The sequence below is a fragment of the Nicotiana tomentosiformis genome, chromosome 1 (genome assembly GCF_000390325.3).
Source record: "Nicotiana tomentosiformis chromosome 1, ASM39032v3, whole genome shotgun sequence".
Taxonomy (NCBI): domain Eukaryota; kingdom Viridiplantae; phylum Streptophyta; class Magnoliopsida; order Solanales; family Solanaceae; genus Nicotiana; species Nicotiana tomentosiformis.
In genome coordinates, this window is record NC_090812.1 from 48,414,921 (window position 1) to 48,486,586 (window position 71,666).

Here is a 71,666-nt window from a genome sequence, read left to right on the forward strand (position 1 = left end):
CTTTTTCCTTTCTCTCCTCTTTTTTCATCACATTTTTCTTCTATTTATAGAAAAATAATTTCGGAATTTTCAGATTTTTTTTATTATTATTTTTAATTAAAAAAAAATTTCACTTCCCATTTTTCTTATTTTTTTTAAAAAAAATAATTCTCCACTTTCCTTTACTTTTATTTTTTTAATTTCTCACTTTTTTACTTTTCTTTTTTTATTTCCCACTTACTTTTACTTTTTTTTAAAAAAAATTCAGATACCCTTACTTTTATTTTTTAATTCCAACTTTATTTTACTTTTCATTTTTTAAATTTCCACATTCTTTTACTTTTATTTTTTTTATTAAACAATTTCTACCTACTTTTACTTTTACTTTTTAATGTTATATTTCTACTTTTCTATTTTTTAATTCCCATCCGAAATTTGTTTTAAAAATAATAATAATAATAAATTTTTATTTATTTTCGGTTTTTAATTCATTTTATATAAAAATAATAATAATAATAATAATAATAAAAATAATACTAATAGTAATAATTGACCTTTTTAATTATTAATAATTTCTCTCTCTCTCTCTCTCTCTCTCTCTCTCTCTCTCTCTCTATATATATATATATATATATATATATATATATATATATATATATATATATATATATATATATATATATATATATATATATATATGTGTAATAAAGCTAAAAAAATATATATTAAATTTTAAAAATATTTACATAGTAGAAGGTGATAAAAATTCAAATATAGTCAAAAATTAGGTGCTCACAGTTAGTAAATAAATTTTGTCAATCACTTTTCTCTCTCGCTCTCTTGCTATTATAAAATATTTTCATAATTATTTTTTCTAATTATGTTTTAAAATCAATATTAATATTTATATCTAAGCAAATTATTGATCGAAAAATAAAATTAATAGCCAATGGACCAATCTCACATGGAATACTCATAGCATTTATAGGTTAAATACTAATTTGAATAAAGGACAAAGCCAACTACTTTATCTTTCTTTAATTTTTTTTTCTTTATTTTGTTTTGTTTACATCATAATTGTTTACCTAAAATTTAGCATGATTATATATATATATATATATATATATATATATATATATATATATATATATATATATATATATATATATATATATATATATATATAACGTTCAATTGTATAAAATTCATATCATGAATTTTAGGTCGTATTTGATAACCCAGAAATATTTTAGGTATATATAAAACGTTCAATTGTATAAAATTCATATATAAGGTAAAATATATAAATGTTTGGTATTATTTAATTACACTTTAATTTTAAATTCATATAAGATAAAATTTTAATAATTTTAAAGTCCTAAATATAAGGACCTCTTACTTAATTCAAATAAGGAAAGGTATAATAAGTAATAAATCTTATTAAAATTCAAACTCCTAAATATTAGCTAGAAGAATAATTAAATGACTATTTTGTCTAGTGTGAACTCTATTTTAAAAGGATAAAAAAGGTGAACGCCGTTTCGCTAAGGGTGGTCGTGCTTTGAATATAGTATATATTATATATAGATGTTAGAGGCCGTTTGGATCAGAACAGAATTATTTTGTGACTATCCCTATATATAATTCTAGAATTACAATCTCAATTCTCAAAATTATAATCTCGCATTCATTATGAGATAATAGTATTGTTATAATTTGACCTATGTTGTTGCCGTTTGTTTCTAGGTTTTTGGGGTGTTATTCAAGGAGTTTTATGAATTTGGTAGTGGAAGGGAAATGGACAGGAAGTGGGTTAGATTAGTATCTTTGTTTTTTAATTACAAGAGAGATTAAATTTAGAGTCTAAAATTAAGGCATATCTATTCACGTAAGTGGTTGTATTTTAGGGGGAATTACACAGTAAAAATTGCATGGGGCGTTTTATTTGGTCGCCCCCATTTAACTTATACCCACTTTTTAAAAAAGTTTTAACTTGTACCCACTTTTTAAACAATTCCAGGCCTCTTTCTCCTCCTCCTTCGTTTTCTTCTTCTCCTTCTCCTTCTCCTTCTTCTTCTCCTTCTCCTTCTCCTTCTTCTTCTTCTTCTTCTTTTTCGGGTGACAATAATTTTATATGGTGGTTGTGAATATATTTTTAAGTAGTTTATGATGTTTTACAATGGTGAGTTGTTATGACGCTTTATTTTTTAATATTGCTTATGGTTTCTTCTTCTTCTTTTTCTTAATTGCAAAATGAGTTCATTAGATTTATTATTGTTTTGACAAATTGATGATTGGAGTTTGTTCCTGATGATATTTGGAGGTTATATTTCAAATTTGAGCTCATTTGGAGTAGATTTAGGTATTAGATTGTATATTGGAATGTTATAATTCGAAGAACAAATTTCTGTTTCTGGGCAATTTGCACTTCAGGCCTATTTGGCCTTAAGTGCTTAAAAACGTTGGTTGCACTTCAGACCTTTTGGCCTTAAGTACATTTGAAGTGCAATTTTTCACTTCACACTTATTGGCCTTAAGTGTAGCAAAACGTTTGTTGCACTTCAGACTTTTTGGCCTTAAGTGTATCTGAAGTGTAATTTTTCACTTCAGACTTATTGGCCTTAAGTGTAGCAAAACGTTTGTTGCACTTCAGACCTTTTGGTCTTAAGTGCATGAAGCCATTGGTTACACTTCAGACCTATTTGGCCTAAGTGCATCTGAAGTACAAATTTTTACTTCAGACTTATTGGCATTAAGTGAATAAAAACGTTTGTTGCACTTCAGACTTTTTGGCCTTAAGTTCATCTGAAATGCAATTTTTCATTTTAAACTTATTGTCCTTAAGTGCATCTGAAGTGCAATTTTGCACTTCAGACTTATTAGCATTAAGTGCATGAAACCATTGGTTACACTTCAGACCTATCTGGCCGGCCTTAAGTACATTTGAAGTGTAACTTTTTCACTTCAGACTAATTTTTTTAACTTCAGACACGATAAGTTTGAAGTTGATCGTAAAGTGGGTACGCTTGCAAATTTTTTTACAAAGTGGGTATAGGTTCAATTATGACCTCAAAACCGGATATAGGTGCAAAAACTTCAATTACACATTAATACAACTCACACATATACATTACAACTAAGTGGCCCATATTTAACTTTGCAAAGTTGTAGCCCAAAAATAATATGCTAAGATTCAACATTCAACTCCAAATAGGTTCTCCACTTTGCAAAGTTGTATTCCAAAAATAATAGGTTAAGATTCAATATCAACTCCAAATAAGTTCTCGAATTCCTATTTAATTTTTTAAAAAAATACTCAAGCTTTCAATCTAATCTTCGAATTAGTAATTGTGACTTAAACATTAGTTCTACAAACCAAATCCATTTGGGTGGTAAAAATTAGATTTTAAAGATAATCTACCATTGTTGAACAAGCTTAAATAAGTGCGTGTAAGTTTCAAATCTGGCTTTATGAGAAATTTGGAGTGGATGTTGTTTAGACTTATTAGAAATAGTATAAGGAGGTTGTATACAAAATTTGAAGTCATTTAATGAAGATTTGGACTGGTCCACCATTGTTGAACAAGCTTAAATAAATGAGTTTAAATTTCGAATCTGGTCTTGTGAGAAATTTAGAGTTGGATATTAGTTAGACTTGCTAGAAATAGTATAAGGAGGTTGTATATAAAATTTGAAGTCATTTAATGGAGATTTTGACTGGTTTTGAATAAGAATTGCAACCGAAAATCTTGAAAGAAGTTCGTCTACAAATGCTTGTATGAGCGTGTATAAAAGTGTGTAATATTGTATAAAAGGTGTTTATACATCCATATACAATATTATACAAAAAATGATTTAGTTTTCTTCCTTGAGCCTCTTCTGAAATGTAACTCAAATCTAGCTCAAATCCACTGCAAATCACTTCACATTTAAGTTTTGAACTCCTCTTGATATTTTTAATCAATTGGAGTAACACCCAATCAAAATAACTAACAAAATCTAAAATTCCAAATCTAATATTTAACTCAAAAATTAAAAAACTAAATTGTGAATAGTCTCAAAAGCCACAAGGCTCTAGAACAAAAAATTTCTTAGTTTTTGCAGGAAGTTTTTCTTGTCGTAATATAAAATGAAATGGGTAATTTGATCAACTACATTTAACTCCATAGCTTTTAGAAGCAGTGGTTGTCAGAAAACATATTTTGAAATAGGAGTTGGCAGCTGATGCTTTTGCTAGTGCTTTTAAAATATGTATAATATGGGCTAGGTTGTGTAAAACTTAAAAATATGGGCTATTTTTTGTTAATGTGTGAAGTCACGTGTATTTTCTTGTAATTCTTTCTATATTTAAAAAGTAGTACGATGTAGAGTAAGTAAAAATTTCAACGGTCGCCCCCATTTAACCTATATCCATATTTTTAAAATTACTTAACCTATACCCTAATTTTGACAACTTGAGATCAATCGTCGCCTCTTCTTCTTCCTTCCGCTACCTATGCGCTCCTTTCTTCCTCCTATTCTTCTTTTCTCTCTCAAACACATGAGACTCTTTGTAAGTATTATTAATTGAATATGAAGTACACAGTGTTTTAGTACTAAGGTATGAGTTTTGAATTAAAATCACCATTGAAAAAACTTGAAAACTCAAACCATTAATTGAGATGTTGAAGATATAATCTTGAAATCATCTAGATATTTTAAATATGGAGTTGAATGAACGTACACCAACATTGATTTGAAGATTTGAACTAGAAGTACAAAGCAAGAAACTCCATTAAATCTGTTTGAGGCTCGAGTTCAAATTTTTGAAGATTTTGCTACTTCAATTTAAGGTTTGTTAATTCAAAATTATTTGACTGGAACTCTTGGACCTACGTTACTTCTTGGAAATGTGATTGGACATTGTCCGGAAGCGTGAAACTCGAAGAAGCATATGGGACTCAATTATTGAATGTCTTCAAAGATACGAGTCTGAAGTTTGGAATTGCAGGGCCAAACTTCAGACATTACCAGGTTAAACTATGTCTGAAGTTGCAACTATCAGGCGAGACTTCAGAAAAAATTATATGAAATTCAAATATAACAAGCTAATTTTGTTTGAAGTTTGCACTACAAACTGAAGAACTTCAGACTAATTTGTCTGAAGTTTGCACTATGAACTGAAATTTTTCCGATTACCTTTGTAAGTCATGCCAAACTTCAGGCGAAAATATTTGAAATTTTGCTTTAATAAGGCTACACTTCAGGGGAAAAAATTATGAAGTTCAAACTTTAGACATACACAATTGAAGCTTTACAACAGAGTCTGTGCACTAAGGCACTGATGGTTGTTCTGTTGTTTGAACTTTGCCTAATTACCTTTGCAAGTCAGGCCAAATTTCAGGCAAAAATATCTGAAGTTTTGCTTTGATAAAGCCACACTTTAGACAAAAAAATTTTGAAGTTCAAACTTTAGACATAAATTTTTGCTACTTCAGACCCGTATATCTGAAGTTATCCAAAAAGCGAGTAGACTTGTAAGATTTTATGCAAAGCGGGTATAAGTTCAGTGTTGACCCCAAAACTAGATATAGATGCAAATACCGGTTGAGTAATTATTAGAAATTGTTTACTTAAAGTGTCTTACATAAAAGTATATCGTCATGTGGTGTAAAAAAAATTGGAGAAATAGAAGAAAGAAAATGGAGAACAAATTCACTTGTACTTGGTGTTTCTTAACACAATAAATGCATACACGTCTTTAAATATACTCTTGTTACTAAATTATATTTAATTAATTAAATAATTAATATATATATTTATCTTAATTTATAATTTAATATAATTTGATGTAAATAAATAATTAGTATAGGTTGATGTAAACAGATAAGTTTTTATCCAAATTGATTAAGCCAGCAGGTTTTAAATTTTATAAGTATTTATTTTTTTCCTTCTTTCTCCCTCACCACTTTCCCGAAAATCCCCATCCCGTTTTTTGGAAAATTCAACTCTGCACAGTCCAACACTTTCCATTGCTTCACCATTTTTGAGCGTTGGCGCCAAATTCATCAGCCCAAATTGCCCTCCAAAATCCTTATCTTATCTCTCTACAAAATAAAACCCTTCAAACCCAGACGAAAATTCTAAGAGCTTCCTCCGGAGATATCACTTACACTGAGGGATGTAGTTGTGACTTGTGAGCTCCATTTCTACAACTCGACCCGCCACTGATCCACTTGTATATTTTTAAAGATTTGCTGGATCAGCGGAGAGTGGAGGTGTAAAAATGGGTCTCACGCTGAAAATTGCCATGTTAATATCCCAAATTCATTCCCTTGTTTTCCTGTCAGGTGTAATATTCTCTTTTATTTAACTCTCTACTACCTATCTCATTATATTGTGGTGATTATCCTTATTGAGCGCTTTTTTAGGTTCCAAATTACCTTTCATGAACTTGAAATGCTATGCTCAACTCAAAATATGCATAGGCTAGAAAATATAATTTATTGAAAGATGTGCACTATCACATTGTTAGTTCTGTTTACAGTTTATGGGCGTTCCTGTTTGTCATATTAAAAATTAGTTGTAACTAGCTGTCAAGAACATCTGTTTGGTTCTTCAATTTACCCTCTCTGGCTTTTTGTTGTTTTGGAGGATTTAACCTGAACTAGCCTTTTCAAATTCCCTTTGTCTGAATAAATTTCCACCATTTCATGTATTGGTGGTCTCGTAATGATGCTGACCTTCGTGAAGATCATGAAAGCTCTTCCACAAAGTCTAGTACATGTTGTATTGCTGGGAACTGACGACCATAACTATCGATAAATATTCTTTCTCTTTTCCTGTTTACGATTAAAGTTCATAAGCTTCATGCTGATTTTGTCATTATCTTTTCTGAATGTATAAGGATCAGGTTGAGATATAATTTATAATTAAAGGTGGAGTGCACCTGACCTTCAGTATTGCTAAGTAGCCCAATACATTCGAAACTAATCACCTGCTTTGAGATCCTATTAATAAATTTTACCCAGGCTTCTGTTGTTTTGTACAAGTTTATTCAGTTATGTTGATATTTGCCAAAACTAAGCAATATGAGCACAACAACCTCCAATCCCACTCTCAAGAAACCTTTTAGTTACAAGTGAAGTTAAAATAAAAGGAAATATAAAGAATGAGTTGAAAGCGTAGGAAAAGTAAGAGTTTATATGTAAGATTAGGCAAATGTATGTGACAAAGCGCTCAGATTATATCTAATCTATCTGAACATATGCTTATGATATTTCTGTTCATTCAGCCTATGATTTATGAATTTCTCTTCATTCAGTTTATGATTGCCCTCTTTATGTATTTAGACTAAGATTTAGCAGAACTGGATATTTTTCTGCAACAGCCCGTATAATCAAGCAACATTGGGCTAATCCTTGGTGTTGTAGATACATTATAAAAAAATCCATTGAGAGGAAGCAAGTAATGTCAAATTCCACTGCAAATTGTTGTTTATTCATTCATTAAATTTTCTGGTTCATAGGAAGTAGAAGAAAATGCAGACAGAACAGAGTTTTATTTCCTACTCCTTATTTTTCAGATACTCAACAAAGGTAGCAATGTAAGAATCATGAAGCTGTCTATCTCCAAATATGGCAGCAGCTTCTCTTGCTCTAGCTCTAAGCTCTTCACCATCTTCAGAAACCATGGCGTATGTTAATGCCTTGGCTATCTCCTTTCTGGTAAATGACCCATTATCTTCCTTTCTCTCTACTTCAATTGCCATTCCTTTTTCCACTAACAATCTTGCATTCAACCCCTGATCATACACAAATGGCAGAGCAACAAGAACATGCCCATGTTGTAGAGTTTCTACGGTAGAACTTAGGCCTGCTTGAGTTAGAGTACCCCCAATACAAGGATGTGCCAGAATTTCCTTCTGTGGGGCCCATCCAATGTGCACCACTCCTTTCTCTGCAGTGGTCAACCCAAATCTTGCTGGCAAAGGATCCACTTCATCTGAACTCCAACTGGGCTTCTGTAGTATCCATATAAATGGTAGCCTAGAAAGCTCAAGCCCATAAGCTATTTCATCGACTTGCTCTTTACTAGGTTTACACTCGCTTCCAAATCCCACAAATAAAACCGATCCAGCCTTCTGTTGATTGAGCCATTTGAAGATTCTCTGCCACGATTGATCGCCATTGAAGTTTTCTCCTCCTAGTGATGATGTTTCAGGTGGTAGTAATCCAACTGGAATAGTAGGCTTAGAGATGAGTTTGTGCACCGCTTCCAAGTAATCACCTTCGAATTCCTTGCAACTTCGTAAAGCCATAGCTCGACATGTACGCAATATTTTGGCTGAACGTTGAGCGTAAGATAACCCTGAGGCGTCTTCTACGAAAGATGAGGAGAAAAGCTCTAATGCTTCATAACTCCGGTAAGCCAAAGTTGATGAAAATTCCAGCATCTCAGAAGCAGGTGAGGTGAGACTTTCCGGAATAGGTCCTGAAGCTCTTGCTGCAATCAAGAAAGCTCTTGAAGCAGCTGAGAAAATACTGAGGTGAATCATAGGGATATCATAAGCTTCAGCAATCTCAACTATCCAATATTGGAAGAAGTCAACAATAATCCAATCAGGCTTTTTATCTGCAATGAATTGTTTGATGGGTTCTTGGAGTAGATCATAAGCTGCTTTCAAGTACTGAATTTTTTCTAATGGTAGATCAACAGAAGCTTCTGCATCTTCAGGCAAAAGACTCTTGTCATCAAGAGTTGGCAATGGAAATTCCACTAATTTCACAAGGTGTGTCAGGTTAGGAGGAACTTTAGGGAGTCTTTTGATATTCTTGGGAGTAGATATGAATGATACATGAACTCCTCCTACCCTGGCTAAGGCTATGGAGAAATTGAAAAATGGAATAAGGTGACCAAATGCAGACCAGGGTAGCATTACTACATGAACATCATTCTTTCTGATCATTTTAGCTGAATTCATATGTATGCTCTCTCAATTACACTGTTTGTATGAACGAGAAAGCAAAGAAGATAATAGCTTTTATATTGGCAAATTAAAGCTTCCTTGAAAGTTTGTTGTACGAGGTTGGATCATGCATTTTCATGAATGTGCATGGGAAGGATAAGAAGTACAACGTTGACCTAGGATCTTGTTTGGCAGTATGGGTAACAAGATGGATTGCCTTTGCTTGCTAATTCAGCCACTGAGTTTTAAAGCAAAGTTTTTCTTGAAAAGAAAACGAATGCACCCCCCCCCCCCCCCCCCAAAAAAAAAAAATCATACGAAATTTATTTTATTGAGGTCTTACACAATAATGTCTCTATTTCAATCTCAGTTTTACTTATTCTTTTTAATTCGTTTTTTTTAAAATTTAAATGGCTACAAAGATAAAGTTGCAAAATTTACAGTAAATATATATATACAAGGATGTGCTAGAATTTCCTTCTGTGGTGCCCAACCAATGTAATTTAATCTTGCATTAAATTATACATATATTATTATTTTTAGTTTATGTAGTAGGGTGAGCGGCTATTTGATTTAATAATACTTGTCTGTTTTCCTCCGCCCAAATCCAGCAGGTAGTGGATTCACTTCACCTGAACTCCAACTGGGCTTCTGTAGTATCCATATGAATGGTATTTCATCTAGATTCGGTTCCAAACCCAACAAATAAGACTGACCCGGGCTTCTCTTGATCGAGCCATTTGAAGATATTATTCAAAGATTGATCGTAATTGACCAAGTTTGTTGATGGAATAAGGCAATCAAATCCAAAACATGGTAGCACTACTACATATGTCATTTTTGTACGCATTTAGCTGAATTCGTACATATACTCTCTCAATAACACTTATATTTGTATGAAGGAGAAAGCCAAGAAGCTGATAACTGTTATATTAGCTGTCCAATCTTCCTTAGAAGCTTGGAGTTGGATCATGTATTAAACAGATGAGGGAATACCGAGAAACAACGTAACTTCCCATGGATTTTATTTGCAGCAAAATAGATTACGTTACTTGCACATTCAATCATTGATTTTAAATTAATCAAAGTTTTGTTTGGGAGATTCAAACCGCAAATCAGATTTTTTTATAAATACAAAACCGCAATCAGATACATATAGGTGAATGAACCGGCTTGCCACTTGCCAGCAAATAACGGGAACAGAACCCGTCTCTATCCCTCTTTTTTAATCTCCTGCATTTGACATATGTCCTAGTGTTAGATGCACTCGGTTGAACTCCTGACATAATGCCCTTGAAAACAAGACATTAGATTCATGTGATGAGAAAACAAGTTAGTTGTAGCATTTAAGTGTACTAGTTTATTTAGGATACGCGATTTGCGTGTACGCTATATATATCAATTAAGATGAAATTATAAAACATCACATAAATATTATTTAACTATGCATAATATGATGTGCTATTATTAAGTGTCATGTTGAATGTATCTTTAGATTTGATATTCAATTAAACCTTTATATGTATGAAAAACTATCGATTTAAACGAGTCAAGTAACAATATGCCATTATATGGCAATGGCATATGTCAAAGTCGGGAGAAGAAAGAAAAAAAAAAGTGGGATAGAGATGGCTTTTGTTCCCCGTTCACTTTGGCAAGTCTCGGTTCCTTCACCTGTATATTTTGTTACTAGTACTAGGTTTGAATATCCCAAATAATTAGTGATTGAATCTGCACGCGACGCAACCTTTTTTATTCATGCATGGGAATTACTAGGTTAATTTATTGGTATTCCCACTCTTGGTATTCCCACACGCAATCAGATACATATAGGTGTGGGAATACTAATAAATTAACCTTTTTTATTCATGCATGAATTACTAGGAAAATACGCTACTAACATATATATATATATATAAGGGCTGTATCCTTATCTTTCTCATTCACACAAATAGTGGAATTAAGAGAGTTAATAACTAGCAACAAAAATGAGTAAGAGTGATGTTCATGTAGTAATGCTACAATGGTCTGCATTTGGTCACCTTATTCCATTTTTCAATCTCTCCATATCCTTAGCCAAAGTAGGAGGAATTCATGTCTCATTCATATCCACTTCCAGAAATATCAAAAGACTCCCTAAAGTTCCCCCAAACTTAGCACACCTTGTAAAACTAGTGGAATTTCCAATGCCAACTCTTGACGACAAGAGTCTTTTGCCTGAAGATGTTGAAGCTACTTCTGATCTTCCTAATTATTTAGAACAACTCCAGTACTTGAAAGCAGCTTATGATCTTCTCCAAGAACCAATCGAACAGTTCATTGCAGATAAAAAACCTGATTGGATTATTGTCGATTTCGCCCAATATTGGATAGTTGAGTTTGCTGAAACTCGCGATATACCTTTAATTTACTTTAGTATTTTTCCTGCTGCTGCAGTAGGTTTTTCAATTGCTGCATCAGCTACAGACAAGTCAGTAGTTGAAAGTTTCACCTCACCAGCGTCTGAGATGCTGCAAGTTCCGTCGTCGACTTTGTGTTACCGGAGGTATGAGGCATTAGAGATTATGTCCTCATGTTTTGAAGAAGACGCCTCAGGGGTGTCATATGCCCAATCGTGGAGCCGATATAATTTTTGCATGTCAAGCCATGGCTATACGAGGTTGCCAAGAATTTGATGGTGAGTATTTGGATGCGGTACATAAAGTCATTGACAAGCCTGCTATTCCAGTTGGATTATTACCACCCGCTGAAACGTCAAGAAACTGCAGCTTCAATTACGAAGATGATGATCAGTCAATATTATGGCAGGAAATGTTCAAATGGCTCGATCAACAGAAGCCCATGTCAGTTTTATTCGTTGGGTTTGGAAGCGAAATGGAACCGAGTAAAGACCAAGTGGATGAAATAGCATATGGGCTTGAGCTCTCTGGGCGACCATTCATATGGATACTACAGAAGAGTAGTTGGATGATTAATTCAGATCCTTTGCCTACAAGTTTTGGATTGAGAAGAGGGGAAAAATTAGGGGTGGTGCACATTGGATGGGCCCCACAAAAGGAAATTTTAGCACATCCTTGTATTGGGTTTACTCTAAATCATGGAGGGTGGGGTTCTGTTGCAGAAAGTCTGCAACATGGTCATGTTCTTGTTCTTCTGCCATTAATGTATGATCAAGGCCTAAATGCAAGAATGTTAGTAGAAAAAGGACTGGGAGTTGAAGTGGAGAGAAATGAAGAAGATGGTTCATTTACTAGAAATGATATATCTAACGCGTTGACATACGCCATGGTTTCTAAAGAAAGTGAAGAGCTCAGGGCAAGAACAACAAAAGCTACTTCTATTTTTGGAGATAGGAAGTTGCATGATTCTTACATTGCTAGCTTTATTGAGTATCTGAAAACTAATAGGAATAAATCTGTGCCTTAAAATCATTAGTCTTTGGTACTCCAAGCAATTAATCATGTTTAGTCTGCTTCTTTTTCCACTTCTGTAACTTTTTATTGATATTAATAAAAGTACATTGCAGAGCAATTGATGGGGTAAAAATTTACTTGTTTCCTCTCAGATAATTGATTTGGAACTATGTTTACTACTACACTATAAGGTTAGTACTCGATCAGTTATTAGAAAGTATGTTTCCTTTAATTATAGTAATAATTTTATGGAAAAATGACACTGCCGCTGTAAAAATAATAGCCGAAAAAATGTATAAAAGTTATATATTTTTTGTATATATATACATTCTGTATGTTATATACAAAAATTATACAAGTTTTATATACGTTTTCGGCTACCATATAAATAGTTTCTGGGGCGGGCTAAAAGTGATAATACCAACGTCCAACTATTGTTATAGATGAGCCCACGAGATTGAAGTAAGGGGTTATCTTTCAACAAAAGTTGAATATATTGGGACACGTAGTAACTACTGCCTAACTGAAACGACCAAGAACAAACCACTTTTGACTTTCTTCCCCCAATTTTGCCACTTTTACATCCATTTCACTTTTCAACAACAGGAATAATGTAATTCACATATACCTAATATGGTGGAAAATCATATATCTTGCTTTTATAGTTTCTTGTGTCATGTCATAATTCATCATATTGAAGTTGATATGTTTCTAATAGAGTCTATATCCTACGTAAGTGTTTGTATGGTAAAACTTTACCAGCACCTATTCTAGTTTCGAACTTTGCCTATATATACCACTTTTTTGTATTTGTACCAAAACAACAAAGCAACTCCATTCACCATATTCCAGCTAAATAATAGAGTGGTTGTGTAGAGCTCAAGTGAACTACCAAAACATTAATTTACTTCACTCCTTTCTTCCATGGTAAAGTGCAGATTGTAATTCATTTTATCTTTTACACCAAATCCTGGCTCTAAAAAAGCAATTCTTCACCTTCAAAATGTTCTCATGTGTGATTGTCCTAGAAAATGTTCATGCAAAGACCAATTCTGAGTCCAGACTCTAGAAATATGCCATTATAATTGCTTTTTCCTTAATTGTGTTTACTTTCCTAAAAAATGTTCGAAATCATATCTTGCTATATTTATTTATTAATAATCCGGATACATGCTAACTCTCACCATCTAACGGCTAGGGTTCGAAATCATATCTTGCTTTATTATATTCTTGCAGATGGCGAAGACGGATTGGTTGCTATTAGTCCTTATGGGAGTGGTGTTTTCAAGTATAGAGAGAGGAGAGGGAAGAAAGACAAGTGAGTTAACATACTCAGCAATAAAGTGCAGAAAGCACAGTGCATCCATAAAAGATTTTGGAGGAATAGGAGATGGAAAAACACTCAACACAAAGGCATTTCAGAAAGCAGTGAATCAACTGAGCCAATATGCATCAGATGGTGGAGCTCAGCTAGTTATCCCTGCTGGTCACTGGCTCACTGCTAGTTTCAATCTTACTAGCCATTTCACTCTTTTTCTTCACAAGGATGCTCTTCTTCTTGCTTCTCAGGTACTAGGTACTATTCATATTTTCAATAATCTTTACCAGAGTTTCATAAAATAGTTAGTAGAATATATATATGTATTTCAATTTTGATTTATTTCTTGTATTGGAATTTCAAAGTTCTAAACTAGACAAGAAAATTTGTTGTGAAAAAGAAAAAGTAAATATTAAAGTGTCTACACCACTCTCTCTCGCCATCCCTACTCTAACCAATAAACTAAAGGCACATAATGAAGATAGGTTGCCAAACCACAACTAGGGATGGCAATGGGGCTGCGGTGGCGGGGCGGGTTCAGTCTTAACCCACAAAAATTCAACCCGCCCCGCCCCCGCAAAACAATTTTTTTTTTGTTTTCACCCGCTTAAACTTTCTTCAACTTTTTTTGTCTTTTTGCATTTAGATTTTTTTTTATCCCATGACAAGAGATCTTACTTTTCAAAATGGTTTTCGACAACTGTAGAAAACTTGATGGACTATGATTTGCAATCATTGCGATATATACTGTAATTGTAGTAATTAGCATTGAAATTAAGTTGCACTCTAATAATTATATACTGGAATATTCCACGTTGGTCAACTTTTCCTAAGTTGTGTTACCACAAAATCTTATAATTTCTTGGGCTGCTAGTCACAGGACTAACGATTTTCACCTACAGGGGTTGTTTGAATAATATTTCGAAATAACCTTTTAGAAATAAGCTTTTGGATATTTATTGTTTTAAAAATTTTGCCCCAGGAAAAAAAAAAAAAAAAACTTCTGATAAGTGTCAAGGTACACACATTTTGGAAAGAACCATTCCACCATCCAAGTGACAAATCGACAGGATCTCCACAACCGCAACCAACATATAACCCACATCACCCCGCATGGTCTCTAACCCGCACCACCTCATTGTCGTCCCTAACCACAACTGCTTTGAAGCGGCCGTCGATAGGGCGGCCGGGCCAAGCCGAGTCAAAAAAGAGTTGACAACTCAAAGTTCATGTTCATTGCTATTAATAAGAGTGTCATTTAATTGGTTCAGGAAATAAACCAGTGGCCCCTGATAGACCCCTTACCATCCTATGGTCATGGGAGGGATGCACCAGGAGGCAGGTATATCAGTCTCATTTTTGGTACTAACCTCACAGATGTCATCATCACAGGTAACTAAAGTCTTACTATATCCACATTAAAAATGAATAAATTTATGTTCTATCTTTCAACATTTTAAAAAGAGACTTGTCTTTTCTGCATGATTAGGTGAGAATGGGACAATAGATGGGCAGGGTGCTGTCTGGTGGCAACAATTTCACAGGAAAAAGCTAAAATACACAAGACCTTACTTGATTGAACTCATGCATTCTAATAAAATTCAGATATCAAATCTAACCCTTGTCAACTCTCCTTCTTGGAATATCCATCCCGTTTATAGCAGGTTTAATTTATCAGCCAAATCTACATTATTTTACATGTTGATTATTTAGTTTGTTAAACTTTATCATTATCTCATGCTTCTGAAATTTCAGCAATATCATTATCCAAGGCCTCACTATTTTAGCACCTGTAACATCCCCAAACACTGATGGAATCGACCCAGGTCCTTTTTTTTTTCTTTTTCTAAAAGCATTTTAATAAAACAAGTCAAGGAAACTCATCTAATCAATTCTTCTTATTTCTCAAAAATTGCAGATTCTTGCACAAATATAAGACTAGAGGACAACTACATTGTATCTGGAGATGACTGTGTAGCAGTGAAAAGTGGCTGGGATGAATATGGTATAAAATATGGAATGCCAACAAGTCATCTGATCATCAGACGTCTCACTTGCATTTCACCTTACAGTGCAGCAATAGCATTAGGAAGTGAAATGTCAGGCGGAATTCAAGATGTGAGAGTTCAAGACATTATAGCCATCAACACAGAATCAGGGGTAAGGATAAAGACAGCCGTGGGACGAGGCGGGTTCGTCAAAGATGTATATGTCAAGGGGATGAAACTGCACACCATAAAATGGGTATTTTGGATGACAGGTAACTATGGTTCACACGCTGACACTCACTGGGATCCTAAAGCCTTACCAGAGATAAAAGGGATCAATTACCGGGATGTGGTGGCTGAGAACGTGTCAATGGCCGCCCAGCTAGAGGGGTTGTCCGGGGATCCTTTCACTGGAATCTGCATGTCCAATGTGACAATTGGTTTAGCAAAGAAGGCCAAGAAATATCCATGGACTTGCACTAATATTGAAGGAATTAGCAGCAGTGTGCAACCTCCACCTTGTCAGTTGCTAGCTGATCAGGGCCCAAAGAAGAGTAGGAGGATGTGTGATTTTCCTACAGAAAGTTTACCCATAGATAACATAGAGATGCAAAGATGTTCTTATAGATTGAATTACTGATAAGCTTTCCTTACATGTACCAGTTTTATAATTTTAGTGAACTATCAGTACTTTTCATGGCTACTTATAGAATTCCCACTCAATTTTATGCTACAAATACAAGGATTTCATGTTACGCTATGAGAAGCAAAACTATGGTTCCACCCTTCAACATGATTAACACATCTAAGAGAGACAAACCATAAGCACATGGCACCAGGCAGGAATTGTTATCGACACATGCAAGATAGCAAATTCTCACTTTAGCTGAGAAAGAACAATGAGCCAATCAAGAAAACTAGGTGCTTGTTTATAGGCATACAGATCTACAATCACACAGGGCATCCAAACTAAAAAATACATACATCTACCGTCAAATTACTTGAAAGCAATAGGGTCAAATTTTCAGGATAACAAGCTGTAATCACTCAGGATTTCCTAGTCCTACCACTCAGAGAAGAATCTGGTGTCAAGATGGAATTGGTACTTGGAAATGTTCTGATCACGGACTGCCATTCAAGTTTGGTTTTAGCTCCTTTGTACAGCATTGATCACTTTGAAAGATTAATAGAACAAATCTAACATAAGCTAATATCAGAGCTGTGAACTCACCTCCACTGCATTTGTTATATTTTTACTGGGGAACATTACAAAGTTTGATACAGTATTCTACAAAGTTACGTCACCGAACTCTTAACTGCATAAATTGTAAAACAGCGTCTCTCTCAGTGAGTTGGATCTGGATTAAATTTCACGGATTCCCTCCAGATGAGCTCCTTGATATTTTCTTCAGTAAAAGATGGCTGCTCAAAGTCAAAACTGAAAGGTTTAGGACAAATGGGCTCCTCATTGATATCATGAAGAGGCGCCAAGTAGGGGTGGCAGAGCGCTTGATCAACTGCAAAAGATCATAAAGAGGATTAGCAATGGCAAAATCAGTTTCAGCATAAAACTTTGTTTCTAAATATAGAATTATGAGTTAGAATTGTCTCAAAGAAAGTTCTAATGAATTATCTTTACCTGTAACACGCCTGCTTGGATCAAAGACAAGCATTTTTTCAAGCAAATCAACAGCTCCAGGAGATGAATTGGGGAATCTAGCAGCAAATTGTTGTCTTGGATACTGGGGGAGCTGTCTAACATATCTCCGAGCATTATCACTCCGGAGAAATCCAAGACTGGCATCATCAGGTGATCCTATGAGCTATTTTAAACAAGTAAAGGGACCATATCAGGATTGAACTGACTAAATTACCAAAAGTGAACCTCTTTTTGTGCAAATTAACAACTAAATAAACAGGTATTTGAAGAAATTTCTAAGCAAAATACACTTGGATAGGCCACTGATCATGTTAAAGCATTATAGAGAGCAGTTATTATTCATCATTGCTGTTTACACTTATGGAATCTGTCAGGATAGAGATTGAAGGTAGACAAGCACTCATAATGCATATTTACCTCTGTGATAAGTTTCAACTGGTGAACATAGTCCTTGCCGGGAAAGAGAGGTTGTCTTGTCATCATCTCACCCAGTATGCAACCTACTGACCAGATATCAATTGCTGCTGTATATTCTGAACAATTTAGGAGCAACTCCGGTGCCCGATACCACCGCGTTACGACATACTCCGTCATGAAATCTGTCTCGGATGTTGTCCTTGCAAGCCCAAAATCTCCAACTTTAAGGTCACAATTCGCATTGAGAAACAAATTGCTAGGTTTTAGATCACGATGCAGGACGTTGGCAGAGTGAATGTACTTAAGTCCTCGTAATATTTGGTATAGGAAATACTACAAAAAGCAACAAGGAGAAGGCCACTCATGTACAGGAAGTACGCAATATGGAAAACGTAGATATATCCTAAACAAATAGACCTCTTTAAGGCAATATAGGCATGCACAATTGTTGTAGTAAATTGAGACCAGATTACAGATCTGGACAACCACAGTTATCCGGATAACTAAGATGACTCATGACTGTTCATCCTGTCATGTTTAGGGAACAAAAGTTTCTAACCTTTTTTTTTATCGGTTAATAACAGCAAAAAACCTTCTGACTTCTGCACATTCAATTCTGGATAATCATAAAATTGTTTAACCTTTTCTTCACAACTTGGCCTTACAGTGGATTTTTTTTGTAATATCATACAAAGCAGTGTTCTATAAGCCTGATGTGTGAACAAGTGTAGTTTTTGGCATGGACAAGTTTCACATTGAGTGTCAAGTGGATGCAGTGAATATCACTACCTAAGTGGAGTCTATATACTATTAGTTTACTGCTTGTAGGCTTGCCAAGTAAAAACAATATAACATGGAGAGAAAGGGTTATACATTATTCATATACTTCCAAAACGTTGTCTTCCACCTTCTTCAGATTATCAAGCAAACAACTCTCTTCTTTTACATCCTAATACTGGAACAGAACGATACCATAGATTTTCTTAAGATTGAAACCCCTGACACGAAATAGATATTTGGACAATCCTTGTTAACTTTTCCTTTTCTTGAGCTGGCAATTAAGTTGGACTATCCTTATTACTTGGGGATCTAATATAATAGCGTATATATCAAGCTAGAGACAAGCTATCCAGAGATTAGTAATGCAGGTATAGCTTGTTGTTGGATGTTTGGCTTGATATGTTACAAGTTAGTATACAATGTTATAATTTAAAATGTGTTTACATTTTAAATAAAAATAAATGTTTATTTACTATTACCCGCATTCTTATGCTTTCCTGAGCCGAGGGTCTATTGGAAACAGCCTCTCTATCCTCACAAGGTAGGGGTAAGGTCTGCGTACACACTACCCTCTCCGGACCCCACGGTGTGGGATAAGACTGGGTATGTTGTTGTTGTTGTACTATTACCCGCATTCTTATTTCACATTCTATCCTTAACTTATGCAAGTATTATTTATGAGGAAAGCAAAAGTAGTAACCAAACATTGTATTAAAAATGCTAAAATGTGGATATGAAACTTTACTCCACCAGTAGACCCTTTCTGTGAGTTGATTCTTACTTGTAATCAAAATCTCTAAATACTACTGTTTAAAAAAAAAAATTGATTGTTTACTACTCTCCCTAAAATTATATTCATGTTGACTTTAAAACTTCTACATGATAGACTTTTCCAAGCAGTTTATTATTTTTGTCATTTCTTCCGAAAATGTTTGAATTTCTGTCCTAAAGTAGCTGTGACCAAAGCCTAATTTGACCTTTGCAGATCAAAATTGTGCAAAAATTTTGGGACAGAGAGAGTGATATGGAGGGATTACCAGACGTAAAAGTACAAAGTGCAGAATCTCAAAAATAACATTTGTCATCCAACCACATTTTTAAGCTGGACTCTTTAGTCCGGAATTTTGAACTTAGTTGTTTAATTCAGGGGAAAATTTTAGAAACCCGGGGGGGGGGGGGGGGGGCATAAATAAACAATTTTAAAATACCAAGTCACTTTATGTTCAAATCTTTGATGCCATAACAATCCAGAAACCAATTATACCAGCTACATGGGGATTCAATATGTTAAAGGAAATTGCATATGGGTCACCTATTCCTTGTTGATTGGTTGAGTAATGGTTTCTCATCTTTACTTGAACATCATACTTGACCAGGTGTCCCTTTGCTTTAAACTTTAATTAAATGAGATAAAATGGAGTCATCAGTAAACCATAAGAAAGTCTAGCTTACCCGACAGTGATCATCAGTCAACTGTTGGTTGGAACGAATTATCTGATGAAGATCAGTGTCCATCAATTCATAAACAATGTAGACATCATTGAAATTCTCAGTTTGTGGAGGCCTTATAATATCTTTAGTGGCAATCACCTGTGGTAATTATAAAAGGTAAAATGTTATCATTCTGAAAAAACTGATACGTCGAATCATTATTCCCAAGACAAGAAAAGAATATGAAGACCAACAATACACGAATAACTCCATAAATAAAGTTTTCTTGAAGGAGATAGAAAAATATCTAACATAAAAGATATGACAAATTCACGAAGTGAACGAAGAAAAGAGTTTATGAAATAAACTATTCTTGAAAGAAGATATGTAAGGAGGGCATAGGCTATTTGAGCACCTTAAGAGTAAGGTATTAGTTAACCATAAATGCACATACCTTACCTTATCAAAAAAATAAAGTTACCATAAATGCACATGCTTCCAATTTCTTAACAGCAGAGTCTATGCATAGGAGTCAACAGCTCACCTTACTCTTAGTCATGGTTTTTTTTCATATAAGGTGAGAAATTTCATTTAAACTGTACCAAGGAGCAAATATGTACAGCCAAAATTTCATCCTCCCTCTCTTTAAGCTTGCAGGGAGTGCATGAAATCAGTAATAGTGTTTACATCAAAATCAAAAGACAGTTTACACCAGGAACTCTTGCCAAAGGGTTAACCATTACTATGGAATTCTGAAAGAACTATTTACCTAAAACTGTACTCTTAGGCATTTCTCCTATTCTTTTTACAGCTAACTATCTATAAAAATTAATGGCCCTTGAGACATCTTCCCTTCCTTTACCTCTCGGCTTCAACTGAAGGCAGGAGGAGGTAGAGATAGGATCCAGCATGCTTCACTTTGTTTTCAGTGAAAGCAGGCTTCAATTTTATCGCCTACATTGCCAGAAATCATGGAAAAGTTTCCCTCTAAAAAATCAATTTCTACCATCAAGAAAAACTCTACCATTTAAAAATCTGATTTCCATGGTGTTCCTTCTTCTATCACTTTCTTTTCTCGAAATTATACAGGCAAGGTATCTAAAAGTTCAAACAAAAAGGGGTATCCAAAAGGTGAATACAACTACTATCATCACCAATTCTTACTGGTGTCATCACCTTTTGGTAATAAGTGGTATACATAATTATTTCAGCAAAGTAAAGATAGTAGCTCTGGACGCCTCAAATCTCTCTCAGATCAACCATCTCTGGTTCATAACCCTGTCTTCTGCCTACTCTAGTTACTTGTGATGCAGTTCACAACCATTCCATCTACCCACCCTCCCCGAAGTAATAGAAAGGAAGGGGAAACAACAGCTCATTATGTCTAGTAACAACCAAGGAGCAAAGAAAACAAAAAGATATTTACAAGGGTTGCTCCTTATAGATGGCTAGGGGAAAAGCAATGCTGTCTCCTATAAACTGCAACGACAAGTGACTACTAAGTTATATGTTGCTATACTGAATAGCGAACAAAAAAAGACCAGCACAATAACAGATAAGTCAGTTTTCATGCAAGTAAATGCGCAAGCTAACACGACAAAGTAATGGAACAATCTGAGGAGTGGGGTCAATCGTGGAATTTGTGAAGTAATGTCAATACTCACATTGTCATGATCCATGTGACGAAGAAGCTTTATCTCTCGTAGTGTCCTTTTCGCATCAATTCTATTATCAAATGCATTGCCAATCTTCTTAATAGCTACTTCCTCACGTGTTTCAGAGTTCATAGCGGCACTGAAGGAAAATAAAAAATCACATTTTTCCTTCACATACTAAATAAACAGAGGAAAGAAGTTAAATAGAGGGCAAGGACAACATATAAGATCCTAAGAAAAGCAAAAGGCAAAAACTTCTATTTTCTCTTGCCGAGACTCCACTTACTAACACAAGATAGATATTTAAGAGTAAAGTGTTCATGGAGAGAAGCTACTACTAGTTGGACCCCAAAAAAATCAAGCGATTGTGTGATAACTTTTTCTCGGGAATATTATAGAATGATCTAAAGAGGGTCAATTGGATATAGTTGTGACATAATGAAACTGAGAGTGAAAGTAATAAATAGATACATGAAAGCCATTTCCGTATATGACGGTAAGGAAGAAACAGCATAGGGGAAACCATACTTGCCAATCTTCAGCAGCAAAAAGCTCTAAGTTTTAAGCCCCCCGACTCATTATAAGACACCTAGTGGCTTCTTTGTATCAGGAAATGACCAACATAAGAAAAGTTCATCAGGGTTCAGAATATCTCCGCTCCGCCACTCTTCTTAACACAAACATAGTAACTTTCCAAGCCAAGTGCCCATCGTCCCAAGACCAAATTACAGTTTTTCATTTTACTTCAGGTTCAAGCCAATTCTTGCATTAACACCTTTAAAAATTTTGTATTCTTCCAAAAATTCTAGCTTAGTACTAGTCAATATGAGACCTATAAGATTCAACAGTGCCACAGCTATTAAGTTAGGATGGACCTCAAGAGAAAACACATAACTAAGCACTTAGCAAACACAACCTAGGAAACTCATCAAAGGCACTTTTCTTGATAGTTCACAAACTTCCACATTAGACCAAATCAAAGAAATTTGAAACCAAAAGATACCCAGAAACACACAATCTTTCTTTTAATCACAATGGTCACCGGGGCCAACATGCACGCATATCAATTAACAAGACCTTTGACAGATAACTTGTATAGGTCAATATCCACTCAAGGGCAAGCTTAGTTCCTCCTCATAGACTATAACCTAAACCAGGCGGTAATACACTTAACCCATAAACTATTACAAAAATAAAAGAAGAATTAATTCAAAGAAAAGAGCTTGAAGTTCAAAAGGGGATAATAGTAGTATTATTCATACCAAACGATGCCATAAGCTCCACGACCAACCGGCCTAAGGGGAACATACTTTTTGGAAACTTCAAAGAGATTACCATACACATTATACTGCGCATAACGACCCCCATGTGTTGGAACTCCTTTGAAATTACTTTGTACACCTTGATCACCTGAAATTGCTTCCATAGGAAATCAACCCAACAAAAAATTTAGAAAATTCTTTTTTTTTTCTTCGAAAAATTGAAATCTTGGGCAAAACCCAGTTCAAAGACAGTTTTTAATGGGCCTGTTAGTGTCGGTAGCCTTTCAAGAAGAAGATGTGAAGAGCTCTTTTGACATTTCTTTGAGTGGTGACCTTCTTTCTTGTTTTTCTTTTCCCTTTCTTTTGTTTTTTTCCTTTTCTTTTACTTTCCTTTATCTTTCCTAAATTTATCAAATTTTCCGGAGAAAACTTTGGGGAAGGACGTGTGTGAACTTTTGAACATTGGCCTTCACTATTTCAATACTAGATGCACTTATGGTCTTATGCCAGCTCTATTGTGAAAGTATGGCTAACGTGGTTACCTTATTTGCTATTACCTCCGTTCATTTTTAGCTAGTGTTTGTTCATAAATTTTTAAATTTATTCTAAAAAATCTGATTTAGGTGAAGTTTGGTTTGAAGATAAAAATGTGTTTGGACATTTATTTTGGGTGAAGTTTGGTTTGAAAAAATATAAAATATAACTTATACTCACAAGTTCTATAAACTATCACAAATACCCAACATTACCATTATTAATAACATTCATTATATTATCGCAAACCATAGTCCTGAACATAAATAAATTTGATACAAAATTATCATTTTTATAATAAACTACATGATACACTATCAGATGACCGAGAAGACGAAACAACATCGTTACAAAATAATAAATGGTGGACTCTTTTATAAAATACAAAAGTTTGGATCAATTTTTAAAAAATATAATAGTGATATTTTGGCCCAAAACCAGCTATTGAGCTGGTTTTGGGATTTGGGATTTGGCCAAAATGTGGGCAAAATCTATGGCCAAACATGTGTTTGCCAAATAAAACCCAAGTTTATTTTGACAAAATCTATGGCCAAACGGGTCCTTAGTTGTTAACTTTTGATTTTGCACTCCCTTTAAAAAATATAAAGTATCTATATTACAATTTAACTTATAATAATGATATCATTTCAAAAAGTCTTGGGAAATGATTCGTGGAATGAGTAGTTAATGATAAGGATAAAGTAGGAGAAAAAATGTTATCTTTTTCTTAATTTGCCAATAAAAGTGAAATATATTTTTAGTATAGTACACAATTAAAATTGAACGAATGAAGTAGTTAATTATTTTTATATTGAAATCAGCTAGTAATGTATTACTCGAGTTAGATGAAAAGTTTATAATGCTCTTTGTAACTTCAATATACTCTCAAAAAATTTCCAAGAATTAAAGTAAGAATGTTCTAGAAAAGATTATCAAGGAAAATTGCTAGCGTAGGAAAATTATGGTCTACCTTTATAACCTATTATCACATTGACTTTTCAATGTATCAAATTGATCACTCCTCTCCAAGTATATATATTTATATCGTGGCAGCTTGGAATTGGAATATTTTGAGTAATTACGTACATATGGTTGGTTGTTCTACAGATTTTCTTTGAAGACTCTGATATTTTATTCTTGGAAGCTATGAGCAGTTGGAAAAAAAAATTGTTTTTTATCCAGTCAAGTTGGCCATTGGTAACCTCATTTTGTTCGACTAGTGCAAGAAACCTTTGTTTTGCTTTTTGGTCTACCCATAGAATTGAAAGTAGAACAATCCATTTAACCCCATTCATGCTACTCCTAACTATTGAGCCAAACTAATATTCCATTTCCGCTCTAACCATATTCCCATTAATAAGAATTAAGAACCTTCTTTTTAAAAGAAAAAAATCAGCAGTAAGAGGATGGCAACCTAACATTAAAAATGACATCACTCCTAAGATGAATTTCGTTTTAGTATTTCATTATTCGAAAGGCGAGAAAACACTATTAACAAAAAACGTTAAAAGTCTAATTCTATATCCGGAAAAAAAAATACTCCTGTCTTGTCTAACTGTAGGTAAATTAAAGGTGAATGAATTAAGAAATTACAACTTCTAGGACCTTATCTCTGAGTATGTGTACAATTAAGTCGGAGAGGGATGGCTCAAACTTGCATATATTCGCTTATTAATCCATCCAATATAGTAGTACCAAACTACCAATTAATACAGTAATAAACTAGAGGGATCTATCTTCATGGCCGGAGGTTTGGAGGGAGACCCTAGAGTCTAAAGGTTTCAAGTTGAACAGGACCAAAACGGAATACTTGGAGTGCAAGTTCAACGACGTAACCCAGGAAGCGGACATGGAGGTGAGGCTTGATACACAAGTCATCCCCAATAGAGTAAGTTTTAGGTATCTTGGGTCAATAATACAAAAAAATAGGGAGGTTGATGAGGATGCCACACATCGTATCGCGTCAGGGTGGATGAAATGGAGTTCGCTTCCGATGTCTTGTGTGATAAGAATATTCCACTAAAACTTAAAGGTAAGTTCTATAGAGTGATGGTTAGACCGACTATGTTGTATGGAGTAGAGTGTTGGCCAGTCAAGAACTCTCATGTCCAAAAGATAAAAGTAGCTGAAATAAGAATGTTGAAATGGCTGTGCGGGCATACCCGATTTGATAAGATTAGGAATGGAGTTATTTGAGAAAAGGCGAAAGTGGCCTCCGTGGAGGATAATATGCGGGAGGCGAGGCTGAGATGGTTCGGACAAAGGAGAAACATTGATGCCCCAGTTATGAGGTGTGAGAGGTTAGCAACAGTAGGTATGAGGAGGGGTAGCGGCATGCCGAAAAAGTATCGGAGAGAGGTGATTAGGCAGGATATGACGCAGTTGGAGCTTACCGCGGACATGTCCCTTGATAGGAGGTTGTGGAGGTCGAGTATTAGGGTAGAAGGCTAGTGGGTAGTCGAGCGCGCTGCTCTTTCTTTCCCAAACCTATAACATTAGTATTAGTATGGTATCCCTTTTACTCATAGACTGCTATCTTTACTTGCTGTTTGATTGGCATCTTTCGCTTTGATTTTTTAATATACTGTTGTTGTTACTACTTGTGGCCTATGCTTCTTTATGTATATGTGATATTGCTATAAAGCGCATTTCATCTACTCTCTAGTCTAGGGTCTATCAGAAACAACATCTATGACCTACTAGCCAGTGTATGACATTTGGTATTGCCAGCGGTTGGTGAGAGTTTTATTACGACAGGTCAAGTAAATATGGTACTCATCTCATAATTCAAAGGGATAAGTAAAATTACCCAAGCCACCTACCAAAAAACATTCCTATAAGAAAAGAGAGGAGTTATCTCAACTCTCAAGTATTATCATCTCTACCTTCGTTAGTATACACTGTTGTTAGCACTTGAAAAGTCAAACAGATTTCTCTTCGGGTTACGAATTTTTCGCACTCTTTCTAAATATTTTTGTAAGGAGTGTATATTATGTAAATTTTTAATATATAAACTTTATTTCAATAAATTTTAAAGTGCCAAAATAAAAATTGAAGTCGAAGAACCGTCTACGTATTTGGTCTAAGAATAGTGATGTAAATGGAGTTGGAAGCTAGTCAATTCCCCCGCTCTTTGCGCCATCTCTGACTATAATTTTTCTTCACGAAATTGTACTTTACCTCTTTTCTTTTCCTTTGTTTTCTGGTCACCACGTTGGAATTAGCTGTCTTTAACGTCGGAAACACGTCTGTCCAACAACCCACTTGCTTAATCAAAAGTCGGAAAATTTTCTCCATACCGCAATGTCCCTTCAAACTAAAAACATGGATCCACTTACAGCATTAAACCTTACCCAACATTATTTCAAGCTTAAACACACAAAAAGAAATCAGATTTAGCTTCCAGAAAACAAAAGATAGAGCAGAAAAGTTATAAATTGATCTGTTAGCAGGGATGACAACTTTATACATCATAGACATAGTATAAAAGTACAGATATATATCCAACACCACATAACAAGTATATAGCAACGACAAACAACCTTTATCACAACAATAACTATATATTGCACTACTTAGCAGTACATCATATTTAACCAGAAAGCACAAAACTCCACATCGACACACGCACCCACAACCATGTGTATACGCAAAAGACTCCCTTTTTCCTAACATTCACTTCACCATTTGTTTTTGTACATTGTTGTTTGGTAGCACTGGTTTAATGACTGCACTACCAACTCTAAGATTACAAAGCAAAGCATCACGTCCGGTTAGAAGGATCTGAAAGAACTTATCTGTCTCCTTTGTTAGGAGATCTAGTCCTTCCGAAAGTTTTTCTGTCTTTTTAGTCAGATCTGAAGTTAGAACTTCCAACTGTTCTGCATCAATAGGGTCTATTCCATCCTGTATGACTGGGTATAACTTCTTCACGCTTACATCCACTGCTTCAAGCTCCTTCAATGCTGTGAACTTCCCTCCGGAATATATGCTCCTGATCTCCCCACTAATAAAATCATGAAGATCAACAAAAGCTTCAGTCCACAAGCAAGTCACGTGAACCTGAAGATCCTTCAATTTCTTCGCGGAACCTGAGAATGCAACAGCAAAGATGCTACATATGAAAACAGTTACAACCCTCACTCCATACATTGCGTGCATCAGAACCTTCCCTTTCGCAGAATTCTTGATCTTGGGTAGGTTCAGTGATTCAGTGAGGCTGTCCAAGATGGCAAAGCAATTCTCCAGTCTGTGGTTCTTTGAATTAATATGATGCTTCCATCCGTCCAACGAAGAACGAGCCTTCATGAACTGTGTTGAGGAGCCATCCAAGTTGTGCAAGCCGCATTGAAGATAAAGGTGGCCTTGGCTAAGCCTGGATATCTCAGAGCTGTAGGCAATGCACATATCCAGCATCTTCAAACTATTGTCCAAGTAGACATCAATCCACTTCTCATCCCAGTCAGATACAGGAAGCTCAAGATCAGTAATAAGAGTTTTCACATCTGTATGAATTGCACAAAGTGTGCTTATTGCTTGTTTCATCCATGATAGGCTAAGGATATCTTCCTTGCCTCCAGGCTTAAGACTCTTAAGCCTCCCTGCTAATGTCCCCTCAAAAGCATTCAACAGAGCAAGAAGCCTAGGAGACAAGTACGAGCCCTTGGGTAATATCATTTTGAAAGGATTTCCAAATCGGAGAGAAGGGCGGTGTGGTTCCTGTGGGAGACTCATTTGGATATAGATAAACTGCACAGAAAGCAGAGAAAAAGACACTGTCAATAAAATTATAAATTCAGTAAACCAAGTTTTAGCTTTTACCCAGGAAATCACACCCCATAACTTAAAGAAGATTCCCCTTGTATATGGAGCAAATATTCTAGCATACTTCTCATTAAAACAGTAAACAAACTACATAATTATGATTTTGCAGCAAATAGTACATACTACTTGACAGATAAGCTTGAACGAATCAACAAGAGGTACATGCCACAACTACAAAAAGAACTCTTGCTAAACGAAAGAGAAGCCGCATACCGCACAGATAAACCTAGCATATCTAGAGGATGTGTCTGGTAACAGGGAAAGCCCCAATGGCTGTTTCTCTACCTGTTGGGGAGATGCCAACCATCTCTCCTTTCTATGAACATATGGCCGCAGCCTCACCCAGCAAATCCACTCAACCATGGCAAGAAGACCATGTTATTCTCTATTCTCAATAATTCTTTTTTAAAGAGTTGAGGAAACCAAAACTATTAACCAAAGTACCTTAGAACTTTTAACTAGGGTTCAAAAGGAAACAAAAACAAACAGAGTAACTGCTTGAATGGATCAACTCTTCCTTTTATTCACAAAAAAGTTTACCTCATAGAATCTAGGTACAGAAACTCAAATCCATAAACCTTTTCAAAAGAAAATATATATTTTTTGTTTATTACCATTAAGATAAGATTTTGCTAATCACTGATTGAGGGGAAAGAGCACAAACTGACATTAGAATCTCACGAAACGAAAAAAAAAAATCAAAGCTTGTGGCACAGATATATCCACAGATCCAAAACCAACTCACAATCCATGCGTTTAAGCACAAAAGTATACATGGATCTAAGAAAATATTGAAAATTCAAGATTTTAGCACTAACATATCCGTAGATCTAAGTCAAAATTTCATGCTTTTAACTCAGGTACATCCATAGATCTCAAACAGCTCAAAATTCATTCATTTAGGCACAGATCTAAAACAAACTCCAGTATCTAAACAAGAGAAAAACAAATCAAAGCAAATTAACCACCAAATTAAGCGATAATTACATCGGAAACACTGACCTAATAGACGGATTATTCAAATCCGGAGGTGATCCAAAACGGTCAACGCCTTAAAAGCTGCACCGATTTTCACAAAGCTGTATCAGAAAATTTCGAGTCAAACCCTAAAGTTCTATACACACACACATACATAGAGAATAAAGAAAAATTATTATGAAAGTAGTGAGAGGAAATGGCCGTACCTGATATAGAGTACAGAGACGAAACGGTAAACAGAAGCGCCGTGGAAAGTTCGCAAGGTCCGCGTTGTTTTGGGAGGTGATAAGGGTTTGGTTTTATGGGGACAATAATGTCCTTGTGCAAAATTTGGCCGTTGGATTTTCATTATCACAATTGTGGATAAATGAGTGGTTACCACTGATTTTTCTTTCTTTTATTTTATTTTATTATTAATGCGAATGGATTGTGCATATAGTCACTAATAATAATATAATTTAAAAAAATTGCGCTTATGCACTGTAATATCCATTTTGTTTTTCAAAATAATCTAATTTTTATATTACTAGTGTACGTATCTTTATTTCCATATTTTATCATATATAAAATAGTACAAAAAATTTCAGTATTTGGTAAGAAAAACTTAAGAATAAGTGATACTCTTGCACTTAAACAATATTAGTCTTAACATATGCGCATTGCGCGTGTACCCATGTTAATAAAAATAAAAAATTTAAAATAATATAAATAGTATATTTAAAAGATATTTGTGACAAATAAAAATTAGCAAAAATATGATTTCCAAGGATAATGCTTTCAACCCACACTAATTAACTTTTTCAAAAGCCAAAATTCTCATCATCTTGTGATAAATACGTTTTCTTAGCTTTTTGTAATGATGTTAAATTCTAAGACATATTACGCATGTTGATGTTATAATTATATTATTTTTTTATTAAGCAATTATGTTATTTGATATTTTGTATTTCTGCTTAACGTCTATAGTTGCTGATAAAGTAATTTTGAATAACTGAAAAAGAATTAAAATTGCTAGTATTTGGCCATATGAGAATAAAAAGAGAGAAGAATAGTCAAAAAAATATTTTTTATGCCCAATACCTTGCTTTAAATTGATAGTATTTGGAGCCAGATTTCACATTTTTTTTTAAGAAAGCACGAAAAGAAAAAAAGAAACTAATAATTTTTCAATACTGGTCTACACCAAACAATGTTGATGGAAAACCCCGAGAAGATATAATAAGCCGCTGACCTCGAGAAATTTTTCAATGTTTATTAGGATTTATAAAGAAAAATCATACTTGATTTTAAATTTTTAAAATTAGGTATTCGTACGTTTTTCAAATAAAAAAAATAGAATTTTAATTTTTAGAAAAATAATTAAATTATTATTCTTAAATATTAAAAAAATAACTATTTTATCTAATGAGCAGTGTCCATAATCAAAGATTTACAACTCTAGTATATGTTGCACATGTATGTGTCCGTATATTTTAGAAGGATTTAGAACAAACATTAACAATACAAAAATGTCTTTATAATTAGTACAATATATTAATAGTTGGCAGAAGGTTGCTCTTCTTAGACTATCAACCACATTTACTTTATAAATTAATATACTTGATTTTTAAATACCCAATAGAATAACAATATTTATATTTAGCATAGAAAAGAATATCAACTAATTAATACAGCCTAAACATAAAAGGATTACAAAGTTGCAAAACTTTGTATAATTCAAAATATTAGGAAATTAATTTAATGACTATTTCTAAATATTAGAAAAATAATTAAATAATTATTTTTAAGTATTATAAAAATAATAAATAAATATTCCTAAGTATTAGATAATTAATTGAATTACTATTTTGTCTAGCGTGAACTCTATTTTTAAGAGTAAATAAGACGGACGACATTTGATAAGGGCCTTCGTGCTTTTAATATAACTAGTTTTAGGGTACGCGCGTTACACGTGTAAGACGCGCATGTTAGTAAGAAAATTGTATATAACAAGAACGAACAATGTATAATAGTAATTAATGTCCAAATAAATTCAACATGCAATTGAAATAAAAATTGAGTGTAATTACATTAATATAATAGGTAAATTCAAATATGTTGGATATCTTCTAAACCTGCAAAAGTCAACACTTTGATTGGTTAAGGTAGTGATATAACATTTGTAATTATAAATAATATATTTTATGATTTAATAACAGTTATATTATTATATCTTATATAATATCTCTTTATAGACAATATTAAAAATATTTAAAAGAAGATTTAAAAGAAATACTTAAACCACTAATAAGGATTTAACATAACAAAAACAATTATTTGCTAATGCACTCACGTATGTTAATCTAACCAGAATGCACGTACTACTAAACTATTAATTTTTATACTTCTTACCTTGTCACCCCTCCTAACCTAGTTAGGATCCTCTAATGTTGCAATTTTTTTTATGGAGAATTACAATCCATCATCACTAATATTAACAAACTTAAATTATTTCTTGGTGAGATAGGGCTTTAATTTTTGACTTCGTATATTTATAAATTTATTTGGAGACCATACATTGAGAAATATCGTATCAAATTGAGGATTGATATGCTTTTGTTCACATATACAAGAACACACCTTATTATTGCACAGTAAACTTAATTTCTAATAGTAGCATAAATATCAAATAAAGCTACATGAACCAGTAAAAACTATCAAAATTTTGGGTATATGCAAGGACACCAATTGCCAAGAGCTATTATTTAAGAACACAATTATAATATTGTGATATGTATATAGTCAATTAAAAGAAGTAACTAAACTTATTTTTTTCTTACAAAATATGAGCAACTTGAGCTGGCATAACAATTAGTAATTAAAACTATTAAACACAAAGTGAAAATAATCTTAAATTAATAAAGTATATAATTTATATGAGTTAGAATGTCTAACCGATTTTATGTGATGAATGCAATGATCTAAAGAACTTGTACAACATTCGTATATGAGTTAATTTTAAACCAATGATCATATATGAGACATTGTAAATAAAAGCACAATTGACAAACTTTTTATATGCAATTGTTTATGAGTAATGCATTAAAGATCATTATTACGTAAGTTCAAGCATATAGAACAAGGTAGAAAATTTACCTCAATTCGCAAGCAAGTTTACCTATACGAACGTTGATACTATAAACGATTTATAATAAAGAATGCAGGTTAACGACTTTTTTTATAAAATGGTTAGCTCCTCTTTATTTTAACTATTTTGGTTCTAAAATTCTAGAAACCTAAATTGAATCCTAAATATAAATAAAGTGAAGATACAACATTACCATAAACTACGATCGGTAAACTAATATTAAATTGAATCCTAACCTACACAAAAAAAAAAACAATAAAAATTGCCGATACAAAAGAAACAATGGAAAAAGACACACCATAATTAAAAAGAAAGAATCCTAAAAGTAAAGGAAACAAAACCAAAGGAAAAGAAATCGTAAGGCAAGAATCCCAAGTAGTGTAAATTCTAAAGAATTCTAAACCTAAAAGGAAGTACACGGCATTTTTTGATTTTGGGAAGAAAAAAAAAGAAATTAATGATTATAATTACAAATATATCCAACATAAAATGCACTTACGAAGGATAAAAAAGACAAACGACATTTCGATAGGGTTTTCGTGCTTTTAGTATAGTATAGATAGATATAGATATAGATATATCTGCACATTATTTTGAATAAAAAATTTATCCTTGATTATAATTGAATAATTTTTTAATTTGCAACTAGCATTGTTTTTGGATTTAAAGTTTCTTTATTTAATGTACATGGAGCCCGAATGAGACCATTGTACTTGGAACTTTTTTTTAAGCGGTAGCTAATTAACCTTTGAACAATCTCTTTGCCCACACAGATATTTTATTTCTAGCTCTTCTTTTTTTATTATAAGATATGTTTTTATTATTTATGAGAATTATTTTATTGCAATATGGCGAGGAAGTGTGTAGAAGATTGAACACGGCAAAAATCTCACGGTTAGTATTTTGGTGACTTCAGCCATGTCTGTTTGTTGGGATCCATCAGATCCCATACTCTCCCATTTGTAGTATTGCTTTTACTTTTCCGCACGAGTTTCTCTACAAAATACTTATCTAAAAAAAAATTTGGTTTGATTTTTTGGCAAAGTTTTGAAAACAAATTCTATCGTAAAGGCCCTAATTAATTAGTGTTACACTTTTGCACTTTATTTTAAAGTAGCAAGCAATGAATGAGGTTTTGACCAAATGGTCAAATTAGTACGCGTAACCATATTAATTCATTTTCTTTATAATTCAAAGGGAGGATGAAATCTTCCAGATTAAGCGAAAGTGATTTTGAAAATTAATCTAATATCCATTTAAAATATAAATATAATCCCATTACAACGTTCCATTACAGTATCCATCATCTACCAAAGTTCGGATATTACAATTTTACACCTAACGAGTAAATAAATAACATATGTTTGCACATAAATTTTATTATTTAACTATAATAACTTAATATACATTCTATCTTATTTTTCACTTAAACATAAGTATGTCGTAATCGGCGGGCCAATTCCGATTACGTGCTTGAACATATCCAATCCTTTGACACTTTGCAGTTCCAGCATTTTCCAGTGGGCTAAATTAGACATGGCAACTGGCAAGTAATTAGTAATGTATATACTCGGTTGTCGAGTATTATTCGGCCCAAAATGTAGTTGGGCCTCTTTCTGGGGCTACATATTGGGCTAGGTTTCTTCATCAAAAGGCCCATTTCCTCCCATTTTATCCCATTTTGCTTTAGTGATCTTTACACAAATAGCCAGTCATATTCACTGTTTACTTTTTAAGCCATATATATATATAATATACATTGATTATACATAATTATACACATATAATACATAAATTATGCATATATTATACTCCCATTGCTATTTTTAGTTTAACTGGTTGAATGAGTGGCTATTTGAGTTAATTCTTCTTTTAACTACATATTGGGCCAGGTTGCTCTATTTTGTTACTGAGATGTTACAACAACATACTCAGTGTGATCCTACTTGGTCTGAGAAGGGTGGGATATATAGAAATCTTACTCCTACTTTGTGTGAGGTAGAGAGATTATTTTCAATAGACCATCGGCTCAATAAAAGCGTTTTCAAAACAGGTGTGAAAATACAAGAGTAAAAGAGCTAAAATGAAAATACTAGAGAAAGGAAATGTATTAGCATAAAAAATAGTAAAGATAATCAAAGTAAAAAATAATAATAATAAATTAACTAGAAAACAAAAGTTATAAATTGGGAGTGAGTGAGGACCAAAAGGCCCCTCAAAATTATTTATGAGAACATCTTAGAGCCCGTTTGGACATAAGAAATTTTTTATTTTTTTCGAAAATTTTTTACTTTTTTTCGAAATCAGTGTTTGGTCATAAATTTTTTAATTTTCACTTGAAGATGCATTTTGGAATTTTTCGAAAATTTTAAAAATTCCAAAAAGTTGTTTTACAAATTTTTACTCAGATCACTCACAAAACTTCAAAAACAACCAAAATTATATTCATATCCAAACACAACTCTAATTTTCAAATACCATTTTCACTTTGAATTTTTTTTTGAAAGTTTACAATTCTTATGTCCAAATGCCCACTTGTTAATAAAAGAATCACATGAATGCACACTAACTTCCAACAACAATAAGCAATCTTGCTGCAAATTCATAAATGTCACGTCCCCAGCGCAGACCTGTTCCACTCATTACGCTATTCTTACTTTACCAGGCAATCAACCCCATATGACAAAAAATAAGAGTAATAAATTAACACCAGAAAGAATTAAAGACAATCTTGATTTGGAATAACAAAGTAATAGTAGCACAAATCTGACATTTAGATTCCATTCAAAAATGTCCCTGCGTCCCACTATAGTTAATTCTCTCACATCAAATGGCTAATTTTGTATCTTTATATAACCAGAATACAATAACATATCACAAGAATATATAAATGCGTTTAAATGTGATAATCAGAATCGATATGATTCGCTCCTGTTTGGCCATAGAATTTGGGAGTTTTTTTTTTCAAATTTTATTTTCAAATATCTGTTTGTTATAGATTTTAACCACTTTTTGGCAGATTTTGAAAACAAAATCTTCAAATCCCAAAAATAACTCTAGATTAGTTTTTGACGTTTTTGAAGTTTTCTACTCACGAAACTTCAAATTCTTTTCAAATAAAATACATGTCCAAACACAATTTCAACTTTAAAAAATCATTTTCCATCTCATTCTTCAAAAATTTAAATTTTAAGTTTCAACCAAATCTTTGTCTGAACGCTAGTTAAATCTTTTTTCCCTTTAAAGGAATCAGTAAAAAAGAGGAAAGATGGAACTAGATTAGTAGCAACCAAAGCCATTGAATTCAGACTCCTTGAAGGGTAAAAAGACAAACTCCTTATTTACAGAGTTTCGAACTCATTATTTACCGAGTTTCGAACCATGCATCCTCGGAGATTTCTCGGTCGTTATAACAGAAAAGGTCAGAATAAAGCAAGATGGATAACGCTTGGACATGTCAAGAAAACACATAGACCTGGTAAATAGCAAAAGCTAATATTATCAACTAATATAGTGAGCATGTTAGCCAAATGCTTTCTAGTTCTCTACACTCCAAATCACTTCAAAATGTCATTTTCTAAAGCTGTGGGAATTGACATGTTCATGCACTGAAAGCAAGAACAAACAAATGACCCCATTTCCTATATCGAAAGTGCCAAGACACACATCAAAGCATTTAAAAGAATAACTAGAAGCCAATAAGGGGCTCACAAATGAACTTTTGATTAAGCAAAATTAGCTGGCAAAGGGGAAAATAGGGACCACCAGTTATAAAAGTACAGTGAAGGAATCCTTATCCTTGCTTCTAAAATCACTGATATAGTGGCTGGCCAGTGGTACTCTGATAAACACCTGTTTGGCAATCATGCCAGATTTTCTTGAACAGAAAGAAATACTCAAGAGGAAATTGAAATATGTGACTTCAATTGAAAAAATTTAAATAACCTGATGAAAATTACAAATGCACTTGGTTATGTGAAAATTGCAAGGAAAGAAAAGAATAGTACGGAAGCCATTAAGCAGGTTGGTGAAAAAGAATTACATAAAGTACAGAAAAGAATTGCACAAGCATTTAAATATTTAAGTACTGATCATATATATCCAGTTTAAAATTTATCTCCAACTAGTTGGCAAATTATGGTTTCTACTACTATCTCCTTCACTAGTATCTGATGCTCCATCACCATATTGTTTTCTGGCCAACTTGGGACCAGTTTGATTGTCTTGCTTGTAGTCACGGTGGGAATTAGACGATTCTCTTTCCCTCCCAATACGACGTTCCTACAGATTGTAGAAACTGACAGATTAACAGACGCACAATCAAAATAATTAAGGAATGCCACGCAACAAAATCTTGATTACTTATTTGAGAAAAATGAATCTGGTACATACATCGCGAACCAGCAGGTCATCCGCCTCTAGCATGTGGATAATGTGCCCCATTTTAGGCCTCTTTTGAGCATCAGGATCAACACACCGAAGAGCAACCAAAAGAACACGTTTGAGTGCTTTCGAACAAGGCATTTCAGGCAACTTAGGATCAACCACTTCCTCAGATTTTCGATTCCCAACCATCATTTTTAACCACTCCACCAAATTAGTCTGCCATTTATTTCCATTTTTTAGTCGTATAAAATAGCAATTACTCAGTGATATTCATAAACTGATAAGGATGGGAAAAACTAACCTCGCCTTGTGGTCTACTATAATCAACAGGAGTCCTCCCACTAATTATCTCCATAATAAGTATCCCAAAGCTATAAATATCACTCTTCTCATTAAGCATACCGGTACACGCATATTCTGGCGCAACATAACTGGTCCAGAAATAATGTGTTAACTAATAGCAGATAGATGTAATATAGGAAGCCCAATTCACAGACCAAAAAAGGTCAAGAGGTACCAAAAAAAAAAGGAAGAATTCACTAACCCAAATGTTCCCATTACGCGAGTTGTCACATAAGACCTCTCTGCATTCAGGAGTTTAGCAAGCCCAAAGTCTGATAGCTTTGGATGCCATTGGCGATCGAGGAGTATGTTGCTGGATTTTACATCTCGATGAACAACTTTAGGTTCCAGACCCTCGTGAAGATAGCCTAAACTGTAGCATATATAGAAAAACTAGCAGTCAAGCTACGTTTTAAAACCTTGCTATGTACAAACACAAACTGTAAAAGAAGTTCTGATTACATACGCCTTCGCTGTTCCCAGTATTACAGTCATCCTGATATCCCATGTCAAAGGACTGATGTCCCCAACATCACCATGAAGCCATTGCTCCAAAGTTCCGTTGTCTACATACTCATAGACAAGCATCCTAAAGAGCAGAAAGATACTCTCAGTCTCTTGACTTTCAAAGAAAACTACAATCCATAATTCAAAATATAGATTGCAATGGTTACCTATAAGCTCCTTCAACACAGTAGCCAAGCAGCCTCACAAGATTTTTGTGTCTTACGCGCCCAATAGCTTCGACCTCCACTTTAAACTCTTTCTCTGCTTGACCCCTGAAATTGCTGATCCCATTAAAATATTTACTAAATTATTTATTCAAAGAAGTACTCCTATCATGAGCTAAAGATTGGAAAAAGTGATAACGCAGTAAGATTAGAATCTCCATTTTTAGTTCGAAGATGCAATATTTCTCCAAACACAAAGAAAGGAGTAAAGAGAGGTTCCCCCTGTCAAATGTGGTAGAAGCATCAAATGTGAACCAGCATTATCTTTTTCTTCCTGAATTTAACATGTTAACTCAGCTAACTAGTTGGTTTTCGACTGGAAAATCTAAAAGAACACTCCTCATCTCACCCAGAGGAGGAGATTTAAAGTACAAGTTATGAAAAGCCAAGAAAAGAATAAGTACTTTGATTCACAAGGGGTGGGAGCTTGAGTCCACATGAAGAAATCATAATTGTTAACAGGATCAACTGTAGAATCTAAGCGCCACTAATTGCATTCAAGTTGAAAACACTAATTAGATTTTTAGCAACGCCCTAATGGGGAACAAGCAAAAAAAGAAAGTCACAAATATCTTTGTGTAATCAAAATGGGCATTAATGGTTTTTACCTGTTATTCAAGAGATTTTTAACAGCCACTCTGGTGCCATCAGCCAATATACCATGATACACAATTCCATACCCACCTTCTCCAATCACATTCTCATCAGACAAGCAATTAGTGGCAGCTTCAAGCTCTCTTAGCGTATACCACCTTCCCCACCCTAAATGTGACACTTCTGGCAACTGCCCACTATTCCCTATCGACCCCGTTTCAGCCCCACTCGTCGCTCTACTCTCACCGCTTGATGCCCCGGGCATCTTGTCTGAAAAAACCACTCTGTGCTCCACCTTCCCCATGTCGATCTGTATTTCTGGAACCGCCTGATACATAAAGATAAAGCCAACCAAATTTCAACTTCCAACAAAACTCAACATCCCCAGTTGAAAACAATCTAAGTTATCAAAGTCTACATCTTTTTTCCAATAAAAAACCAGAATTCCCCGTTCAATAAAACTCTAAACTACCAAGAATAACATTATCTTCAGCATAAAGCAGAAAACCATTTCTAGAAATTGTGAAGTTATCAAAGATTAAATCTTTTCTATATAAAGCAAAACTCCCAATTCAGAAAAGCACTTAACTACCAAAAGAAAACAATTTTCAGCTAAACTCAAAATTGCCAGTTGAAAATAATCTTCGTCATCAAAGGTTACATATTTTTCAATAAAAAGCAAAATTCCTAATTCAAAGAATCTCTAAGCTATCAAAGATAACATTATTTTCAGCATAAAGCAAAAAATACCAATTCGAAAAATCTCAAATCAGTCCAAGATTAAATGTTTTCTATTTAAAGCAAAACTCCCTATTCGAAAGAACTTTAATCTATGAAAATATTACATTTTTCCAATAAAAACAAAAATTTAACTATACATCAACGGAAAAACCAGCTAATAACCTCATTGAAACAGTAAATTCAAAGTAAAAAATTGGGATCATAAAAAACACCTGAGGAACAATGGGTCGGTGATCTGGGGCGGGGTCATGGTGGACAATCTCTTGAATTTCCTTAGAGACAACTGGGGTGAGCTCAGAATGGCGGTGGTGCAGTTTGGCTTTGTGAGTGGGGGTGTTGCGGCGGCGAGAGGCGGTGATGCAGAGTGAGAGAAGAAAGAGTATGAGAACAAATACAACTCCAACAAAGATCCCAATTACCACCCACAGTTTCAATCCAAATATCGAAGTGGTTTTCGATAATTCACTGTTCACAAACGCTGCATCGTACAGTGACATCTTAAATCTTCACTAATCGAAATCACTGCACTGCATGTGTATTCCAATAATATATTACTTACTATGTGTGTCTCTATAATGTGTTAAACTAGCAAAAAGGGAAGAGTGAAAGAGTATACATTTTGATTGTTCAGGGAAAATGGGGTTTTTCCAGTGAATTTGAGATGATATAAGCTTAAAATGATGATTTTCCGGCGAGATTATGGTCCGATTCTTGATTTTCTGGCGAGGTTATGTCGGAGTCTTGATATTCCGGCGGAGAAGAGAGTAATGGGGGAGACAGAGGGAGGTGGGCAGAGACAAGAGAGTGCGTGTGAGAATCTCTCCCCTTTCTTCTTTTTTTTTTTTTTTTTTTTCTTTTCTGCCAGCCTAGCAACTAGTAATATTGTCAGTTTTTCCTGTTTAATAACAATTGGTGATTATTATTATTAACCCCCTCAGATTTTTGAAATACTTCTATTTGAGTGTCTTACTTTTTTAAAATGTTATATTCTCCCAGTTGTTTTTGGAAAAAAGTATTCTATCCTGATTTTTTTTCCACCGAAGAATAAACAAAAGTTCTTAATTTCATAGCATGTTTGGCCAAGTTTCTTCAAAGGCCAAAAGTATTTTTTTTTCTTAATTTAAGTTGCTTGCCCAAGCTTCTACAAAGGCCAAAAGTATTTTTTTTCTTTCCAAAAGTATATTTTTTCTTTAACTTAAGGTGTTTGGCCAAGCTTTTTTTGAGAAAAAAATACTTTTGGGAAGAAACAGAAGCATTTTTAATTTTTTTTCTTACCAAAAATATCCTTAACAAATATAGTATATACCAAAATAACCGTTAAATCTAATACTTAGGATATTAATGTATAAGTATTTCTTCTTATTTTTAGGATAATTTTTTAATATATAGTAACTTTATGGGTGAGTGCTTTTATATTTGTTGAATGATTTTTAATATATTTGAATAATATTAAAAGAATTAAAGTACCTTTTAATTTTATTTTCATATTTTACTTAAATAAAATTAAAAGATTTAATTATTGTCTGTAATAATAAATTTTTGAGATTATTTATTTACTTATAATATTAACTATTAAGTAAATGTATTCATGTCCTTATTTGTAATTTGATACTTAAAAGTATTTTTTGAAAAGCTTTGGCCAAACACAAATTATTAATCAAAAGTGTTTTCGAGAGGGATTAGTCAAACACAAAGTACTTCTCTCCAAAAATACTTTTTTTCAAAAGCATTTCTCAAAATAAACTGATTTTACCAACTTGGCCGAACAGGTCAATCAGTTGATGTGCAAGTATCTAACCAATACAGCTAAATTTTTCTTTTTGAAAGTATATTTGCCACGATGATCCTTTAAAATGAAGTCAAAATTTATTGGACAATGATAAACATTTGAAGAAAAATGTCATTATATTTAAAATGCTTCAATTTTGGATTTTAAAGTTGAAAAAGAAAAAATTATCTCAGTGTTAAGAAAATTAAAATGAATAAGACGTGTAAGTTCTTGATTTTTCTTTTTTCTAATCCAAAGAGTATTTATTTGACAATTAAAAAATAATAAACTAAAATATAACATAGGTAAAGACATTATAAGTCATAAATTTAACTTTAAATTTGGACCTCGAGCTCAACCTCAATATTGAAGCATCATGCGTGCAACTTTTTGAGTTAAAATAAATGTTCAAAATTGTACTACTATATTTTGAAAATTAAGATGTCAGTTGGTTTATGTGATGGAGCATTATTTTCACAACATAAGCAAACTTGATAGTTCTAATGAAACTACCACCAATAATTTAAGTGGGTTTAAAACACATTTGGAAAAATTATTGGAAGGGTCCAAATACAGTATCTAAAAGTTGAGGGGCTCTTATAATTGCTGAGAAAAATGAGGCAGAGACCATGACGAGTAAAACGTCTTGGTAATAGGAAAATGACGTGTATGCCCTGATTTGGAATTCTTACAATTATGTGTTCTTGTATTAAATAATTGAGTTTAAATTATATGAATCGCAAACAATTTTTTTTTTTATACAATTAAATTATTTAAAAGAATTTTATATAGGGGTACCAAGACAGGCGGGAGGGATAATGAGAGTTCACGGGAGTGTTTATTAACCACTATATTAACTAGAAAATTTTGAGATTATCAATTCAGAATCATTATTTGTCGGAGCATGTTTATTTTTATTTTGGTGTTCAACTACCTTTCCCGCACCAAAAGATAATGATGAACTTTAAGTACGATTTAAAATCTATTATTTCAATAAGGAAATTTAACTGTGATGGTGTTGTATAAAATGGAATGAGATGAGTATCTTTATTTAATTTTTTACATGAGTATTTTGAAATGATGGTATGAGTTAGAATTTAAAAAAAGAAGTGGAGATTCATATATTTTAACTTTGGTTGAGACTTAATGCGTAGCTACTGTAGTTGAGTATTTTGAAAAATAAATCTTTGAGGAATCCTTTAATGTACTCGGTAGTTGAATGTTTATAGGGATCTAAAAGGTAAATACGATTTCACATTGATAGTAATTTATCCTAATTAGGCTGACTTGTATTTGTTGTCCTAAAATTGTAAAATTAACAACTTATTAAATCCTAGCCAAGTAGTGTGAGAGTGTCAGTCAAATCTGCAATAACATATTTGGCTTTACTATTTTGGCTAAAATGGAGATTCTCATTTAAAATCCATCATCTTGCAAGTTTTTTTTTTTTTTAAATCCCTCTAAATTAGGAGGATCTATAATGTTTTCACACTTCCCCTCCAGCGTGACTTATAAGTGTATTTAATTGTGAGAAAATTAATTACTCCATCCGGTTCATAATAAGTGATTTTTTAGTATTTAACACACCCTTTAAGAAAATAAAAATTCCTAAAAAAAAAAATTTATTCACTAAATTACCCTTAATTAATTGTTACTTTGACTCATTGAGATATGTAAATAAGGGCAAAGTTTGAAAAAATAAATTAATTCCTTTTCTATGGTATAAAAAGACACTTATTTTGGATCAAAATAAAAAGGTCAAAAGACCACTTATTATGGACCGAATCGATTAAAAGAAAATTTCCAAATACATCAATCTTTAGAGTTTAGACACATCGTTAGAAGACAATTTGCCTTTACAAATTTCAAAGATTCGCCAGCACTAATCTAACTCTTTCCTATTACTTTGGGCATGAACTAAAAGAGCCTTAAAGAAAAGGAGGAAAATAAAACTCAAAATGCATTGACTAAACTATTGAAAGAACAAAGCGAAAATGAATTTGAAGGGAGAAAAAAGGAGCATAACCTGTAAAAGCTAAAGAGGTAATAAATCTTATAGCTAGAAACCAAATATCTTTTCATTTTTTTTTTTTTCGTTTTTTGGATTGGAGAGAACCTTAACCTTTGTTGGTGGTTGACGGTTAATACTTGAGTTTAGTGAAAGGAACTGATGTTGAATGCCTAACTAAGTTTTACATGTTACCTACGAATAAATTACTCATGTATGCTATGTAACATAATGTGTGGAGATAAATGCTATAGATACATAACAAATAGTTTCTGGTGTTTACTATCTATAACAATCATTTAAAACAACTACCTATAGGAACTTTAATAATGCTCTTGTCAACCCCACTTTCTGTCCCACTTCTTAGTTGAAGATTTATTAAAATAAATTTATCAAAGATGCGGCCAAATGGTGCTTAATGACTAAACGACATTGGAAAAGGTAATTAACTTAAACAAGTAGAGATGTTGAATTAGGGAAACTCTATAGTTAGGCTATCATATTGCTTTTGGTTGCAAATGTGCTATCTTTAGAATTTTTCTGCAAAGAAATTATTGACCTTTATGATTGATACTTTACCTTTTTTTTTGGAGCCCAATTGGTTTGTTGTAAAGCTAGAAGTAACAATAACATGATTGCATGCGTTATAGCACTTTCTTTCTTTCTTCCTTCTTAAGTATCCTTTTTAGCCTACTTTAGTAAGGACAAGTGAATGATGCGTATGAGATAATGTATTTCTATGTTTGCTCTTAATTAAAAGCTAAAAGAATGGTTGTAATGTCTATTTTTACAGAAACAAATGCCAAAAGAATGACCAAGTTAGTGTTACGTTTTGGGATAGTGGCCTTGTCCTAAGAATGGATCGGTTATTAGCCTCTTTTGCTTCTTAAGAATAATCTTCACGACTTAATGACTATACGATGAAACTCGACACATAACAGAGACAAACTCATAATTTAATTTTGATCCTTCTACTAAATATTATAACAAACTCTAACGGTTAAATTTAACAGAATCTTGTGAGATTTCTTTTTACCCATAAATTAGAATTAGTACCCACGTGATGCACAAACATAAACTATGTCAAATTATGATTTGAATTATTTGGATTATGTGCAAATAACATTAAAATTAAACCTTCTATATATAAATTATAAATAATTATTAGATATTAATTAAGAAGCAGAACATGAAACCATTTTTCAAATCTCACGTGGTTAGTAAATAATTACTAAAATAGAAAATATTCTTCTTGGCACTTATTTTTGTTTTACGGTCAATATTAAAGAATTACTAAATATGTAATGTTGTGATATGTCTTGGTTGAGCATATTAAATTATATTATTTTAATAAAATTCTTACTACCACTTTGATTTTCATCTCAAATTTAAATAAGTCTTATTCTTCTATATTTTTAGACAGATTTTTTTTGACTTTTGCATCTATACCCGATTTTGGGATCACAATTGAACCTATACCCACTTTGCAAAAAGGTTTGCAAGCGTACCCACTTTACGATCAACTTCAGACTTATCAGGTCTGAAGTTAAAAAAAATTAATCTGAAGTGCAACCAATTGTTTCATGCACTTAAGGCTAATAAGTCTGAAGTGAAAAATTACACTTAAGATGCACTTAAGGCCAATAAGTTTGAAGTGAAAAATTGCACTTCGAATGCACTTAAGACCAAAAAATCTGAAGTGCAACAAACATTTTCATTCACTTAAGATCAATAAGTCTGAAGTGAAAATTTTGCACTTCAGATGCACTTAAGGCCAAATAGGTCTGAAGTGTAACTAATGATTTCATGCACTTAAGGCCAATAAGTATGAAGTGAAAATTTGCACTTCAGATGAACTTAAGGCCAAAAGGTTTGAAGTGCAACAAACGTTTTGCTACACTTGAGGCCAATAAGTCTGAAGTGAAAAATTGCACTTCAGATACACTTAAAGGCCAAAAAATCTGAAGTGCAACAAACGTTTTGCTGCACTTAAGGCCAATAAGTCTAAAGTGAAAAATTGCACTTCAGATGCACTTAAGGCCAAAAGGTCTGAAGTGCAACCAGCATTTTTATGCACTTAATTAAGGCCAAATAGGCCCGAAGTGCAAATTACTCAGAAACAGAATTTTTTCTTCGAATTATAATAATCCAATATACGATTTAATACTTAAATCTACTCCAAATGAGCTCAAATTTGAAACATAACCTCCAAATATCATCAGGAACAAACCCCAATCATCAATTTGTCAAAACAACAATAAATCTAATGAACCCATTTTGCAATTAAGAAAAAGAAGAAGAAGAAGAAACCCTAAGCATTTGTAAAAAATAAACATCATAACAGCTCAACATTGTAAAATATCATAAACTACATTAAAATATGTTCACAACCACCATATAAAATTATTGTCATCTGAAGAAGAAGAAGAAGAAGGAGGAGGAGGAGGAGGAGGAGAAAGAGGCATGAAATTGTTTAAAAAGTGGGTACAAGTTAAAACTTTTTTAAAAAGTGGGTATAGGTATTTGGGCGCCTCGTGTAATTTTTACGATTTTCCCCTCTTTTTTGTTCCTTGCTTATAGTTTTTGTATTATTTATTATTTAATATTATGATACTATAATTTGATCTTTTATTAGCTTATAAATTAACTTAATGTCTTGCTTATTATATTTTTAATAATCATCAATAAATGTAATTATTTTTATTCTTGAAATTTAATGTACTTTATACTATTATCCTCTTACTTGGAACTCTTTCATCATTTTAATATATCAATAATGTTATTGAGTATTATTAATTGAATATTTATTTTTAAATAAATTTAAAATATAAGTATTCTCATACTATCTCTATTTTTCACTTTATTTATTCTCTTCCCTGCTAAGAAATTTTAATTAGTTTTCCACACAAATATTTTACCTATACTCAAAATAATATCATATTTTATTTTGAAATATTACTTTGAATTAGTCTAAATATTAATAAATAATTTCTTTTAGAATGTTTCAAATTTATTGATTTTTCTTATAATTATGTTTTGTATTATTGCAATTAATTTCTTTTCTCTTTACTTTCAAGATACAAATTTGTCAAACTTTTAGTAAAATTACCTACATGAAATATTTATTTAGTATATTTAAATTTTTAATTTGGTGTCAAACTTTTATTTTTTTTTATCTATAGAAACTTCAATTTTGTAGTCATTTCCGTATTTTGAGCGTTTTCATCATAATTTTAAGAATTTTCTAATCTCAAGGTTAAATAGTCCTTCTATTTTATTTTTTAATATTTGTTTTTTAATTTTAATTATTCTTCTTACTTAATATTATCACGTTTTCATGTGATTTTTTATTAACTTTTCAGTTTATGCAATATTTTTTATCCACTACTATTTTTAATATAATATAGATAGATATATAATTTTTTAATATTAAATAAATTTTTATTTTATGTTTAAACTATTGATTGAAATTCTTAAATTGTTTAAATTTATCAATAATATTTTTAAGTATTGTATACTTACTTTATTTTATTTTCTGAAGCAATTCTAAGTATAAATATCCTCACATTTTCTCTAATATTTTTAATTTTTTCTTTTATCTATTAGACTTTAGTTACGTGGTCTTATCCACATGCATATCAGTTCTTATCATATTTAAACATTTTTTTTTCATCTTAAATTTAAATAAGTTTTATCCTTCTTCTTTTGTATGATGAAAATTTTGATTTTTTTCTCTATTTATTCCTTAGTTTTGCTATTATATTATTCAATACTTAATATTATTACATTGTCATATGGCTTTTCATTAGCTTGTTTAAATTTAATATTCATTTTTACTATACTTATTCTAATACAATACAAATAAATATAAAAATTATTTCAATAGTAACTTTGACTCTATTCTCATATTTTGAAGTGTGATTTTATCATATTAACATATTAATAAGCAAAGGTTCCTTGGACGACAAACGGTGTTTTAGTTATTCATATATAAATACTTCATACGCACTAACTTCCTGAATCCACTTATGAGATTTTTGTTATTTGTATATTTCTAGAATCTGGACCCATTATATTAATACAAGACCCATTCAAAGTGAACCAATGGGTGCTTTACTTTTCACTTTACTATTTATTGTTTTTATTTTTTTATTTTTTTATTGTCTAATGTCCAACTACTTCATCTTCTTCACTGGAGTGTACGTACTACTCTCCCAATCTTATGTCTTCTTATACTTTTATTTCTTTGCTTAAAATTTTGGCTGGAGTCTTCTTCTTCCTCCTCTTTCTTTTATGGTTTAATTTTTCAGGAATAATGAGCCGTTTCCCCCTAAATTTTTTATTATGTCTTTGTTTCTATTTCCGCTGGATTCCTCTTGGTCTCTCTCTTTCTTTTCTTTCTGCTTTCTACGTTTCATTTTTTAGTGTCTAATTTTAGGATTTGGTCTTTTCTGATTTTGACTGAGTTATCCTATGTCTTGCATGTGTGAGCTATATCTTGAGATGAATACAAGAACAACAACATTACAGTATAATCCCACTAATAAGGTCTGGGGAGGGTAGCGTGTACGCATACCTTACTTCTACCCTGGGGTAGAGAGGCTGTTTCCGATAGACCCTCGATTCCCTCCCTCCAAGAACTCCCCACCTTGCTCTTGAGGTGACTCGAACTCACAACCTCTTGGTTGGAAGTGGAGGGTGCTCACCACTAGATTAACCCACTCTTACGAAAGTTAATTTATAGTGATTAGCAACTGCAAATTTTATATTTATGTCTCATGTTTTAGAATAAAATTTAGGACATCTAGAGCTTTTAGCTATTTTTGTTGATTAGGTACACACATGCATGGCAACTGAATTTCTTTTTCTGCTGAAAATTCTATTACCTTTACCGTTTCTGATGAGATTTATGCTACACTGAATAGTTTTTCGCTATTTTATTTTTTTAAGATGAATTTCTGTGGGTTGATCCATAAAAAAATATGGGTCAAGAGTTAAGCATTTTTTTTGTACGATCTTTTAATTAGGTAGAATCAATTGCGAAATCAGGAATTTCATTTAGCATGTTCAAACTTGAAAGAAGTATAAAAATCTCTAATAAAGGGTGTTCAATATATGTTATATACCACTAAAATTTAATATTTTGTCAATATACTGTATAATTTTTTGATGAAAAGTGATCAGTTGAACACCTTGGGACTACGTAGCTTCGGCCCGGTAGGATTAGCAACTAAGTAGTAATACTTTTTTTTTCTCTCTTGGTATAATATACTATCTTGGCAGTGACAGATGATTAATGTAAACCGGAGTATTACTTATATATCAGAAAAGTTAGTTTGATAAGTTTTCTACAATTAAACTATAATTTTGATGATTTTCTGTATAATTAACCCATGCAACTAGAGTAAAAGATAGTCAAGTATAATTAATCTTCCCTCCTTGGATCATATTCTAAGAATGGAGAAATATGTTTCTTTACAAAAACCTATCTTCAGCAAAAACTGCTTCTCTGATGCATTAGACTTTTAAGTATTGATATTTTTTTATGAAATATTGCTTCTAATTTTTGTTGTGCTTAGGTGACTTGAGTTGTCCTCAGATTTCTCCACTAATTCACTTTCCGCAACTATTACTTTAAAATACTGGTGCTTCAAATTGACTCTTTGCCTGATTTCGCTAACTAAATATTTTAGAGATTTAAGAATTACTATGTAATATGACCATTTAAGAATGCCAAATTTTCATGACATTTATCATGATATAATATTCACTATAATAAAATTTGTAGATCATAATATTTGCCATGACATAATTAGGCCAAGGATTCTTGCTATAAATAGAGGAGCTTCTCCTCATTTGTAAATACACCAATTCAAGAACTTTTCACTCTTGTCTTTCTTTCTCCTCCTTTATTTCATTATAGAGTATTTTGTAAGAGAGTGAGTGTTGGGAAACACTTGTGTGAACCCTTTCTTTGGAGTGATCTTGTGAGATTATTCTCTTGGGGTATTTGGAACTAATTAGAGTATTTACTCTTATTTTGTACTCTCTTTTGTACTCTTGTTGGTATAGTGAAAATGCTTCTCTCCGCTTGTGGACGTAGGTCACCTTGACCGAACCACGTTAAATTTGTGTCTTCTTTATATTCTTTAATTGCCGTTATTATCAACTTGTATTGTCTTTGTTATTGTCATTATAACATTGCTTGGCTAAATTCTGCACTACCCGATTTACCGATCCTAACAAATTGGTATCAGAGCCAGATCTAACCGGGTTAGTTTAAATAGCCAAAATGACTCTAACAAAGTTTTATGTTGAGAAATTTGACCGAAGTGCAAACTTCGGAATGTGGCAATTAAAGATGGAAGCTATCCTAATTCAGAATGGCTTAAATTTGGCACTGCAAGGAAAGGAGAAGATGCCGGATAAAATGACGGACGAGGAGTTTGCCGTCATAGACAAAAAGGCAAAATCAGTTATTATTTTAAATCTTTCAAATAAGGTTTTGCGTGAAGTTGCAGTAGAAAGCTCAGCCAAATGCATATAGGAAAAGTTTAAAACCATATATATGAAAAGAACAGTAGAAAATAGGATTTACCTAAAGCAAAAACTCTACACTTTTCGTATGGCTGAAGGTACCTCTATACTTACACATCTAGATACTTTTGATTCTCTTCTTATGGATTTAAGTAACATAGATGCTGAAATCAAAGATGAGGATCAAGTTGTGTTATTGCTTGTTTCCTTACCCCAGTCGTTTAAACACATAAGAGATACTATACTTTATAGAAAGGATAATATCTCTTATAAAGATATCAAATCTATTTTGAAATCAAAAGAACAAATAGATAGAGATATTACTAGGGATACTAGTGGGAACCAAGGGGAAGGCTTATTCATAAGAGGTAGATCAAATAAGAAAGATTCAAGTAGCGATAAAAAACCTAAATCAAGGTCAAAATCCAGATACAGAAATGTCATGTGAAAATATTGTCATAAGAAATGTCACATTATTTCTGAATGCTTTAAATTAAAAAAAGAAAAGAAAAGAAAAGTATACAGAAAAAAAAAATGAGCACAAAAATACTGATACTGCCGAAACAAATGTAGTTATTGATGAGACCGAGGGAACTATTTTTTTAGTAATTAATAATAGTTTCACGACTTAATGACTATACGATGAAAGTCGACACATAACAGAAACAAACTTATAATTTAATTTTGATCCTTCTACTAAATATTATAACAAACTCTAACGGTTAAATTTAACAGAATCTTGTGAGATTTCTTTTTATCCATAAATTAGAATTAGTACCCGCGCGATGCACAAACATAAACCATGTCAAATTATGATTTGGATTATTTGAATTATGTGCAAATAACATTAAAATAAAACCTTCTATAGATAAATTATAAATAATTATTAGATATTAATTAAGAAGCAGGACATGAAACCATTTTTCAAATCTCACGTGGTTAGTAAATAATTACTAAAATAGAAAATATTCTTCTTGGCACGTGTTTTTGTTTTACGGTCAATATTAAAGAATTGCTAAATATGTAATGTTGTGATATGTATTGGTTGAGCATATTAAATCATATTATTTATTTTTCATATCAAATTCAAATAAGTCTTATTCTTCTACATTTTTAGACAGATTTTTTTTTGGCTTTTGCATCTATACCCGATTTTGGGATCATAATTGAACCTATACCCACTTTGCAAAAAGGTATGCAAGCGTACCCACTTTACGATCAACTTCAGACTTATCGGGTCTGAAGTTAAAAAAAATTAATCTGAAGGACAACCAATGGTTTCATACACTTAAGGCTAATAAGTTTGAAGTGAAAAATTACACTTAAGATGCACTTAAGGCCAATAAGTTTGAAGTAAAAAATTGCACTTCAGATGCACTTAAGGCCAAAAAGTCTTAAGTGCAACAAACATTTTCATTCACTTAAGGCCATTAAGTCTAAAGTAAAAATTTGCACTTCAGATGCATTTAAGGCCAAAATAGGTTTGAAGTGTAACCAATGGTTTCATGCACTTAAGGACAATAAGTCTGAAGTGAAAAATTACATTTCAGATGCACTAAAGGCCAAAAGGTCTGAAGTGCAACAAATATTTTGCTACACTTAAGGCCAATAAGTCTGAAGTGAAAAATTGTACTTCACATGCATTTAAGGCCAAAAGGTCTGAAGTGCAACAAACGTTTTGCTACACTTAAGGCCAATAAGTCTGAAGTGAAAAATTACACTTCAGATGCACTTAAGGCCAAAAGGTCTGAAGTGCAACCATCATTTTTATGCACTTAATTAAGGCCAAATAGGCCTGAAGTGCAAATTGCTCAGAAACAGAAATTTGTTCTTCGAATTATAACAATCCAATATACGATTTAATACTTAAATCTACTCCAAATGAGCTCAAATTTGAAACATAACCTCAAAATATCATCAGGAACAAACCCCGGTCATCAATTTGTCAAAACAATAATAAATCTAATGAACCCATTTTGCAATTAAGAAAAAGAAGAAGAAGAAACCCTAAGCAATAGTAAAAAATAAAGCATCATAAACTACATTAAGAAGAAGAAGAAGAAGAAGAAGAAGAAGAAGAAGAAGAAGAAGAAGAAGAAGAAGAAGGAGGAGGAGGAGGAGGAGGAGAAGAAGAAGAAAAAGTTGTTTAAAAAGTGGGTACAAGTTAAGACTTTTTTAAAAAGTGGGTATAGGTTAAATAGGGGCGACCAAATAGGGCGCCCGTATAATTTTTACGATTTTCCCCTCTTTTTTGTTCCTTGCTTATAGTTTTTGCATTATTTATTATTTAATATTATGATACTATAATGTGATCTTTTATTACCTTATAAATTAACTTAATGTCTTGCTTATTATCTTTTTAATAATCATCAATAAATGTAATTATTTTTATTCTTTAAATTTAATGTACTTTATACTATTATCCTGTTACTTGGAACTCTTTCATCATTTTAATATATCAATAATATTATTGAGTATTATTAATTGAATATTTATTTTTAAATAAATTTAAAATATAAGTAACCTCACACTATCTCTATTTTTCACTTTATTTATTCTCTTCCCTACTAAGAAATTTTAATTAGCTTTTCACACAAATATGTTACCTATACTCAAAATAATTCACATTTTATTTTGATATATTACTTTGAATTAGTCTAAATATTAATACATAATTTCTTTTAGAATGTTTCAAATTTATTGATTTTTCTTATAATTATGTTTTGTATTACTGCATTTAATTTTTTTTCTCTTTTACTTTCAAGATACAAATTTGTCAATCTTTTAGTAAAATTACCTACATGAGATATTTATTTAGTATATTTAAATTTTTAATTTGGTGTCAAACTTTTATTTTTTTATCTATAGAAACTTCAATTTTGTAGTCATTTCCGTATTTTGAGCATTCTCATCATAATTTTAAAAATTTTCTAATCTCAAGGTTAAATAGTCCTTCTATTTTATTTTTTAATATTTGTTTTTTAATTTTAATTATTTTTCTTACTTAATATTATCACGTTTTCATGTGATTTTTTATTAACTTTTCACTTTATGCAATATTTTTTATCCACTACTATTTTAATATAATATAGATAGATATGTATTTTTTTAATATTAAATAAATTTTTATTTTATTTTTAAACTATTGATTGAAATTCTTAAATTGTTTAAATTTATCAATAATATTTTTAAGTATTGTATACTTACTTTATTTTATTTTCTGAGGCAATTCTAAGTATAAATATCCTCACATTTTCTCTAATATTTTTAATTTTTTCTTTTATCTATTAGACTTTAGTTACGTGGTCTTATCCACATGCATGTCAGTTCTTATCATACTTAAACAAATTATTTTTCAACTCAAATTTAAATAAGTTTTATCCTTCTTCTTTTGTATGATGAAAATTTTGATTTTTTTCTCTATTTATTCCTTAGTTTTGCTATTATATTATTCAATACTTAATATTATTGCATTGTCATGTGGCTTTTCATTAGCTTGTTTAAATTTAATTTAATATCCATTTTTACCATACTTATTCTAATACAATACAAATAAATATAAAAATTATTTCAATAGTAACTTTGACTCTATTCTCATATTTTAAAGTGTGATTTTATCATATTAACATATTAATAAGCAAAGGTTCCTTGGACGACAAATGGTGTTTTAGTTATTCATAATAAATACTTCATATGCACTAACTTCCCGAATCCATTTATGAGATTTCTGTTGTTGTATATTTCTAGAATCTGGACCCATTATATTAATACAAGACCCATTCAAAGTGGACCAATGGGTGCTTTACTTTTCACTTTACTATTTATTGTTTTTATTTTTTTATTTTTTTAAGATGAATTTATGTGGGTTGATCCATAAAAAAATATGGGTCAAGACTTAAGCATTTTCTTTGTACGATCTTTTAATTAAATAGAATCAGTAGCGAAATCAGAAATTTCATTTAGCATGTTCAAACATGAAAGAAGTATAAAAATCTCTGATAAATGGTGTTAAATATATGTTATATACCACTAAAATTTAATATTTTGCCAATATACCGTGTAATTTTTCGATAAAAAGTGTTCAGTTGAACACTTTGGAGCTACGTAGCTTCGCCCCTGGTAGGATTAGCAACTAAGTAGTAATACTATTTTCATGACATTTGCCATGACATAATATCCATTATAACAAATTTATGGATCATGACATTTGTCATGACATAATATCCATTATTAGGCCAAGGATTTCTTGCTATAAATAGAGAAGTTTATCCTCATTTGAAAACACACCAATTCAAGAGCTTTTCACTCTTGTCTTTCTTTCTCCTCCTTTATTTCATTATAGAGTATTTTGTAAGAGAGTGAGTGTTGGGAAACACTTGTGTGAGCCCTTTCTTTGGAGTGATCTTGTGAGGTTATTCTCTTGGGGTATTTGGAACTAATTAGAGTATTTACTCTAATTTTGTACTCTTTTTTGTACTCTTGTTGGTATAGTGAAATTACTTCTCTCCGCTTGTGGACGTAGGTCACCTTGACCGAACCACGTTAAATTTGTGTCTTCTTTATATTCTTTAATTGCCGTTATTATCAACTTGCATTGTCTTTGTTATTGTCATTATAACATTGTTTGGCTAAATTCCGCACTACCCGATTTACCGATTCTAACAAATTGGTATCAGAGCCAGATCTAACCGGGTTAGTTTAAATAGCCAAAACGACTCTAACAAAGTCTTATGTTGAGAAATTTGACCGAAGTACAAACTTCGGAATGTGACAATTAAAGATGAAAACTATCCTAATTCAGGATGGCTTAGATTTGGCACTGCAAGGAAAGGAGAAGATGCCAGATAAAATGACGGACGAAGAGTTTACCGTCATAGACAAAAAGGCAAAAACAGGTATTATTTTAAATCTTTCAAATGAGGTTTTGCGTGAAGTTGCAGCAGAAAGCTCAGCCAAATACATATGGGAAAAGCTTAAAACCCTATATATGAAAAGAACAGTAGAAAACAGGCTTTACCTAAAGCAAAAACTCTATACTTTTTGTATGGCTGAAGGTACCTCTATATTTATACATCTTGATACTTTTGATTCTTTTCTTATGGATTTAAGAACATAGATGCTGAAATCAAAGATGAGGATCAAGCTGTGTTATTGCTTGTTTCCTTACCCCAGTCGTTTAAACACATAAGAGATACTATGCTTTATAGAAAGGATAATATCTCTTATAAAGATATCAAATCTATTTTGAAATCAAAAGAACAAATAGATAGAGATATTACTGGGGATACTAGTGGAAACCAAGGGGAAGGCTTATTCATAAGAGGTAGATCCAATAAGAAAGATTCAAGTAGCGAGAAACCTAAATCAAGGTCAAAATCCAGTTACAGAAATGTCATGTGAAAATATTGTCATAAGAAAGGTCACATTATTTATGAATGCTTTAAATTAAAAAACAAAGAAAAGCATACAAAAAAGAAAAATGAGCACAAAAATACTAACACTGCCGAAGCAAGTGTAGTTGCTGATGAGACTGAGAGAACTATTTTTTTAGCAACTAATAATAGTTTCAAATCTAACAATGAGTGAATTTTAGATTCGGGTTGTTCTTATCATATGTGTCCCAATCGGAATTTTTTTTACCACATATGAATCTATTGGAGGTGGAGTTGTATTGATGGGAAACAATGCTGCCTGCAAATTTATTGAAAAAGGTACAGTCCGAATCAAAATGCACGATGGTGTGGTAAGAACTCTCACCGATGTTAGACATGTTCCTGACTTGAAGAAAAATCTCATCTCTTTGGGCACTCTAGAATCTCTTGGGTGCAAGTACACAGATGAAGGTGGAGTTCTGAAAATTTCTCATGGTGCTATTGTGATCATGAAAGCACGTAGATTTGGTACGTTGTATACTCTTTTGGGATCTACTGTTACAGGTGCTGCAGTTTCAATATCAGATAAATCAGATTCTGACATCACCAAATTATGGCATATGCGATTGTGGCATATGAGTGAAAAAGGTCTTTCCATCCTCAGCAAAAGAGGTCTATTATGTGGCCAAAATACCAGAAATATGGAGTTCTGTGAACATTGTGTGTTCGGAAAGCAAAAAAGAGCCAGCTTCAAATCTCTAGCGATTCATAGAACAAAAGGTATTTTGGATTACATTCATTCAGATCTTTGGGGTCCTTCACGTACCCCATCAAAATGTGGTGCCAGATATATGTTAACTTTTATTAATGATTATTCAAGAAAAGTTTGGGTTTATTTCCTAAAAAATAAAAGTAATATTTTCTTAAATTTCAAACAATGAAAAGTTTTGATTGAGAAGCAAACATGAAAACAGGTTAAGCGGCTTAGAACAGATAATGACTTGGAATTTTGTAATGATGAATTCAACGAATTTTGTAAGAATGAATGAATTGCTCGACATCGTACTGTGAGAATGACACCTCAGTAAAATGGTATGGTAGGAAGGATGAATAGAACTCTTTTGGAAAGGGCTCGTTGCATGATTTCAAATGCTAGGTTGACAAACGCCTTTTGGGCAGAAGCTATCTCTACAACTTGTTATATTGTCAACCGAGCTCCTTCTGCACCTTTGAACTTTAAGACTCCAGAGGAAATGTGGTCAGATACTCCTGCTAATTATTCTGATTTAAAGATATTTGGTTGCCATGCATACATGCATGTAAATGCTGGAAAATTAGAGCCAAGGGCTAAAAAATGCATTTTCCTTGGGTATGCATCTGGGGTGAATGGATACCGACTATGGTATCCTGATCCCACGATACCAAAATTTATAATTAGTAGAGATGTAACCTTTGATGAATTTTCTATATTACATTCTAGAAAAGAGTCTTCTAGTTCTTGTAATACAGATAAAGGAAAGAGTACATAGTACCAAGTGGAGATTGAGATTGACATTCCTTCTGAGCCAAGCCCATCAACTTTGGAGCAAAATACAGTTGACTCCTGAAGTTGAGCCAGAAGCTGAAATTCCTTAAGTTGAGACTCCTGAAGTTGAACCAAAAGAAGAAGAGTATTCTATAGCCAAACATAGACCAAGAAGAGAAGGTAAACAACCATTAAGGTTTGGAGATTATGTTGCATTTGCTTTTTCAGTTGCACAGGAAATTGAAGAAATTGGAGAACCATCAAAATATTCAGAAACAGCTTCAGCGAGGTATAAGGCACAATTAGTTGCAAAGGGCTATAATTAGGTACAAGAAGTTGATTTTAATGATATTTTCTCACATATTGTTAAACATAACTCTATTCGTGTCTTGGTTGACTTCGTTGCCATGTATGATTTGGAATTAGAACAACTTGATATTAAGACAACTTTCTTACATGGCGAACTTGAGGAACAAAAATATATGCAACAACCCGAAAGATTTGAAATTGAAGGAAAAGAAGATCATGTTTGCTTGTTGAAGAAATCCTTGTACAAATTAAAGCAGTCTTCAAGACAACAATATAAAATGTTTGATTCCTTTATGTTGGGTCATGGTTATTCGAGGAGCATGTATGATAGTTGTGTTTACTTTCAGAAGTTAAATGATGGTTTATTTGTGTACCTATTATTATATGTTGATGACATGCTCATTGCTACTAAGGATTTAACAGAAATTCACAATTTGAAAAGTCAGCTGAAAAGTGAATTTGAGTTGAAAGATTTGGGAGCAGCTAAGAAAATTCTTGGCATGGAGATCAAAAGAGATCGAAAAGCCAACAGGCTACTTTTGACCGAGAAGAAGTACTTGGAGAAATCTTGGAGAGGTTTTGCATGAAAGATGCTAAATCTGCCAGTTAGTACCTCTCTTGCTGCTCATTTTAAGTTATCAGTTGCTCAATACCCGCAGTCAGAGGAAGAAGAGAGGTATATGGCACGAGTTCCTTATTCCAGTGCAGTCGGCAGTATTATGTATGCAATGGTTTGTACATGTCTAGACATTTCACAAGTAGTGAGTGTGGTAAGCCGGTATATGGCTTACCCTGGTAAAGCATATTGGCAGGCTGTGAAATGGATTCTCAGATACTTGCGAGGTACTTCAAACACACGTTTGGAGTTTGGGAGAAATACTAACACTTTGGTTGGTTTTGTAGACCAAGATTATGAAGGTGATCTTGACAAAAGAAAATCACTGACAGGCTATGTATTTTGCATTGATGGTTGCGCTATTAGTTGAAAAGCTACATTACAACATGTAGTAGCTTTATCTACTACAAAAGCAGAATATATGGCAGTGACCGAGACAATCAAAGAAGCCTTATGGTTAAAGGGTCTATTTGCGGAACTCAGTTCACACCAAGGTGGTCTTATCATTTTCTATGATAGTCAAAGTGCCATTCACTTGATTAAAGATCAGATGTTTCATGAGATGACGAAGTACATTGATATAAAGTATTATTTCATCCGAGAAACTATTGCTGAAGGAAAAGTCTCTGTTCAGAAGATCAACACTAGAGACAATCCTGCTCACATGTTCACAAAACCTCTTCTAGTGTCCAAGTTAAAGCTTTGCCTGAACTTGATTGGCATTTATGAAAAATGATTTTGCCTATTGGGCTTTTTGCGGAGAAGATGGAGCAAATTTACTATATATAAGCCGAAATTAGGCCAAGGTGGAGATTTGTGATATGGCCATTAATTTGGCTTCTTCTCAAGTGGGGTCCAATTTTTCATGATATTTGCCATGACATAATATCCACTATAACAAAATTTGTGGATCATGGCATTTGCCATGACATAATATCCACTATTAGGCCAAGGATTTCTTGCTATAAATAGAGGAGCTTCTCCTCATTTGTAAACACACCAATTCAAGATCTTTTCACTCTTGTCTTTCTTTCTCCTCCTTTATTTCATTATAGAGTATTTTGTAAGAGAGTGAGTGTTGGGAAATACTTGTGTGAACACTTTCTTTGGGGTGATCTTGTGAGGTTATTCTCTTAGGGTATTTGGGATTAGTTAGAGTATTTACTCTAATTTTGTACTCTCTTTTGTACTCTTGTTAGTATAGTGAAATTGCTTCTCTCCGCTTATGGACGTAGGTCACTTTGACCGAACCACGCTAAATTTGTGTCTTCTTTATATTCTTTAATTGCCGTTATTATCAACTTGCATTGTCTTTGTTATTATCATTATAACATTGTTTGGCTAAATTCTGCACTACCCAATTTACCGATCCTTACATACTAAATATTAATTAGACATGCACGACGGTGATGGTCTTAAAGGTAATAAAATATTATTACTGCAAAATTAATTTTCTGTTTTAGGTGCTTCATCAACCCAATCAAGAGTGGGTTACTCTAGTGGTGAGCACCCTCCACTTCCAACCAAGAGGTTGTGAGTTCGAGTCACCCCAAGAGCAAGGTGGAGAGTTCTTGGAGGGAGGAGCCGAGGGTCTATCGGAAATAGCCTCTCTACCACCAGGGTAGGGGTAAGATCTGCGTACACACTACCCTCCTCATACCCCACTAGTGAGATTATACTGGTTTGTTGTTGTTGTTGTTGTTGTTAGATGCTTCATCAAAATGTACTTGATAAATGCATTTACAAAGATTACCTTCTCAAAAAAAAAAATGCCTTTACAAAAATATTTTCTCCGAAAAATTACTGCATATCTTTCATCTATTGAGGACACAATTTTCAATTAGATTATGTTTTGCTATGACTATAAACAAAGCTTAGGGTCAAACACTAGGTTTCGCAGGAGTTTATTTAAGTGAACCTATTTTCTCCCACGGCCAACTTTATGATGCTTTATTAAAAGCAACAAGTTCATACTGTGTAAAGATGTTAATTCGACCAGCAACAGTAGACAACCAACCATTCTACTTGCAACATAATATATAGTAAAATTATCAAAAAGGCATTCTCATAAATCTTTTCATAGGCCCGATAACTGTTATCATTATGTAAATTATTACTTGTATTTTATATTTTATCATTTTATTGTATACTTATCTTTAATTATTTTCCAGATTACACCCAACAATGACAAAGAGACTTGGTATATGTGCAATCACACCTGATACTCTAGACTGGACGTGTAAGGTACAAGTTGTGGATATACGTCGACCAGGAGAAAGTACAGAAAGAAAGATAAAATATCTGAACATGATCTTCCAAGATGAACATGTATGCAAGTTTTTCAAATTTATTCTACTTCCCTCTCTGGTGTGAGTTATTTCTGCAAACCTTATTCGTTTCTTGCACTTTCTTCGTTGGTTATCCCTATCTGTGTGTCTGTAGTTTGGTATTCTTTTCATGGGTATCGTTAGCTTTCTTTTTTCTTTTGGATAGATTCTTCATTACTTATACATGCATGACAAGGATTTTGTCTAATTTGCTTATGCATGTTTGAAAAATAAATATGTACGTGGATAGTTTTTAAATGTTAGCTACAAATCTATCTACTATATTCCTTTTTTTTGCATAATGAAACTTAATTCCTTTTTTCCTCCTCAATAATAAGATGCTTCTGTGACAAAATCTTTGATTGTAAAATTAAGTGCCCCTATTTTGAATACGAGGCAAGGAAAGGAAAAAGAAGACAGAACATGACAAATTATTCATATATACTTGAATCTTTAATAGGGTGCGTTGATAAAAAAAAAAGGTCCTAAATTCTCTTTAAATTCCTTTAATCCAGAGCCAACATTAATGATACAAAGGCAAATGCACCATCTGTAGAAATGCAAATGGATGAAAGGTAATTAAAGGTAAATCACTAGGGTATAAAAGTTAACAAAAGCTCCACTTTAATTTAGTCAGAGAATCCCTGAAGGCAGGAAGCTTTGAACATCCAACAAAAGTTGATCAACCGTAGAATATAAAATCATGTTTCGTATACTTTAATGTCACTATTAAGACTTAATTAATAATTCTCTTCCAGTTAAGATAACTCAGGACAAGGATGATACACTGATAAGCAGAAAATGATACTATTCAAACATAAGTTGAACTTAGGAGCATAAATATTACTTTGATATAGGAACTTCAATTTGCTTTGTTGTGCCAAATAAGACTGAGGAAGATAAGAATTAAGATATTCCTCTGCATTTATGCATCTATCAAGCAATTGTAGTAAAAATTGAATCAGATTATGTTGTTTGTTTATATTTTTAATTTATATGATCTCTTCTTCTTTGTTACTATTTTTTATCTCTTTTTTAACTATATCTTCTCTCTCCCCTGATTGGCTATGAATTTTGAGCTTATTCGTGCTTTGGAACAAACTAATTAATATGTGATCCACATGGAATCAACTATCTGGAGTAGTATAGTTAGGTCCTATTTAAAACAAATTGATCAAACAGACATTATAATTTATTCTTTCGCCTGATATGTGCTTAACAAAAGCATGGTTCGGGAGTTTCAATTTATCTTCTAAAATTTAGTAGCTCAACCAGTTTAGTGTAGGATAACGTCGATCCATCTTTATAGAATACATTATACCTTCCATGCACTTGAAAATTAAAATTGTTATGGAGAGACGATCAATATTTAAAAGTAATCAGTAATTTGTTAATGCAGCTCTTTTCACTTTAGTCATTTTTACTTTTCTAATTTCTCCTCTTTAAGGAAGGATATATTCTGTCTTAGTTACATTTTCTGTTGACATTTTCCTAATCCAAAAAGAAAAAGGAAAAAGACAAGCATATACTCAGTCTTAAATATTTCTGAACCAATCTTCCACAATTTCTTTGCTGATTGTTTACAGGAAGACCAAATCAAAGCAATCATTACCCAATTATCAAAAAATGTTCAGACTATTTCATACCTATTTGATAACGGATACACGCATACAGCTACCAAATCTGAGATACGAAAAATCGTTGCATACGTTTGAATGGGTTATCGACAAAAAGACCATAATTGATCCAATTGAGAAAGACAACCCACATGAAGATGAGTTGCCTCCACCCATCAGACTTACTGTTACATCCTTTCGAGATATTAAAAATCAAGCCTCTCGAGCTATCAACAGTCTGACTAAGAATGTGGAATAACCCGATTCGTTAGGACCCGATCCACCTTTATTTCACATATATTTTTTGATATTTTATTTTTGTTTGATTGAGAAATTGCGTGATAATCATATTTATTTATTTGAGTAATTTTATAATCGATTTTTTTTGTTATACATCATTTCGGGAAGTAATCCTACTAAAAGTAGTAATTGATATTTATTTATTTATTATTTTAATAATATAATATTCGAATTAGTTTGTACTTTCTTCAATCATTTTACCATCTATTTTTATTTTTCTCACAATCTATTTGTATTTTTCACCAATACAAATACAAATAACTCCATGTTCACTATAACTTAACTTGATGGATCCGTTTTTTTTGTTTAGATAAGTGATCATTATATGATTGATTATTAGTTTATTGGATTATTTTCTGCATTACAAATTTGTTATGAAATAAGTAATAAATTGTTAAAACAGTGGTGCTTCTTTTCTATTTTTATTAATTGATTATTTTATAACAAATATTATTTCATAACAAGCACCACTGAGAAAAATAAAAATAGATGGTAAAATGATTGAAGAAAGCACAAACTAATTCGAATATTATATTATTAAAATAATAAATCGTAGGATTACTTCCCGAAATGATGTATAACAAAAAAAAAAAATTGATTATCAAATTACTCAAATAAATAAATATGATTATCACACAATTTCTCAATCAAACAAAAATAATATATCAAAAAATATCTTTGAAATAAGGGTGGGTCGGGTTCTAACGGATCGGGTCAGCAGATTTTAGTTGGGTCCGGTTATTAATTATTTAAGAAAGACAAAATAATGGTTCCGTTAAACTAAGGGCATGAATGAGCAAGTATTGGGCGGATTGAGCATATCTGTGCCAAACTATTAACGACGGGCATATCTATCCCCATTTGCATAGTTCACTGGCATATATAATCCTTTTCCGTTTTATCAATGAACATGTAATATAATAAAACTTGTCAGTTTACCATTTTATACATTTATTTATTCTTTAAATCCTTCTGTCAACAGATGTGCTTGCAATTGTTGTCAAGTGCTTCACAACAAGATATGTTGCAAGTCTGCGGAAAAGATTGCAGAAACTCATTGTCATTGATACCCGGTAAGTCTATTAGCGAAGTCATAGACTTTTCAGACATTTCTGTATACTTAATGTCTAAGTATATAAAAATATACTTAAAAATTTGTTACTTTCATGTTAACAGTAGACAAACTTTCACATTCACGATATGGGAAGAGGCTATTATTGAAGATGAAGGAAAGAAACTCTTAACACAATTCCAAGAGTATCCCATCATCTTTGCTAGGCGTATTGGGGTGTCCAAATACAATGGTAAGCTAAAATTAACAATACTTCATCTTATACAAAGAAGCAATGTGATTTCATAATTTCTTAATGTAATTTATGCAGGTACATCATTGACAACAAGGTTTAACACAACCATACAGATTAATCCACCTTATCTACAATGTCTGCAACTACGTAAATGGTATTACATAAATCCTCTATATATTGTTATTTCTTTCTTATTATTAATATTCTAAGGTGTTGTGATTTTTATTTTTGGACAGGATCATAGAAAATAAAGAAATGCTTGCTTCTTTCATTCTGAAGAGCACATCTGCATCCAGATCTCTAATCTTTGTTCCAGTGGATGAAGAAATAGTGCCAATTGCAAATGTTCAATCACAGCAGGACGCCAGTATAATTTTTATTTACATATTTCATAATTTGATTTAAGTATTTGTCCTTATAACAATTACTCTCACTTTTCTAACATAGGGGCACGCATTTTCCATTGAGGCAAAAATATCACTTCCAAGTGAGCTCAAGTGTTTCTGTGTTTTAATATGTCCAAACTGTGGACAAGAAATGAGAAGTTCAGTCTGTTTACCCAAAAAATCGGATAACGTTGAATTTATGTATGGTTCTAAGGGCAAGTAGATTCCTTTGTTATGAAAATAACAATACACGTATTTATGGTGCAAAAATAGAAGATGATGAACAAAGATATTTGGTGAGCTTTAGAAAGATAAACACAATAAATTCTTAATCCCAGCGAAAAGTGTCTTCTATTACAAACTCTCCTTGTTTTTATAGCCAAGGATCACTACTTTATCTATAACAACATGATGAAATAAATATTACTAGTGGAGGACCTATGATGGCGTGTCCCCTCCTTAAATCCCGCAGAGATTCTCTCCTTTGGTGCGGTTGTAACAGCTTTTTGTCTATGAGCTCGATACCGACTCGAGCTCGGTATCGGATCGGAACCCCGGCCTTGGTTTCGAGCTAGGTGATCACTTTTGGGCATCGATGTTCGGGACCTGTATCGGTCGATGTTACTTCGGTCGATTCGAACGCCCGAGCTCGACGCCCCCATCTCGGAATTCGTTCGGGGTCTCCATGAAGATACCCCTCGATTGAAATGCCATCCTCGATCGATCTTCATGACCGAGGATCGGTTTTAACCGTATACAGATAGCCCCCTCATTTCTTGGAAAGGAGATGACGAGAAACGATGTGATTTCCCTAAGGTTCGACCGAATCGATAATGACGTTTCTATCGGCTTTAACTATGACGTGCGTGATAGCTGTCCCATCGATTTGGTTTTATCGAGGCATTTAATGTGTGTCAGTCGGTGGTCGGCCACCGCTAGAAACGCATCGCCATGCCTTATAAATGGTTTTCACATATAATGTTTTCCACTTTTGTGCTTCCTCTTTTCCCAAATTCTCTTTGATTAGTCTCTCTTATTTCGTTGCTTTAGTGCCGCTTATACCAGAGTTTCGGTGTTGTCCCCTCTTTCACCTTTCTTTGCGACTTTTTCTTCTCGTATTAATGGCGAAAACTTCAAAAATCGTACCTCACAAGGAGAAAGCTTCTTCCTCACGGCCGTGTGACGATAAGGCGCCGACCGAGCCGTTTGTTCAAGATTATATTTCCGGCCCGTGTATTTTAAAAGCTGATTTTAAGGTGGAGAATCCTTCGTCCGTTCCGGGTCGGTGTGAGCACGTATCGATGTATATGTGCTCTATAGCGGAGGTTCACCTCGAGGCCGTCAGGAAAGACTGCGGCTGGGGTTCTGAGGTTGTGTTACAAATCCCCTCCTCCGATGAGAGCGTCACTACCTATGTGGAGGGATTTCTAAGTGTTTACACCTATCCCTTTACGTTGGGAGCTATCGATCCCGTGATTTTTGATTTCTGCAGGAGATATCAGGTCACCTCAGCCAAATTCATCCTTCCTTATGGCGTATAGTCATCTTATTGCGTTTCTTCTCTATCAAAGCCGGAGGGTTGGATTTTTCTCTGAGCCACCTTATACGACTGTATCGGCCTCAGATTTATCGTGGACTTATTAGACAATATCGTCGGGCATCGAAGGCCTTGATGTCGAGCATCGATGAAGATAAGGATCGAGGCTGGATGAGTCGATATGTTCGAGTGAGGACTCGTGATCTTATCCCGGAGGAAAAGATGCCGTTTCCTAAAAAATAGAACTTCGACCGTAAGTGATACGTGTTTGCTTTTCGTGTCTTTTTCCGTGTTTGCTAATATTATTTTCTGATGTTTAGCTGCACCTTGGATGCCATAAGCTGTGCCTGATCTCGAGAATTGGGTTCGAAAGTTAGCCTCGACTTCATCCTATGCCGAGCGCGCTTGGCATGATTTGGCTAAAGGTAGATGGGAGGCCAAGAATCATGGTGAGGTTTGGTTCCTGTTTCCCTCGAGGTATATTCTGCGTTCATTTCGTTATCGATTTTTCCCTTGTGTATAGGTGTAACTAGGGATGCCGTTCTGCGGCCTTCGAGCGGTGATGAAGGAAATAAGCCCCCGGTCCTGGAACAGAGAAAAGAAAAGAAACGAAGGACTTCCTCTCGGCCGGAGGACCCTAAGCCCAAAACTCGAACGGTGAGGAGAAAAATCATTGCCCTTTCGATCGACTCGGTCCATCGACTGAGGGAGGAAGAAGAAGAGGAAGATAGCTCCTCGGCTTTGGTAGTCCGACCTACGGAGGCAGTCAAGGTTGTTAGAGCTGCTGAGCCGATGGCAGCTGTGCCCATCGGGGTTGGTTCCGAAGACCTAAGTCTCGATCGGAGTACTCCGAGTGATTTGCTCGGGGCAATGGCAATGGGTCATTCACCTTCCCTTCCGTCTTTTTCTGAGGAGGCATTGAAGGAGGCTCGAGAGCTGAAGACTCCCGATATTGGTGCTGGCTCAGGTGCAACGGATCCTTTTAAGGATTGTTTTACCGGTATTGATGACAGTTCCGATATCGGTGATGCTTCTCTTTTGTTAGAGGAAGCTCAACGTTTTATTACTCGGGTAATGATTCTTCCGTACTTGGCCTCTTTGTTCTTTTCCATACTTGGCGGTTCCGATATCGGTGATCTTTGTTTTTCTTATTGGTGTTGATGACAGTTTCTAACTATGCAGGCCATCGGTAGGTTTCGAGTTGATCTTAGCCAGTGTGAGGCCGAACTCCGGAAGGTCATAGGTGAAAGAGATGACCTTCGGCTTCTTTGTAGCAAAAAAGAGGAGGCTATAAAGGATCTTCAAACGGATTTGGCTAAGGTTCGTGAAGAAAGGGTCGAGCTTGATCAGCAGGTGAGCCTTGTTCTGTTAAAGTATGGATTCGACTCGACTGTTGAAGTTAACCATCCGTTGTCTCAGTTGTAGCAAAAGATCGAGAGGATCGGGCTACTTCAAGAGGAGGTCAATCAAATCCGGGCCGAATGCAACCAGTGGAAGGAGACTATTGACCGCCTGGCAGCGGAGAAAGAAACCATCTTAACAAATTTATTATTAGCCGATGTTCAGCTTCGAAACATCAAGCAAAAGGTGTCGGTTTAGACTAAGAAAATCGATGAGCTTGAGATACGACTTGCTGAGGCTAAGGCAGAGGTTGAGTCGTCGAAAGTTTTGGCCGATAAGTCTATTGCTGTATATCGAGCTGATGCTGAGGCCGCTCAGGTGGAGGCCCGGGAAGTGACAAAGATTGCCGATGCTCGAGCTCATTAGGTTGCCGAACTTATTAAGTGTAGATCTCGGAGGGAGAACCTCGAAGAGATTCATGCTCGAGGTTTCGATCTTTCCGAAGAGGTAAGAAAGGCAAAAGAGCTTGAAGCGGAAGCTGAAGCCTTGGCTTCTGATGATGATGACGATGATGGTAGCAAAAGCGGGTCCGAAGGTGGGGAAGACACCGACCCAGAAGCTTAGAGTCTAATTCTCATTACCTGTAAATTAATTTCGTAGGCAATTTTGTATATATATAACAAGGTCGATTTTGCTTGTTGAGTCGATGATGATGTGGTAGTTAACGTAAACTCTGAGTAAACGTAGCTTTTTCAATGTTTCAAATTCGATTGGGTCCTTGTTCGAACTTGGCAGCCCGTAGGCTCAACGGTCGACTGAGTATTTCGAACTTGATATAGGAGTAGCCCGTAGGCTTGATGTTCGAGTGTTTATTTCGAACTCGAGATAATGTGGTAGCCCGTAGGCTTAATATTTGAATGATTATTTCAAACTCGAGATAATGTGGAAGCCCGTAGGCTTAATATTCAAGTGATTATTTCGAACTCGATGTTGAAGTAACCCGTAGGCTCAACGGTCGACTGAGTATTTCGAACTTGATATAGGAGTAGCCCGTAGGCTTAATGTTCGAGTGTTTATTTCGAACTCGAGATAATGTGGTAGCCCGTAGGCTTAATATTCAAATGATTATTTCGAACTCGAGATAATGTGGACGCCCGTAGGCTTAATATTCGAATGGTTATTTCGAACTCGAGATAATGTGGAAGCCCATAGGCTTAATATTCGAGTGATTGTTAATTCTGGTTGCATAATAAATCTCAAGCCATTGTACATATGTTTTGGGGCAATCTAATATGAGCATGGTTTATTTTGACCATTTTGGCTCTTATAATTTTTCCTCTATTGTTGTGAGAAGACTTTGTTGCATCTGAACTCGATGTATTTGAGGCCCCGGTGCCCCCCGGTATTCGAGGCCGTTCGGGCTAAGGGTCGAAAGCCTCGGATGCTATTTTGAAAGCGCAGCACGATCGATGGTTGCCTCATTAAAAACCTTGCCGCAAAAAACCCATTTGGGAAAAAGCCGGTCTAAGGAAAAAAGAGTGCAACACGTGCTTTTGAGTAAAAGAATACTTCTGTTCTTTGTTCGAACTTCTGTACGGGACAATTGAATAAGGTCGGACCTTAGCAGTAGTACCATTTTAGATGTGATACATTCCAACTGCTTGATAGCTATTTGCCGTTTATGATGCCGAGCCTGTACGATCCTTTCCCAAAGTGCTCGAGCACCTGGTACGGTCCTTCCCAATTTGGTCATAGTTTTCCTTCGTTTGGATTCCGAGTATTGATGGTGACTTTCCTTAACACCAAGTCCCCTGGCTTGAAGTGGCGAAGTTTAGTTCTTCGATTGTAATACCTTTCGATTCGTTATTTTTGTGCGGCCAATCGGATGAGGGCAGCTTCTCGTCCTTCGTCCGATAATTCAAGGCTGGTGTTCATAGCCTCGTTATTTGATTCTTCCGTCATGAATCGAAATCTGGGTCTAGGCTCTCCGACTGGTATCAATGCTTCGGAGCCATATACTAAGGAGAATGGGGTCGCCCCTGTACTGGATTTCGATGTTGTTCGGTATGCCCAAAGGACTTCGGGCAGGATTTCTCTCCATTTTCCCTTAGCGTCGTTCAATCTCTTTTTCAGATTTTGAAGAATAGTTTTATTTGTTAATTTTGCTTGTCCGTTTCCATTGGGGTGGTATGGGGTTGCTAGTATCCTTCTTATTTTGTGGTCTTCGAAGAATTTTGTGATTTTGTTTCCAATGAATTGCTTCCCATTATCACATACTATTTTGGATGGTATCCCGAATCGGCATAGGATATGATCCCACAAAAAGTCGATAACCTCTTTTTCTCTTACTTTCCCGAACGCCTGCGCTTCAACCCATTTACAAAAAATAGTCAGTCACAAACAAAATAAATCTGGCTTTACCTGGGGTCGATGGTAGAGGGCCGACGATATCCATTCCCCATTTCATGAATGGCCATGGCGATAGGACCGAGTGAAGTTGTTCTCCGGGCTGATGGATCATTGGAGGAAACCTTTGACATTTATCGCATTTACGAACAAATTCTTTTGCGTCTTTGCCCATATCGATCCAATAATACCCTGCTCTGATCACTTTTCGAACTAACATGTCGGCACCGGAGTGATTGCCACAAGTGCCCTCGTGTACTTCCCGGAGGATGTAATTGGTATCTCCTGGACCTATGCATACCGCCATCGGTCCATCGAATGTTCTTCGATATAATGTTCCGTCCGCAGTCAAAGTGAATCGAGCAGCTTTAGTTCTAAGGGTCCTGGACTCTTTGTGGTCTGAAGGGAGCTTTCGGTTTTTTAATTATTCAATATACTTGTTTCTCCAATCCCAGATTAAGCTAGTAGAATTTATTTCGGCGTGCCCTTCTTCGATTATAGATCTTGAAAGTTGAACGGCAGTTTCCGAGTTCAAATCATTCACCTCGACCGTTGATCCCAAATTAGCAAGCGCATCGGCCTCGTTATTCTGTTCTCGTGGAACATGTCGTAGACTCCATTGTTTGAAATGGTTCAAAGTGACAAGCAGTTTGTCCAAGTACCTTTGCATTCTGTCTTTTCGGACTTCGAAGGTTTTGTTTACTTGACTCACCACTAGCAAAGAGTCGCAATTGGCCTCAACGACCTCCGCTCCCAGATTTCTAGCTAGCTCGAGACCTGCAATTATGGCTTCATACTCGGCCTTGTTGTTAGTTAACCTGATAGTTTTAATAGCTTGCCTAATAATGTTACCCCCGGGAGATTTTAAAACTATGCCTAGCCCGGACCCCTTTACGTTCGAAGCTCCGTCCGTAAAGAGGATCCATGCCCTCGTTGATAAATTTGATTTTAACAATAGTTCTTTTTTGACTTCGGGTACGAGGGTCGGCGTGAAATCGGCCACGAAGTCTGCTAAAATTTGAGACTTGATGGCTGTTTGAGGTCGATATTCGATATCGTACCCGCTGAGTTCGATGGCCCATTTGGCCAATCGGCCCGATAGTTCAGGCCTATGCAAAATATTACGAAGTGGGCAGGTGGTTAATACACTTATGGGGTGGCATTGGAAGTACGGTCGTAATTTCCTAGAGGCGCTAACCAGCGCAAGCGCCAATTTTTCCAAGTGCGGGTATCTAGTTTCCGCTTCCCCTAAGGTCCGAATTACATAGTAAACAGGAAATTGCGTACCTTCCTCTTCTCGAACCAGGACACTGCTTATGACGACTTCTGATACTGCCAAGTACAAGTAAAGTTTTTCGTCGGTTTTTGGAGTGTGCAACAGTGGCAGGTTCGATAGATATCGTTTCAGTTCTTGTAACACTAGCTGGCATTCCGGTGTCCAAGCGAAGTCGTTCTTCTTTTTGAGTAGAGAGAAAAATTTATGGCTTCGATCTGATGATCTCGAAATGAATCGGCCTAAGGCTGCTATTCTTCCTGTTAACCTTTGTACAGCTTTCACGCTGTTCACGATGGTGATGTCTTCAATGGCCTTGATTTTGTCTGGGTTAATCTCGATTCCCCGATTTGACACCATAAAGCCGAGGAACTTACCCGAGCCGACTCTGAAAGCACATTTTTCGGGGTTGAGCCTCATATTGTATTTCCTCAGAATATCGAACATTTCCTGCAAATGGGTCAAATGGTCCTCTGCGCGCAGGGACTTGACTAGCATGTCATCAATATAGACTTCCATTGATTTACCTATTTGTTCTTAGAACATTCTATTTACTAGGCGTTGATAAGTAGCTCCTGCATTTTTTAGCCCGAAGGGCATTACGTTATAACAATATGTTCCATATCTGGTCACAAACGAAGTCTTTTCCTAGTCTTTCGGGTTCATATGGATTTGATTATACCCGAAATAGGCATCGAGAAAAGTAAGGATCTCGTGGCCGGCCGTGGCATCGATCAAGTGATCGATGTTGGGCAGTGGATAAGAATCTTTGGGGCATGCTTTGTTCAAGTCCTTGTAGTCTATACACATTCTAAGTTTGTTTCCCTTTTTAGGCACTACGACCACATTGGACAACCATTCGGGGTATTTTACCTCTCTAATGGATCCTATTTTGAGCAGTTTAGTTACCTCATCTTTTATGAATACGTGCTTCACCTCCGATTGGGGTCTTCTTTTTTGCTTCACCGGTTTGAATCTAGGGGACACACTTAGTCGATGTGTCGTTATGTCCGGCGGGATTCCTGTTATATCTAAATGGGACCAAGCAAAGCAATCGATGTATAGATAAGAAATTGAATGATTTTCTTCCTGAGTTCGGGTCTCAAACCCCTTCCCAGGTATACCTTTCGTTCGTGCCAGTGATCGATCAAAATGATTTGCTCCAATTCCTCAATAGTTGATTCGGTGGCATCCGAGTCATCGGGGGTCACGAAGGATCGAGGGATCCACTGATCACTATCTTCTTCGATGCTCTGCTTATCTGGCTGGGTCGGGACCGATGTCTTTGGTTGCTATTTGGCATTCCGGTCTTCGACTGTGCCTCCTTTTGAACCCGATCCATTCACTGGCGAAGACGAAGATGTTGGTTTTGCTTCCTCGATGGAGAACATTTCCTTTGCGGCTGGTTGTTCTCCGTACACTATTTTAACACCTGTCGGTGTTGGGAATTTGAGGACCTGGTGTAGGGTCGAAGGTACAGCTCTCATGTTGTGGATCCACGGCCTTCCGAAAAGGGCGTTATATCTCATACCGCCTTCGATCACGTGAAACTTTGTTTCCTGAATTGTTCCGGCGACATTTATCAGTAGGGTTATCTCGCCTTTGGTGGTTTCGCATGCCATATTGAATCCGTTTAAAACCAAAGTTGCGGATACGACCCGGTTTTGTAGGCCGAGCTGTTTTACGACCTTCGATCTGATGATATTGTCCGAGCTACCTGGATCAATTAACACACGCTTAATTTTAATTTTATTCATGAGTACGGATATTACCAGTGCATAGTTATGGGGTTGGATGATTCCCTCTGCATCTTCATCATTGAACGATAAAGTCCCTGAGGGAGTGTAATCTTGAATTCGAGATCGCTTTTCCCTCACAATCGACGTTTTAGCGCGTTTGAGCATAGGTCCCTGAGGGGTATCGACGCCGCC

At 34.0% G+C, this 71,666-nt stretch overlaps 5 protein-coding genes, 2 long non-coding RNA genes and 2 pseudogenes across 9 annotated transcripts; 4 read left to right on the forward strand and 5 right to left on the reverse strand.

The window, feature by feature from the left end:
* Window positions 1-5,939: 5,939 nt before the first annotated feature.
* LOC138896832 (uncharacterized) lies at window positions 5,940-7,885 on the forward strand. The gene is made up of 3 exons (XR_011410245.1): window positions 5,940-6,308; window positions 7,544-7,685; window positions 7,784-7,885. It is a non-coding gene; the product is annotated as an uncharacterized lncRNA (long non-coding RNA).
* On the reverse strand, window positions 6,541-10,019 carry LOC104115456 (putative UDP-rhamnose:rhamnosyltransferase 1). Its single transcript, XM_009626098.4, has 2 exons — window positions 9,643-10,019; window positions 6,541-8,918 (listed from the first exon to the last, which is right to left on the reverse strand). Exons 1-2 carry the CDS (start codon window positions 9,774-9,776, stop codon window positions 7,526-7,528), a joined length of 1,527 nt encoding a protein of 508 aa, XP_009624393.2. The 5' UTR covers window positions 9,777-10,019; the 3' UTR covers window positions 6,541-7,525.
* An 895-nt stretch (window positions 10,020-10,914) lies between these two features.
* Window positions 10,915-12,352, forward strand: LOC104115452 (putative UDP-rhamnose:rhamnosyltransferase 1; annotated as a pseudogene).
* Window positions 12,353-13,158: 806 nt separating this feature from the next.
* On the forward strand, window positions 13,159-16,348 carry LOC104115440 (probable polygalacturonase). Its single transcript, XM_009626078.4, has 6 exons — window positions 13,159-13,266; window positions 13,576-13,908; window positions 14,929-15,049; window positions 15,147-15,321; window positions 15,413-15,483; window positions 15,576-16,348. Exons 1-6 carry the CDS (start codon window positions 13,264-13,266, stop codon window positions 16,283-16,285), a joined length of 1,413 nt encoding a protein of 470 aa, XP_009624373.1. The 5' UTR covers window positions 13,159-13,263; the 3' UTR covers window positions 16,286-16,348.
* Window positions 16,349-16,512: 164 nt separating this feature from the next.
* On the reverse strand, window positions 16,513-23,299 carry LOC104115513 (mitogen-activated protein kinase homolog MMK2). Its single transcript, XM_070182188.1, has 6 exons — window positions 22,851-23,299; window positions 21,598-21,727; window positions 19,955-20,092; window positions 17,723-18,055; window positions 17,285-17,468; window positions 16,513-17,162 (listed from the first exon to the last, which is right to left on the reverse strand). Exons 1-6 carry the CDS (start codon window positions 23,012-23,014, stop codon window positions 16,990-16,992), a joined length of 1,122 nt encoding a protein of 373 aa, XP_070038289.1. The 5' UTR covers window positions 23,015-23,299; the 3' UTR covers window positions 16,513-16,989.
* Window positions 23,300-26,927: 3,628 nt separating this feature from the next.
* LOC104093692 (protein BPS1, chloroplastic-like) lies at window positions 26,928-29,534 on the reverse strand. Of its 2 annotated transcripts, none has more exons than XM_009599483.4 (3): window positions 29,393-29,534; window positions 29,211-29,287; window positions 26,928-28,133 (listed from the first exon to the last, which is right to left on the reverse strand). In XM_009599483.4, the coding sequence occupies exon 3, from the start codon at window positions 28,116-28,118 to the stop codon at window positions 27,060-27,062; it is 1,059 nt and encodes a 352-aa protein (XP_009597778.1). In that variant the 5' UTR covers window positions 28,119-28,133; window positions 29,211-29,287; window positions 29,393-29,534; the 3' UTR covers window positions 26,928-27,059. The 2 variants fall into 2 exon arrangements, with proteins under 2 accessions (XP_009597778.1, XP_009597780.1); XM_009599485.4 differs by having other exon boundaries at window positions 29,211-29,267; window positions 29,393-29,510.
* LOC117276155 (U6atac minor spliceosomal RNA) lies at window positions 28,384-28,534 on the reverse strand (annotated as a pseudogene).
* Window positions 29,535-36,228: 6,694 nt separating the features above from the next.
* On the reverse strand, window positions 36,229-39,978 carry LOC104093693 (probable serine/threonine-protein kinase At1g01540). Of its 2 annotated transcripts, XM_009599487.4 has the most exons (9): window positions 39,724-39,865; window positions 39,320-39,634; window positions 38,381-38,694; window positions 37,716-37,829; window positions 37,508-37,630; window positions 37,244-37,414; window positions 37,001-37,130; window positions 36,706-36,915; window positions 36,229-36,594 (listed from the first exon to the last, which is right to left on the reverse strand). In XM_009599487.4, the coding sequence occupies exons 2-9, from the start codon at window positions 39,602-39,604 to the stop codon at window positions 36,427-36,429; spliced, it is 1,515 nt and encodes a 504-aa protein (XP_009597782.1). In that variant the 5' UTR covers window positions 39,605-39,634; window positions 39,724-39,865; the 3' UTR covers window positions 36,229-36,426. The 2 variants fall into 2 exon arrangements, with proteins under 2 accessions (XP_009597782.1, XP_009597783.1); XM_009599488.4 differs by having other exon boundaries at window positions 37,716-37,820; window positions 39,320-39,978.
* Window positions 39,979-59,419: 19,441 nt separating this feature from the next.
* Window positions 59,420-63,234, forward strand: LOC104093695 (uncharacterized). Its single transcript, XR_011414982.1, has 5 exons — window positions 59,420-59,570; window positions 62,468-62,558; window positions 62,662-62,789; window positions 62,868-62,946; window positions 63,029-63,234. It is a non-coding gene; the product is annotated as an uncharacterized lncRNA (long non-coding RNA).
* The last annotated feature ends 8,432 nt before the right edge of the window (window positions 63,235-71,666 follow it).

What these genes read in the sequence shown, in the direction of transcription:
- LOC104115456 (XM_009626098.4), bottom strand. Translation starts at nt 9,776, where the DNA reads ATGCGTACAAAAATGACATATGTAGTAGTGCTACCATGTTTTGGATTT. An exon ending in CTCGATCAAGAGAAGCCCGG is followed by an intron (nt 8,919 to 9,642) that starts GTCAGTCTTATT and finishes TAAAATGATCAG; the next exon opens with AAAGAATGATGTTCATGTAG.
- LOC104115440 (XM_009626078.4), top strand. An exon ending in ATCCATCCCGTTTATAGCAG is followed by an intron (nt 15,322 to 15,412) that starts GTTTAATTTATC and finishes CTGAAATTTCAG; the next exon opens with CAATATCATTATCCAAGGCC. An exon ending in CACTGATGGAATCGACCCAG is followed by an intron (nt 15,484 to 15,575) that starts GTCCTTTTTTTT and finishes CAAAAATTGCAG; the next exon opens with ATTCTTGCACAAATATAAGA.
- LOC104115513 (XM_070182188.1), bottom strand. Translation starts at nt 23,014, where the DNA reads ATGGAAGCAATTTCAGGTGATCAAGGTGTACAAAGTAATTTCAAAGGA. An exon ending in GGAGCTTATGGCATCGTTTG is followed by an intron (nt 21,728 to 22,850) that starts GTATGAATAATA and finishes ATTTTCCTTCAG; the next exon opens with TGCCGCTATGAACTCTGAAA. An exon ending in TGACTGATGATCACTGTCGG is followed by an intron (nt 18,056 to 19,954) that starts GTAAGCTAGACT and finishes TGCTTTTTGTAG; the next exon opens with TATTTCCTATACCAAATATT.
- LOC104093693 (XM_009599487.4), bottom strand. Translation starts at nt 39,604, where the DNA reads ATGTCACTGTACGATGCAGCGTTTGTGAACAGTGAATTATCGAAAACC. An exon ending in ACCGACCCATTGTTCCTCAG is followed by an intron (nt 38,695 to 39,319) that starts GTGTTTTTTATG and finishes TTTATGTATCAG; the next exon opens with GCGGTTCCAGAAATACAGAT. An exon ending in CGCGTAATGGGAACATTTGG is followed by an intron (nt 37,131 to 37,243) that starts GTTAGTGAATTC and finishes TTTCTGGACCAG; the next exon opens with TTATGTTGCGCCAGAATATG.
- LOC104093692 (XM_009599483.4), bottom strand. Translation starts at nt 28,118, where the DNA reads ATGAGTCTCCCACAGGAACCACACCGCCCTTCTCTCCGATTTGGAAAT.